The sequence below is a fragment of the Schistocerca serialis genome, chromosome 2 (genome assembly GCF_023864345.2).
Source record: "Schistocerca serialis cubense isolate TAMUIC-IGC-003099 chromosome 2, iqSchSeri2.2, whole genome shotgun sequence".
In the NCBI taxonomy this organism is placed as follows: domain Eukaryota; kingdom Metazoa; phylum Arthropoda; class Insecta; order Orthoptera; family Acrididae; genus Schistocerca; species Schistocerca serialis.
In genome coordinates this window covers 282995546-283067634 of record NC_064639.1, presented here as the reverse complement: position 1 = coordinate 283067634, position 72089 = coordinate 282995546, and positions in this window count along the sequence as shown.

The window sequence follows — 72089 nt, the reverse complement described above, 5'->3', positions numbered from 1 at the left end:
GGATGAACTGGATGACGAAGTGAAAATTTGTGTGCAGAGGCAAAATGCGCTTGAGGATGTGACCAATAAGTCCGTTAACAATTTGTCAGGCGCAGTAGCGGAATGCAAAAAGGAGTCACTTGAAAACAGAGAACAATTTGAATCAGGATTAAACAAAGAACCTGGGCAATGTACACAACAGTTTAAAGACCTGAGGGCAGAAGTAAATATTTTAGTAGCAAATCAGGCTACGACTGTGGTAGGTGTTTCATGGGGTAATTCAGAATTCAAGAGCGACAAAGTGTTATCAGATGATGGAAAATATCATTCAGATGATAGTACTGCTTTGTGTAGAGATGATTTTGTGAGTGGAATGTCGGAGAGACAAAAATTAAATTCTCTAAAACATATTTTGAGGGTAATGTACAATCATGATGAAATATAATGAGTTCTTCATTTAATTCCTATGAAGTGTCTGAGAGTTGTTTCTTTACCGAATTCTGGAGTGAAGCGCAACAAATGCGACTTCAGAATAAGTCCCTAAACGGAGCAAGTTTCAAATACGGAAGTGGGTCGATGCGGGATTTTGTGTGCGTAAACTCGCTAAGCTAACGCATATACATTGTCCGCTGCGAGTGTTGTCGGAGATTACGAAGGTCAAGAGACCCTTATCGGAATTTTTGTAATAGGCTTTTTTACACAGTTCGAAAAATTCCATCGACGAGTTTTAAATTTTATTGAAAAGCTCGGATAGGCGTTGAAATTTGAGCCACGTAGTGGAAACTGTATTCAGGGGTACCAGAGCAAGGACAATGGTAATAATAAAAATAATTATAATTATCATAACAGCAATAATAATCATCTTAATAATTATTTTCGGTGGGAAAATGAAATGAGAAATCTCACAATGGAAATGAAAACCGGGAACCAAGTTTTGAGGTGCAGGCGCCTCCCGAAATGCAACGCCAGAATAACAGGTAGGGAAACTGGGGATCGCCGCATCTCAGGTGCAGAGGTGGCAAAATAAACCGGCTATGAAAAGGATGAGTTATTTTAAAAATTCGGTAGTTTTCGAAAATTCAGGAAAGAAGCCACAAATGTTGGGGACAGAGATTGTATGAAGTAAAAATAAAATGGGGAATAATCTGAACCAGCACTATCATAACAGGATGCAAGAGATATTGTAAAACGTATTGAGAGATTTGATAATGATGATATTGAGCTGAAGAATTTATTTTGTGAAAGAGAAGGGAATGATAGAATGACTGCATGTTTGGTGGAAAATCGAAGTTTGCCGGACATTCTGTGTACTGTGAATTTTAATGTGTAACGATGGAGTAGAGACAATTTGTATGGCGTATCGGCGGAGGTTGACGGAGCTATTGGTGGCGATTTTTATAATTTATGGACGGATACACTGGACAGCTAAGGTAATGAATCTTATGAGTTAAAAACGGATGTTAATGAAGTGATAAAGTTTGCAGAGATTCAGCGAAAATAAGTGAGATTTTGTTTAAGGAAGGTGAAGTGAGTAGTGTGGTTGATTGTGAGGTGGTTGCAGTTACTGATATTGTTACTTCAGAGAAAGGGGACAATATATATTTTACGCTTACGAGGACGACGAAACGACGGATTTTGAGGAGACTGAGATGCTACAGATGATCTGGAGGTAGATAACGAGAAATTAGGAACGGATAATGAGATTGAAGGTTAGTCTGAAATTATAATGTGCACCATAAGTATGGACGAAGGAAGAAAGGACATTGGAATAGATCTTTTGATGGAGCAATGTTAAGAGAGAGGTGAAATTAGAAATGTGCAGCTTAAAAATGAAATGATCGATGTTGATAGTGAAAGAAAGTGTACATCTCTTGAAAATAAAAAAGTTGTTCTATTGGCAGTCACAAATTTGGTCTGTGAACGTAAGAGTCCGTTGGTGGACGAGGAAAGAGTCCTCGAATTTGAAGAGTTAGAAAAAGGTAAGAAAGTGAGTTTCGAAAAATGCTCACACTGGCGAGGTAAATGTTATAAGAGGCAGTGGTAGCAGAGTTGCACCTTGGGAATGAAGAACTTGGTGTGTATTAATATAACTTTGTGAATAAGTGTATGTTCATGTGTGGTTCTAAGAATTTCGGGGGCTATATTCGTTTTATAAAGGGTAAATTTCGTGAATTTACAAGGTATGTGATAAAGTAGGGAGGCACAATTTAGTGCACGAAGAGTAAACATTGGTTACACAAATCTTGGTGGGGGAGGGCGGCAGAACCTAAACATGTTTCATCTTTTACGAAAGACAGAAATATAAATTGTATTGCGCATAAAATTTCCGTGGGTAATTTCATGGGGTTATTTATGTGTGTTGTTTGTAATATTTACGACAGGTTTATCATATAATGTGTATAGTTCAATGTTAATAAATGCTCGCGTAAAATATTTGCTTAGAGGTCATGAAACCTCATTAAGATTTTAATTGCTTGTGGGAGTAGAACGTGTAGTTATGTGCAACGTATAAGCCAGGTTTTTGGGGTTTATTACATGGGTTGATTCTGGAAAACTGGAAATGGGTGAGGCTGAGTGAGGGAGGGAACCACTATATTTTTGACCAACTATATTTCCGTGTTACTTCAAATTGTAATGAATATTTTCACGGTCTGCAACACTATGCAGTGCGGCGACTCGTTATAGTCAGTTATGTTGTTTCCTTATGAATTCCCATTTTACTTACGTAGTCCTACAATTTTCTGCGCATACCTGTGGTTTTCAGGTTTCCTTCCGACCACGTAGATTTAGGTTTTGGGTGATTTCCCCAAGTCGAATAAGCAAACGGTGTGATTGTGCTTTCATAAAGAACACAGTCCATTTTCGTTCTCGTCCTTCTCCACTTCGGGCTTGTGCGCCAACTTTCATGACTTCCTTGTCGAAGAAATGTGAAACCGTGATCTTATTTTCTAATATGTACTCGCGGTTATATCACTAGTCATGTAAGGCCAGCTTGCTTTTCTGTGAGGTTACTTGTTCTACTGGTTGAGCCAGATCTCCACCGACAAAATGTGGAGGGTATTCCAGCATATTTTCTGAGATTTTGCAATGAGAGAAGCATGGTCTCCGGTGGCTCGCTACAGAGTAATTGCAGATCGTTTGATTTTATATTTGCATTTACTTTTTATCTCCATTTCACTGACAATATTTGCATTACAATGAAAATTTTCTCGATATGCGCTATCTGTGTACATCTACACCGACGGAAAAAAATCTCAACACCACGAAGACCTTGTGCAACATGAACGAAGATTGGCAGACATGTTTCTGTATATGAAAGATGATGTCTACTTAAATTTCGCGCCAGTCGCAGAAGAGTGGTGCTAGTAGCGCCACTGTGAGGATGCAAATCAGGTTTACTTTAAATACACGCTGTAACGGTCGTTAGCGTTAGCTGCCTTTGAGACTGGACGTGGTGAGTTGAAGTTAGTCAAGAATGTCATTAAGGTGACGCGCCATTATCAGCATCTCACTGAGTTTGAACGAGGTAGTGTGGTAGGGCTGCAAGAAGCTGTACGTTCCTTCTGTGATACTGCAGAAACACTTGGAGGAATATAGCCACTATAAATTATTGCTGGCAGGGGTGGTCACGAGAATGAACCGTCCCAAGAAGGTGTGGTTCCCGACGGCCTGCTGGCACTACCGAGAGGAAAGACCATCGCGTTCGGCGTCAAGGTCTGGCGCATCTTATTGCATCTGCAGCAGCAATTTGAGCAGCATTGGCACCATAGTGGACAACGAACTGTTACAAGTCAGATACTTCTAGTACAGCTCCAACCTAGACGCTATCTAGCGTGCATTCCATTGACCTCAAACAACCGCCATTTGTGTATTCAGTGCTGTCGAGCTAGAGCACATTGGAAGCTAGGGTGGAGGTCGAATGTGTTTTCTGATGAAAACTGGTTCTGCCTCGGTGCCAATGGCAACCATGTGTTAATTAGAAGGAGGTCAGTTGAGGGCCTGCAACCATCATGTCTGTGTGCTAGAGAAACTGGACTATAGCTGGAGTTACCGTCTGCGGTGCGATTTCGTATGACAGCGGGAGCACTCTCGTGGCTGTCCCACGCGCAATGACTGCCAATTTGTAAGTCAGTCAGCTGATTTGTCCTGTTATGCTGCCATTCATGAACAGCATTCCAGGTGGTGTTTTCCGACAGGATAACGCTCGCCCACATACCACTGTTGTAACCCATAGGGTGTCGACATGTTGCCTCGGCTTGCACGATCACCAGATCTGTCTCTAGTGGAGCACATATGAGACATCATCGGACGACAACTCCAGCGTCATGCACCAACAGCATTTACCGTCAGTGTATTGACCGACGAAAGGCAACATGCGTGGAACTACATCGCATAAATTGACATCCATTATCTTCACGTTTGCATGTTGTACTCAGAATTCTGGAGGTTACACCGGTTATTTAAGTACCGGCATTCCACATTTGAAATGGCTTATCTTATGCTTACATTAACCTGTGATCTTGCGAGTTTAATCACTTACATATGTTACCTAGAAATTTTGTTATTGTACATTAATTATTTGTTAGTGTTGCTATTTCCTCCTTCAGTGTACATGACTACTCTCCTGTTCACACGTAAGTGTTAGGCAAAGCGCTCATAGAAACACTTTCAGATTTTTTCTAGACCGTTCCATTGTCGGACAGAACGTGGGAAAAATGGACACCTCAGTCTTTTCGTGCGAGTTTTGAATTCCTGAAGAGTTGTCACCATAACGAAAAACGCTTTTGTTTTAATGGCTGCCAGCCCAACTCGCTAATTATATGCGTGACACTCTATCCCTTATTTCACGATAGTACAATACGAGCTGTCTTTATTTGAACTTTGTCGAGTCCTCCGTGAATCGTATCTGATAAGGATCCTATGCCGCGTAGTACTGATTTAGGAGATAACGGACAGACGTAGCATAGGCATTCCAGTAGATTTTCTGCATCTGCCAAATATTCTCGCAATAAAAGGCAGTCTTTGGTTCGCCTTTCCTACAACATTTTCTGTGTGACTATTCTAATGTAAGAGTTCGCAGTTGTCATCCCCAGGTATTTAGTTTAATCTACAACGTTTAAATTTGTGTAATTTATCTTACAACCGAAATTTGATTGACCTGTTTCGATTACTGATGACGATGACCTCACAGTTTTATTGTGTAGAGCCAATTATCATTTTTCGCACAATACAGATATCGTGTATAAATCATATTGAAATTTGTTTTGATCTTCTGAAAACTTTATTAGTCAGTAAACGACAGGATAATATGCAGACAGTCAATCTGGGCTGCTCATATTGTTTTCTAAATCTTTTACATGCATTATGACTGCGGTGGTCTATAACGCTTCTTTGGGAGAAACATAGGTATTACTTCCGTTTCAGTAAATGAACTCCCGTCAGTCACTGCGAACTGTGACCTCTCTGACAGGAAGTCACGCATCGGAGAAGATACTCGATAGACACGCAGTTTGATTAGAAACCGCATGTGAGAAATTCTGTCAAAAGGCTTTTGGAAATCTAGAAATTTGGAATCAACTTGAGGTCTCCTGTACATAGTACTCACTACTTCGCGTGAATAAAGAGCCACCAGTTCTGTCTCACAAGACCAATAATTTCTGTAACTTTACTGGTGAAGTCAAGAAACCGTTTTCTTATTTTAGTACTTACTACTGACAACAGTAATGCCCACTACTCTTCGTCCTGATGGTTCAAATGGCTCTAAACACTATGAGACTTAACGTCTGAGGTCATCGGTGCCCTAGACTTAGAACTACATAAACCTAACTAACCTAAGGACATCACACACATCCACGCCGGAGGCAGGATTCGAACCTGCGACCGTAGCAGCAGCGCGGTTCCGGATTGAAGCGCCTAGATCCGCTCGGCCACAGCGTCCGGCTCTTCGTCCTGAAGCTTACATTCAGTACTGCCTGCTTCTGTCTCGAGCATGTGTTTCTGACAGTGTTAGTTGCACGGTAAGAAGGGTACACAGTAGTATGAATACGTTTAGTGATGGTGAGTTGGCCAATATGCACTTCGTGTAAGGGTTCACTGAATGTTATGTGAGAGCTGCACAACGTTGGAACGTTGAGCTCTTCCAGCACACACGTCAGCCACAACACAATACTTTTGTAGCTATCTGAGGGTTACTTCGTGTTTTGTGTTGTATGTTTTAGTGATTAGATATTACAGGCTTTTACATTGGTGTGAAGGACTTACACACACAAATAGAGGTAATGGGACAACAGACTCTGTAACGAACCACGGGAGACCGCAAGTCCTTTGCCAGTACCAAATCTCTTGGCAAATGTCACTAAACAACCTCCGAAATTTTGTCATTGGAGTTCGTGTTGTTGTTTCTGTGGTCTTGAGTCTGCAGACTGTTTTGGTGTAGCTCTCCACGTTAGCTTATCTTGTTAATATCTCTGAATGATTTCTGCAGTCAACGTACGTTTGAACTTGCTTACTGTATTAATTCCTTTGATGCTTCCTACAATTTTTAATCCACACAATTCCCTCCATCACCAAATTGATTATTCCTTGATAACTCAGGATGTGTGCTATCAATCGATCGCTTCTTTAAGTCGAATTGTGCTATAAATTTCTTTTCTATCCTGTTCGATTCGGTACCTCCTCTTTAGTTACGCCGTCTAACAAACTAATCTTCAACGTTTTTCTATAGCACCACTCTTCAAAAGTTTCTATTTTCTTCTTGTTTTAAACTGCTCATCGTTCACTTTTCGCTTCACTACATAGATACACTTCAGAGAAGCAGCTGGAGAAAAATTTTCCTAACACTTAAACTCATATTCTATATTAAGAAATTCCTCTTTTTCAGAAAAGATTTTCTTGATACGTCCACTTTACAGTTTGTGGCTACTTTCTTTGGCCATCATTAGTTATTTTGCTGCCCAAATAGTAAACTCATCTTCTACTTTTAGTTTCTCGTTTTCGAATTCCTTCAGCATCGCCTGATGTAATTCGACTACATTCCACTACTGTTACTTTACTTATGCTGGTGTTCATCTTAAAACCGCTTTTCAACAGACTATCCATCCCATTCAACTGCTCTTCCATGTCCTTCGCCGCCTCTGAGGGAATTACAATGTAAACAGTAAACCTCGAAGTTATTATTTCTTCTCCATAAACTTTAATCCGTCTCCATATTCTTCCTTGGTTTCCTTTATTGCTTGTTCAATGTACAGATGAAATAATATCGTGGATTGGCTACAACGTTGTCTCATTCTCTTCTCAACCACTGCTGCCTTTCTTGTCCTTTCTCTTATACTGCAGTATGGTTTTTGTTCAAGCTGTGAACATCTTTTCGCTCCCTGTCTTGTATCCCTGTTATCTTGCAAATTTCGGAAACTCCAGTTCATTCAACACTGTCAAAAACCTTCCCTAAACCTACCAATGCTATAAACATAGGTTTGCCTTTCTTCAATCTATATTGTTCCTCTTCGTATTCAATCTGTGTTTTGTGCATTGGCTCGTCTTTTGTATATGAATGGATAAGATATAACTGGTGTTCCCGTACAAGCGGTCAAAGCACGGTATAACGTTCTGTGTGCCCTGAACTACCTGTGGATTTGGGACCGCAACATGCACCCGTACATGTGTACTGCGGGCAGCGTCGTGCCCCTAAATACAGGGACCCGCCGTCACTTCATAGTATACGACGCTCAGAAGCATCATCTATGACTCAAAAATATACTTCGCTTCAAGTACTTCTGTGAGTATTAAGTACGGTCTACATATAATTGCTGGTACTGTCCACGATTTATTTAACAGTGCAGAAGATGTTGCATCTGCTTGTTTTGAATAAAAGTTTCTCGGTTTTACTGCCGCGTCAGATTTGTTTTTATACTCAAACAGGGACGCTCCACTATCATCTATTTTTCAAAACATCGATGTTGGGAGTTTAAGAGCCGCTTTTAGACATTGATAATGAAGTGTTCCAGACACTGACGTTGTAGGCGAAAGATCGTCGTTCCATGCTGGCAAAAAAAAAACCAGCCTGCTTGTTACCACTGTGAATAATTTTTTTGGTAATTTACGCTAATTTTTTGTAAAAGTCTCTCATACTAACACCAGTGCAACACTCTTGCGACTTGTCAAACGTGACACTGCATGAAGGTGACGGAAAGAGGGAATCACTATCTTTGAGCGAACCGAGGCAGGAACATTGGCTATTGTGGTAGCTAAACACGGACTAATGCTATTTGTTGTTCACTGAGTTCAAGTTTTCGTGGTATCAAGTAGTTTGTGGCCATATTACCCATATTTTTAAAAATAGTACTTCCAATTATGTAAGTACATTTTTCTTTTATGATATGAAGATAACATTTTATTCAAGGTAAATTAAGTGTCTATATAAAGGAAAATAGCATACACATCATCATATCCAAAATTAAGATCTTTCTAATGTTTGTGTTCTCTCATATCTGATGCTTGTTTTTTGCTTTTCGATTTGTTACTTTGAAAGGCGATTTTTCCTAATAATAAACACTTCCAGAAATCATTTATTTTTGACGTGACCTATGTTAGTACTGCAGGCGTTTACGAAACGACACGTCCGTGTAGAAACATCGCATTCTCCGATGAGCTATGTAAGCAATTCTTCGTATTTTGTATTTGGTTTTTTAGGATTTATGTTAATACGAAAGACACTAAAAAATTAAGCATTCCGTGTTACGTTAAATTTAGAATGAGAAGTAAGAGTCAATTTATACCTAGGTCAATACTCCAATTACCAACAGCTTCTGAAAGACTGTCCTCAAAAGCAGAATACGTTCTCTGTAAACAACGCACTAGATTGAATGTGGAACTTTTTTTGAAATATATATATTATTTATAAACACAGAAGCGTCAAAGCAACTGGTACCATTCTGTAGCAATTCTGGACGTGTGGCGTGTCGCATTGTCCTTCTGGAATAGCCCAAGTCGGTCGGAATGTACAATGGACATGAATGGTTGCGTATTCAGATACAGAGATATGCAAACAGACAATACGGTGCTGTGGTCGGCAACGCTTATGTAAGACAACAAAAGTCTGGTGGAGTTGTCAGATCGATTACTGCTGCTACAATGGCAGGTAATCAAGATTTAAGTGAGTTTGCCCGTAGTTTTATAGTCGGCGCACGAGCGATGGGACACAGCATCGCCGGGGTAACGATGAAGTGGCGATTTTACCTTACGACCACTTCACGAGTGTACCGTGAATATCAGGAATGCGGCAAAACAACAAATCTCCGACATCGCTGCGGCTGGATAAAAGATCCTGCAAGAACGGGATCAACGACGACTGAAGAGAATCGCTCATCTTAACAGAAATGTAACCCTTCCTCAAACTACTGCAGATTTCTCATGTACCCTTGATAACCGCGCGACACAAAGCTTTACGCCTCGCCTGGACCCATCAACATCGTCATTATTTTGTTGATGACTGGAAACATGTGGCCTGGTCAGACGAGTTTCGTTTAAAATTGTATCGAGCAGATGGACGTGTACGGGTATGGAGACAACCTCATGAATCCATGGATGCTGCATGGCAACAGGGGACTGTTCAAGCTGGTGGAGGCTCTGTAATGATGTGGAGTGTGTGCAGTTGGAGTGATATGGGATCCCTGATACGCCTAGATACTACTCTGACAGGAGGCACGTAATTAAGCATTCTGTCTGATCCCCTGCAACCATTCATGTCCCTTGTGAACTCCGACGGACTTGGGCAATTCCAGATGGCCAATGCAACACTCCACAAGTCCAGAATTGCTACAGAGTGACTCCAGGAACACTCTTCTGATTTGAAACACTTCCTATGGCCACCAGACTCCCCAGACATGAACATTATTGAGCATATCTGGGATGCCTTGCAAAGTGCTGTTCAGAAGAGATCTCCACCCCCTCGTATTACAGATTTATGGACAGCCCTGTAGGACTCGTGGTGTCCATTCCTTCCACCACTACTTCAGACATTAGTTGACTCCATGCCATGTCGTGTTACTGCACTTCTGTGTGCTCGCGGGGGCCCTACAGGATGTTAGGCAGCCTTACAACTTTCTTTAGCTCTTCGGTGTTTATAATTACAGTCTAGGATATATAATATTAATTATTGCTTTACCTATTGATTAATAATTGTGATACTAGTTGTATTTGTATGTTTAAATAACATTCATCAATGTTTTCAGATCGATTGATATCGCTCATCGATGCTTAGACATCGATGATGAAATAAAAATGGGAATGGATGATTTAATTACATCGTACATCCCTATACTCGAGCTTTCAGCGATTTCCTCTGTCGTCATCGTCAGGAGTTAACTATATTGTTAATAGGCCGAGTCCGAATTATGTCATGTACCACGCGAGTCAGCGGATAAGCAGACAAGTTGATGGCTTCGCCGCGTAGCGCAAAGTCCACAGTGCACACAAGCGAATTTTAAGCACTTAAATCTTACTAAAAATGTCTCACAATATTAATTTTTTGAATAACATGCAGTTCATAGTGAAAGCTAAACTACTGCAGATGTAATTCTCACGCAGCTGAATAGCTGAGGAAAGAAAATCAAGACAGTGTATGATATCACATTACAGACATCTTCCCTAAATCGAGACTTTAATTTGTTGACATTACGTATTTTACAATAATTCCTGTAGGACAGTTCTTATGATAATGTTTGAATAATGTATATTTTTCTAACAATGAAACAGTTCCTTGTTTATTCCCTATACTCGTCGCAATCATTTTTCTTACAGCAGAGACATCTGATAAAAGAAAATTTAATGCACTCGAGCACTTAACTGTAATTATTAACTGTAATTACAGAATTGGGATGGAGTAAGAAATAGTCCTAGCCGTTGTTCTGTATATTGTACTCCGTACCAGTCATACTTGATCAAGTTCATAAAATGTGGGGTAGCAACCTGAAGATGCAAAAATGAATGATAAACCTGAAATGGAGCTCTTGGAAATTATATTGAGCCACAAATTTCTGAAAAATGCTTTACATCGTTGAAAATTTCTTTTTTATCGTGAGGCTGGACCACACTATAAATTCAGGGTGGAATGCGAATTATATTAAAAGTCTTTCCGTCGTCCTCTTAAAGACGGAGGTGTCGTTATGTCCAGACCAAGAGTCTAACAAAAACACTGAATTATTCTCTGCAAATGACAAAAAGACGTTCTATGTAACATTGAAAATCAATCCCTCTAATTTTTTCACATTTTGCTACGTCGATTACAACACTTTTGCTAGCGATTTTTTTTAACTTTTAGTCCTTCTTTGCCTTGTTCTTCCTGAAGGCAGAGATAAAGTTGCGGAAACGGCATTCCACTTGTCATTAACAATGTTGTATACAAATGTGTTATAGTATTCATCCACTCTGCCTTTTTTACTTCGAAACTATAAATTGCAGTTTGCACGAAACGTGACTGATTGGCTTTATACGCAGCTTTTAAGGACTAATAAGACGCTTCGTCTTCATGTCAACTACGAATTTCTCTATAGTATTACCTTTTAATGAAATTTTCTCTACAGGTTTACTTGAGATAACCTTCATAATTTTGCGACTTCCTATTCCATACAGTTCCCTTAATCGGTTTGATGAGGCCTAAGAAGCCTAGAGGTCAGTAATGTTCATATCACTTATAATTCAGAGCACCCAGTCAGAGCATTGACTCTCACAAGCAGTTCATTTACTTCACCATTCTTCGAGTTTCATTTTGGGACATGTTTTGTACCTCTCATAAATCTTTCTTCCATTTATACAATTCAGGTTCAGATTTTACGAAACGAAATCGACTTTGCACACTGCTTTTCTCCCTCCTCCGTTTAACCAGAAACAGTTACAGCCTTTTTTTGTCGTTGAAAGCTATTACAGTACATGTTTTCACTGGGCTTGGAAGATATTCTGTTTTTTTTTTTTCTTTTGGACTTCAATTAGCACAACGATTATCGCTAGAACTACTATTCAATGAACTGTCTGAGTTATTTCATATTTATTCTAATGTTTTTAGAATGGTGTCATCATCGCAATGTATGTCCAAGAAATAAGCTACTAAATAACATGTATGTAGGTCTTCAAGAGAAGTATTTGATTTTGATTACATACCACGTTCTTCTCTCCCATGCACGATGGACCCTGCGTTGGTGGGTAGCTTGCATGCCTCAGCGATACAGACAACCGCACGGTACGTGCAGCCATATCGGAGGGGTATCTGTTGAGAGACCTGACAAACGTGTGGTTCCTGAAGAGGGGCATTGGCAGTTTCAAAAGTTGCAGGGGAGACAGTCTTGATGATTGACTGGTCTGCCCTGTAATATCAACCAAAAAGGCCTTGATGTGTTGGTACTGCGAACGGCTGAAAGCAAGCAGAAACTACAGCCGTAATTTTTTCTAAGAGCATTCAGCTCCACTGTATTGTCAAATGATGGCATCCTCTTTGGTAAAATATTTTGGAACTAAAATAGTCGGCCATTTGGATCTCCGGGCGAGGACTATTCAGGAGGATGCAGTCATCAGGAGAAACAAAAAGGGCATTCAAAGGATCGGAGCGTGGAATGTTAGATCCCTTAATCGGGCAGGTACGTTAGAAAATTTAAAAACGAAAATGGATACGTTGAAGTTAGATATAGTGGGAATTTGTGAAGTTCGGTGACAGGAGGAACAGGACTTCTGGTCGTGTGAATACAGGATTATAAGTACAAAATCAAACAGGGGTAGTGCAGGAGTAGGTTTAATCATGAATAAGAAAATAGGAATGCGGGCAAGCTACTATGAACAGCATAGTGAACGCATTATCGTAGCCCACACTCACTACAATAGTACAACTTTATATGCCACCTAGCTCCGCATATGATGAAGAGATTGAAAAAATGTGTGATGAGATAAAAAAAATTATTCACATGGTTAAAGGAGACGAAAATTTGTGAGGGGGAACTGGAATTCGATAGTAGGAAAAGAGAGAGAAGGAAAAGTGGTTGTGGATGATGTGGTAAAGTGGCCACTCTAAGTGAAATTGAATTTTCATGAAACCGTAGCTATTAACAGAAGCTTGTGACATATACATCTCGGATGCACATAGTGTAAGATATGACACCAATTATTTGTAGCTATGGTAAAAGTATGTTTTATAGGCCATATAAACGGTTTTCTTAATGCTGACATAGTGGCCACTTTTCCCTGTCTAATAGGGTAGCGTGGTCAGTCCTTTTCCATCATTCCCAAATAGATTGTTTAGTTTCAAAAAATGGTAGGTTTATAGTTTTATTTCATCACTGATTATTATTAGGAGAACAGCGATAAAAATGAGAAAGAAACATGTTTCAGCACATTGTTGGCACAAAAAGATCAGCAAATGAGAAGCATTAATTGTTCCTGATGATTTAAATAATGAAGTCAACAACTAACTATGGGTTACTATTTCATTCCAATTCATTCACAATTTAACCACTCGGAAACAATATTAAGTTACGTACAAAATTCGCACGTGAAGCTGTCAACCTCCGGATCACATCCAGCGCACAGTTCATGAGCCTAGCATTATGGCTCCGACATCTTATCCATCCTTCATTTTATTTAGATCTAGAAAACGTTTCCTTGCAGTAAAAGCAGTCTGTGTCACTATCCTCGTCAGGGGAATTTCTTTCATCTACTTCTTCATGAAAAAGTTTCTTTTCAGCTGAAACTCTCTTAGTGTTTGGTCCCACTTTTAGCTTCTTACTTTTGTTTAATGTTGCTTTGCATAGCAAAATATTGGCGTTAGCTGTTTGCTTTTCTCCGAACTTACTTTTTTCATTACAGATTCCTCGTCTTCCTCTCTCTCTTAGCCTCAGGCAACACTTCTTTATAAGGGATTGAGGTGATTAAGGCAGTCTTTCCTTTTTACTCCTAGTTTATCTTTGATTCACACTTAGTTTCTTAGGCAACGATTTTAGATCCTTTTGGCTTATATGGATACTATAGGAACACCCTTCAATGGTCGAACGCTGAAGGGAACCTTCTCTTGGAGAAAGCAGTCTGCACTTGAAGGCAGCTAACAAGTAGGTTCTGGAAATGAACCAGTAGGCCTGTTTGAAGAAAACAGAGGCACCAGCACTTGCAGAAGATTCAGCAGCTTCGCGATGAGAAGAACCAATATCTGAACAAGGCAAAATATTAGTGTCCCTATCCAAAGGAATATCAACAACGTCAGCTGCAGTCGGTAAACACGTTAGGATCTAGAGGAAAAATTCTAGTGTCTAAAGGTATTGATTGCTGTCATTGGAACGACTGCAGGAAGAAAGGCCCAATAGTGCACTTATTTGAAGCTATGTAATAGTTCTTCCTGAACTATTGCGAAGAAATTTTCATATGCATGCATGAAGAAGGTTTTAAAATGAGACGTGAATGCCACATCCAAAGAATGTAGCTTGTGGCTACACTGTGGGGGCAAGCACGCAACAGCTGTGTGATTTTCTCTGGCACCTTGAATGAAACCTAGTATGATCTTAGTATGGGTAGAGTGACAATCTAAGATTAGTGGAACTGGATCTTGAGCAGCTGGTTTTTCATGTTTCAAAAAATGTTCAAACCAGTCCAAAGAATTTTCACTCAGCATCCACCAGCGAAGGTGACGTTCTAATTGCTTTAATGGCATACAGAGATATGTAAACAGGCAGAATACTGCGCTGCGGTCGGCTACACCTATATAAGACAAGCGTCTGGCGCAGTTGTTAGATCGTTACTGCTGCTACAATGGCAGGTTACCAAGATTTAAGTGAGTTTAAATGTGGTGTTACAGTCGGCGCACGAGCGATGGTACACAGCATCTCCGAGGTAGCGATGAAGTGGCGATTTTCCCGTACGACCATTTCACGAGTGTACCGTGAATATCAGGAATCAGGTAAAACATCAAATCTCCGACATCGCTGCGGCTGCAAAACGTCCCTGCAAGAACGAGACCAAAGGCGACTGAAGAGACTCGTTTAACGTGACAGAAGTGCAACCATTCCGCAATGTGCTACAGATTTCAATGCTGGGCCCAGGACGCGGAGGAGATGTGCTGTTGCCGAATCGTTCGCCAGACTTGACGCTTCTAGATTTTTCCTTGTGGGGATTCGTAAAAGACATTCTTTATCAAGACGTTCCAATTACACCTAGAGGTATGCGAGAGGATTGTCAGTGTACGTGCTTCGATAAGTGCCAAAGGGGTAAGGAATACCACCCAATCCATGATAAGAAGATTACAGCACCGCACTGATACCAATGGTCATCACTTCGAACACCTTCTGTAAATGGACGGTCTTGCCACTTTTGTGACCTTCGTTGACCTTCAAAGACCTTACTGTTACAAAACATTGGATTCGTCTCGATATTCGTTATCAGAAAATAAGTATCAAAGTATAGCATCCCTTTTAGAAAAACAAAGTTGACCTTCATATCGCTGACGCGACCCCACCTAGCATCAAAAAACCAACGTCATAGTAAGGCCTCCATTGTCCCCTGCAACATTTGTCCCACAATTGTTTCAGCTACTATCATACTTTCTGAGTTATTCTAGGTGGCAATAGTTAGTGACTCACCCTGTATAACCGCTATTACTTTCGGACATGCCTGGAGTGCTACAAACGACACTAGCGTTTAACATGGACTTTCATACGAATACGTAGGCTTCTATAGTCAGTGTCAGTTTGAATGAAATCCTTTTGAGTATTAGGTCGTCTCTTTAAAGATAAAAACAACTAAAATACTGACGTTTCAATTGATTTGGCTGCAGTCCTCTTCAGGATGAGTAACTGATGAAGTAAGGCCGGCCGCTGTGACCGAGCGGTTCTAGGCGCTTCAGTCCAGAACCGCGTTGCTGCCTGGGGCGTGGATGTGTGTGATGTCCTTAGGTTAGTTAGGTTTAAGTAGTCCTAAGTCTAGGGGACTGATGACCTCAGATGTTAAGTCCCATAGTGCTTAGAGCCATTTGAACCATTTGAAGAAGTAAGTGAGATTGAGTTTAACGCCCCGTTGACATCGAGCTCGTTATGGACAAAGCACTGTGTCAAGGATGGGGAGGGAAATCGGCCGTACTCTTTCAAAGGAACGATCCCGGCGTTTACCTGGATCGATTAAGGGAAATCGTGGAAGACTTAAAACTGGATGGCCGGACGCGGGTTTGAACCGTCGTCCTCCCGAATGCGAGTCCTGTGTGCTACCACTGCGCCCCCTCTCTCCGAAACGTCGGCAGTGTAGTTGTTTCAAAGTTTAATAATGACGAGGCGTAATACCCGGAGTGATTTCATTCAAAGAGGCTACGTTGATAACAGTTGGAGCTGCTCGCGATGAGTCACAGGCGGCCGCTGCTGTCGCTACATCGCAGCGCACACGCTGACGGGACCACTGCGCACACGTCAGCTGATGGCTCGACGCTGCGTTCCTCGACACGTCACCAGCAAGCCGTCCCCTTACTTCCCGCACGGAATGCCTCCGCACAGGCGATTACCTCACGCCACGTTGTTCGAGCGTCTGCCTAGGCAACAAAATTTCTTAGAAATACGCGGTGTCGATTAGAAAATTTACGTTATACATATTCTACCAAAGTTACAGTTGCTTCATGTTCCACAGCAAACAAAAGAGTAATTACTTATGAATACATTATGGGCGTGACAGTGATTAATGTGTTACAAATATTTACTATAAAAACAGTCTTGATCACGATTTATTTATTAAGGTGACCGGTTTAGACCACTACTGTGGTCATCTTCAGACTAATGAGTAGGAACCTCTTTTTGCTGGGGAAATATTTTATATTAAATAAACAAAAAAGTATCTTCTTGTAGCAACTAAAGATAGCTTCAAATTGTCAGTATAAAAATTTTTTTTGAGATCATTAATATATTTTAATGTCCTGGACAGGCGAGAGAAACGATCGTGTCGTAATATTTCGGTTACCATTTGAAATGATTTATTCAACAAGTATCCTAAGAAAAAATATTCAGTAGGGCAGTCTAAAAAGTAAATTTTCTAGGTGAAAGAAGTTGTGGACTTTAAGGAATTTTGTCAATGAACTGCGATACGATTCTGTGATCATAATGGCACTAATTATTATAGCGTAATGTCATGATTATTTTTTATTTTTACAGAGAGTACATTTCGCATTAAGCCATCATCAAAAAATTGCATTAAAAGTACATCGATACCTAGTACCCCGTAATGCTCCTACGCACGAGAAAATACCATCAGCTACTTGCCAACTGTTTGCGGAGGTAGTCTGCTATAAATGAAACAAATTCTGCCTGAGGGTCACGAAGAGACACTGTTTTCGTTGCAGGAGTGAAATATGAAGCAACTGGCAGGTTGGTAGAATAGATACGAAGCAAGGAGTACAGTGGTTATTTTTCTTCGGTGTTCAGCCAAGTTATTGAGATAAGAGAGGTAGCGGTGGAGACGTACACTCGTACAGGGTGCCGTGACCTAATCGCCTGTGCTGAGCCATATCGTGCCGGAAGTAAGGAGAGGCTTCCCGGTGACGTGTCGAGGAACGCAGCGTCCGTCGAGCCACCAGCTGACATGTACGTAATGGTCCCATGAGCCACAGCGCCGCGTTGTAGCGCTGGCAGCAGGCGTCTGTGACGCAACGTGAACAGCTCCAACTGTAAACAAATGCAGAATGTCGTCAAATAGTCACGGTTTCAACTTCATCGCCACTTCTCCGTTACACCCTAGTAGTGATGGGAAAACCGACTGCTTTCAACAAGCGACTGCCCAGTGGAATGGAACAACCGAATGAAACTAGTTTCTGCCTCCAAATCAGCTATATGAATGTTTTTCACTCACTATCCTGGTTTGAGTGGTTTCACTTAATGTGAGACAACCGGCTGTAACAAGTCTCTGACGGTTACATTTGTTATATGAAGTTTTCACTCAATTTCCATGAGAGTAATATCACTTACTTATTTTTTTCAGCTTTTTCCGCTATACATTATCCGTGACTAGTGTCGCCAATGTTTTTAGAGGCAGTTAGCGAGTCTTGTTTCAAGGAGAGATCAATAAAAAGTATATTTCTGAAAATGAAGAATATTTTTAAAATTTATTATTTAGTCTTATTTACTTAAATGCGAATTTTCCATACTTATGCCATTAAATATGGATTTTTGGTTGTTTTAAAAACTCTTATATGGTTCAAATGGCTCTGAGCACTATAGGACTTAACTTCTGAGGTCATCAGTCCCCTAGAACTTAGAACTACATAAACCTAACTAACCTAAGGACATCACACACACCCATGCCCGAGGCAGGATTAGAACCTGCGATCGGAGCGGTCGCGCGGTTCCAGACTGTAGCGCCTAGAACCGCTCGGCCACCTCGGCCGGCTAAAAACTCTTATATTCAAGATCTATATTTCAATAAATGAACAATTACTTTGTTTTAAAATGAACATAAACAGCTTAGACCGCAAGAAACTTTTTTTTCAGTTACCGATTTCCGTCCGTTTAAGATCATGTTCAGATATCATACCATGATGTAGGCGGTGGCGGTGGCGGTGAACGAAGCAGGCGTTACGCTAACTGAAATTCAAATTGTGATTAATTGAGTTATTATGGTTGCTTAGGGGAAATGCTATTCTAGAATACACCACGTTTGGAAAATGGTGTCATCAATGAAATAGGTCGGTAGTTATTGCCATCTCTCTTGTCGCCTTTCTTAAAAAGAGGTTTAACAACGGTATATTTAAATCTCTCTGGAAAAATGCCTTGACTGTGTGATGCATTACATATTTCAGATATGACTGGACTTAATATATGGGAACAAATCTTTGATACTCTATTGAAAATACCATCAACATCAGAAGAGCTTTTGTTTTTGAAAAAAATGCGTAAATTTCTTCTTTTCAGAATCAGAACTTGGTGAAACATTCATATAACTGAATTTTATAAGAGCTACTTTTTCAACATGCTTCTGTGATTTTTCTCATGAACTTTCTCCCTATACTTTCTACTTTATTTAAGAAATGATTAAGAAATATATGTACTACCTTTGACTCATCATTCATAGCCCTTCCATTTAGTTAGTTCGCTTGATATCCTTCTCTTCTGTAGCTGGTTGTCCTGTGTCTCGTTTCACTGCTTTCCATAGAGCCTTACGTCTGTTGTGGGAATTACTGATTACTGAATTATGTGCTTGTTCCTTGATTTTTAAATATCCTTTCATAGTAATTTGGAGTAGTTCTTGTAGGGTCTCTATTTGTTCTTGCCATCAGATACATTTTCCTTTTCCTTTCACAAGATACTTTAATCCCTCTAGCGATCCATGGTTTATTACGTGGCAGTTTTATGTCCTTTTTGATTAGCATATGCGGAAAACAATTTTCAAATAACAATATGGAACTATCATGGAATAGATTAAATTTCATGTTAACGTTTGATTCATTATTAATTTCATCTCAAGTCGTCTCACATAAAGTACTCTAAGAATATTTGTCCTAGAGTCGTTAATTATTCTAATTGATTTCTACTGAGGAGTATTCATAATGCAAGGTACTATGTTATTTACCCTAACTAACTGTGCATCATGATCAGAGAGTCAAATCATTTACGCAAATTTCCTATGTTCGCTGTTACCTGGCTAAGGCTAGCGCTTGTCTTCACAATACTAGTGACCAGGTACTCCGTTCCTAATTTGTCCTTAGCATCTGGCCTACACCCTTCACATGGCTACTACCTAGAGACAAGTCTCCTTTCTTCCTACCCTCTTTTGTTACCGACCTACACTGAGTTTCTGTGTTAGAAGTCTGTTGCACCCTATTGTGATCTGCAGCTGGATGAGGTTCTTCCCCTTCTACTTCATGCAACAAGTTAAATTTGTTTGATACTGTAAGCACAAATGTAGATGAAGTTGGAGAGCTGTTCCCCTTTCACCCAAAGCTTGTTACCTTTACCAAGTCCCCACGATCCTTTCCCCCCTTCAACCTGATGTTGTGGTCTTTAGTCCAGAGACTGGTTTGATGCAGCTCTCCATGCTATTCTATCCTGTGCAAGCTTCTTCATCTCCCAGTAACTACTGCAACCCACATCCTTCTGAATATGCTTAGTGTATTCATATTTTGGTCTAGCTCTACGACTTTTACCCTCCACAATTCCATCCAATACTGAATGTGTGATCCATTGGTGCCACAGAATGTCTCCTATTAACTAGTCCCTTCTTTTAGTCAGGTTGTGCTACAATTTCCTCTTCTCCCTAATTCTATTCAGTACCTCCTCATTAGTTATGTGATCTACCAATCTAATATTCAGCATTCTTCTGTAGCACCACATTTCGAAAGCTTCTATTTTCTTCTGGTCTAAACTATTTATCGTCCATGTTCCACTTCCATACTTGGCTACACTCCTTACAAATAATTTCAGAAAAGACTTCCTGACGCTTAAATCTATACTCGATGTTAACAAATTTCTCTTCTTCAGAAACGCTTTCCTTGCCATATCCAGTCTACATTTTATGTCTGCCCTACTTCGACCATCATCAGTTATTTTACTTCCCAAATAGCAAAACTCCTTTACTACTTTAAGTGTCTCATTTCCTAATCTAATTCCCTCAGCATTAACCGATCTATTTCGAATATATGCCATTATCCTCATTTTGCTTTTATTGATGATCATCCTCCTTTCAAGACACTATCTATTCCGTTCAACTGCTCTTCCAGGTCCTTTGCTGTCTCTGGCAGAATTACAATGTCATCGGCAAACCTCAACGTTTTTATTTCTTCTCCATGGATTTTAATTCTTACTCCAAATTTTTCTTATGTTTCCTTTACTGCTTGCTCAGTACACAGATTGAATAACATCGAACATAGCCTACAACTCCGTCTCACTCCCTTCCCAACCACGGCTTCCCTTTCATGCCCCTTTGCTCTTATAACAGCCATCTGTTTTTTCTACAAATTGTAAATAGCCTTTCGCTCCCTGTATTTTACTCCTACCATCTTCAGCATTTTAAAGAGAGTATTCCTGTCAACATTGTCGAAAGCTTTCTCCAAGTCTACAAATGCTAGAAACGTAGGTTTGCCTTTCCATTACCTATCTTCTAAGATAAGTCGTAGTGTCAGTATTTCCTCGCGTGTTCCAACATTTCTACGGAATCCAAACTTCCGCCCCCCCCCCCCCCCCCAAGTTCGGCTTCTACCAGTTTCTCCATTAGTCTGTACAGAATTCGTGTTTGTATTTTGCAGCCATGACTGATTAAACTGATAGTTGGCTAATTTTCACAACTGTCGACATTTGCTTTCTTTGGGATTGGAATTATTATGTTCTTCTTGAAGTCTGAGGTATTTCGCCTGTCTCATACATCTTGCTCACCAGATAGTAGAGTTTTGTCATGGCTGGCACTCCCAAGGCTATCAGTACCTCTAGTGGAATGTTGTCTATTCCTGGGGCCTTTTTTTAACTTAGGTCTTTTAGTGTTCTGTCAAATTCTTCACGCTGTATCGTATCTCCCATTTTATCTTCATCTGCGTCTTCTTTCATTTCCATAATATTGCCCTCAGATACATCGCCCTTGTACAGACCCTCTATATACACTCCTTCCATCTTTCTGCTTTCCCGTCTTTGCTTAGGACTGGATTTCCATCTGAGCTTTTGATATTCATACAGGTGGTTCTCTTTTCTCCAAAGGTCTCTTTAATTTTGCTGCAGACAGCATCTATCTCATCCCTATTGATATATGCATCTATGTCCTTACATTTGTCCTCTAGCCATCCTTGCTTAGCCGTTTTGCACTTTCTGTCGATCTCATTTTTGAGACGTTTTTATTTCTTTTCGCCTGCTTCATTTTCTGCATTTTTATATTTTCTCCTTTCATGAATTCAATATCTCTTCTGTTACCCAAGGATTTCTAATAGCCCTCGTCTTTATATCTATTTGATCCACTCGGCCTTCACTATTTCATCTCTCAAAGCTACCCATTCTTCTTCTAATGTATTTCTTTGCCATGTATTTGTCAATCGTTCCCTAATGCTGTGTCTGAAACGCTTCACAACATCTTCTTTCAGTTTATCCAGGCCCCATATCCTTAAATTCCCACCTTTTTGCAGTTTCTTCAGTTTTAATCTACAGTTCATAACCAATAAATTGTGATCAGAGTCCATACCTACCCCTGGAAATGTCTTACAATTTAAAACCTGGTTCCTAAATCTCTGTCAACCCACATTGCTCAATTTTCATGCGACTTAATTCAGCTTGAAGGGCACAAATCTTTGCCTCCTGTTCAGCGATTCTGTTGCCTTTCTTGCAGAGCCCACAGCTCTGTGTGAGAACTTCGCTGAGTTCCTCGTTCGGTTCACCACTATAGTCATCCCAGTGTAATTGCAGCCCACAGTCTACACGTATACTCCGCCTCCGACTATCCTGCGGCAACATCCACGCTTATGACGCATTGAAACACAGATTACAGTCTTCAAAATAGAATTAAATCACTTTACGCTGTACGAATTTTCGTTATTTACGATCCGCATAAAAGTAATCCTACAGGTCACCGCTTCATGTGTATGATATAACGTAAAAAGTTAATTATTTCTGCTTAGAACAAGAGCTCAGCACTCAGTTAACTGCAGTGTCTATTAATTAAGTTAATCGCAATAAAATATAGCTTTCAAGGTAATTTTTAATCTTTGTAAAGAAACTACTAGTGCGAAGGTTTCTAAATCAAACAACTTTAGATTACCCTACTTTCTCGAAATATGAACTTAACAATGAATCGACACTCCCCATTTAAATTGTTGGAAAGAAAAACAGAACAATTAAACTGGATTAGACCGCCGCTCGTGGTCTCGCGGTTGCCTTCTCCCTTCCCGAGCACGGGGTCCCAGGTTCGATTCCCAGGGGGTCAGGGATTTTCACCTGCCCCGAGATGACTGGGCATTTTTGTGTCGTCTTCACCATCATCATTCATCCCCATTACGGGCGGAGGAAGGCAACGGCAAATCACCTCCATTAGGACCTTGACTATTACGGCGGTGCGAGTCTCCCGCATCGTTCCCCTACGCTCTGTCAAGAAGCATGTGATTTCATTTCCACTTAACTATGCCACATCATAATCAGAAATACGACTTCAATCAGACATTAGGATTTTTTCGTGTTTTCTGGACTAATACATAAAGGAAACAGATATCTTTAAATGTAAGCTTATAAAACGCAACAATACCCGTATTTAATGAGTAATTCGTATTAAATTGACTGTTATTGCAATCTAAATAACTTACGTTTATGAGAGAAAAAACTTGGACGTCTTGGCTGGCACAGGGCTGCTAAGCATATGTTGGAATAGCAAATCTAAAGGCTTGCCTCTTTTAGTTTTGCTGTGTCTAAGATATGTAGCACATAGAATACCTGACGTGGCACCCCGGACTTTACCGATCGCCAAGATAATTTCCAAAGTTAAAGTATATATATAATCTGATGAGTAGCAATATGCAACAATTTGCTGATGACGTTGTGGTATACAGCATCGTATCGTCGTTGAAAGTCTATATGAATGGTGGCTTGCTCTATACGTGGAAAAATGTTAGTCAGTTTGATCAACACGGGAGTATTACAGAAATGCTACATAGAACTCAAATGGTAATCTCTGGAAAGAAGAATATGTTCTCGCCGGCCGGTATGGCCGAGCGGTTCTAGGGGCTACAGTCTGGAACCGCGCGACCGCTACGGTCGCAGGTTCGAATCCTGCCTCGGGCAGGGGTGTGTGTGATGTCCTTAGGTTAGTTAGGTTTAAGTAGTTCTGAGTTCTAGGGGACTGATGACCTCAGATGTTAAGTCCCATAGTGCTCAAAGCCATTTGAACCAATATGTTCTCGTCTTGATACAATATTGAGAAAGTTTAGAGAACCTGCGTTTATAAAAGAAACTACAGAAAGATTCCACTGCCAACAACATACATCTCCCGTAAAGACCACGAAGCGAAGATAATAGAAATCAGGGCTCCTACGAAAGCCCCCTCGATCCATTTGCGAATGGAACAGGTGACTACAGTGGTACAAGGTACCTTCGCCATGCACCGTATGATGGCTTGCGAAGTATGTATGTAAATATAGATGTAGATGAAAGTTTAAGAGATATTCTTTTCTTACGAAATCTCTAACGTTTTTCTAATGTTTGTTAATCACAAATCCATTGCATCTGCATCTAAGCTTACCAGCAGTGCGACATAATGGCAGGGATATACAGAGGCACACCGACAATTCTTTTTTCCACGAACAATACGAGACTGGAATAGAAGGGAGAACCAATAGAGGTGCTCAAGGTACCCTCCGCCACACACCGTCATGTGGCTTGTGGAGTATGGATGTAGATGTAGATATTGTGGCTGTGTACACGATACAGCAGAGCTCGTACCAAACGTGAGCAAAAGTTACCAAACGTGTGCAAAAGTGTGTGAGAAGAAATGATAAAAGATGAACGTTCACTGGAATAGTATTATAGCACATCCTTTAAAAAGTCTTCAGTTGTAAGTCATACGCACACACACAAACACACACACACACACACACACACACAAACAACAACAACAACAACAACAACAACCACACGCACACACTAACACACTAAAGAAATTAAATATAGAACAACACAATCATGAACAGGGACGTACAATTACACGATATGAATGCTGATATTCCACCTTTTACCCCCTCCAGTTGTCGCCGTTCCACAACGGTTGTACGATATCCACGTCGACAAACAACAGTGCCTTAGAGCTCAGCATCAAAGACACCTCGGATTACTCACAGATATTTTTGCTAAAGTCATCTGTACTTAGATTGGTTGAATGTGCTGGCTTTTTCATCTCTGCACCCGACATCAGCTATGACTTCTAAAGCACATTCTAGTACTCATCTATCCCTACAGTAAATCTCCTCTAGCGCTTTTCCAGCTCCAAGTTATATATTCCTGAACGCTGTTGCAGATGTCCCACAAAATGTGGTTCTCCTTTTGGTCCTGCTAGTTCCTCCAGGTTCCCAATGGTACATATTTGACTTCCATGGGATATAGTGCTCTATACGTACACATCCAGGAATATCCTTTCTCCTGTATCATTTAAGAAGCCTTTTTTTCGCCTTTTCCAGTCTACTTACGTTATCTTCCTTGCTTCGACAATTCTGTATAACCTTTCTCCCTAGATCAAACACCGTCCGACCAGGCCTTGAAGAGTCAACGGTACCGACCGGCCGCAGTGTCATCCTTAGCCCATAGGCGTCACCGAATGCAGATATGGAGTGGCCTGTGGTCGGCACACAACTCTCCCAGGCGTCGTCAGATTTCGCGACCTCTGCTGCTACTTCTCAGTTAAGTAGCTTGTCAATTGGCCTCACAAGAGTTGAGTGCACCCCACTTGCCAACAGCACTTGGCAGACCCGAACTGTGACCCATCCAAGTGCTAGCGAAGTCCGTCAGCGATTAACTTCGGTCATATGACGGGGACCAGTGTTACCACAGCGGCAAAGCCGTTGGCTTGCTTGCTAGATAGGAGAATTGTTTAACTTCGTTCAGTTATGTGCCATTCCCAGCTTTCACATTAAGGAAGTCTTCATGTTCTCTGTTGTTCTTGGTACACTGCCTGGAAAAACAAAGTGTAGCATCCAGAACGGGACGAGGAAACGAAATGACACTTTGTCGGTTGAGAGCGTATTTGAAGTTATTCCAGTGATTATAATTTCGAATCAAAATTGCAAACAACTTGGCAGTGCAAGCCTAATTAAGATCAGTATGACGTTGAACTCCTCTCGGCCTGGATGTATGAACTGGTTCGGTTGGAAAGGGTGTCATAAAGCCATTTTATCATCTTCTGTAGGAAGCAGGTCCACAGCTATTGTAACTGGTCCTTGATATCCAGAATACCGGGACTGGGATGGAGTTGAAGCCCGAGCTGGATCCTCGCATGCTCTATCGGGGACAGATCTGGGAATCGTGCTGACCACGAAAGTACCTCAGAATCACACAGACTGTTCGTAGAGACACGTTCCTTGGTTGAACGAGCATTGTCCTGTTGAAAAATGGCACCACGATAGTGTCGCATGACAGATACAGCAAGATGCCCGAGGTGGATCCTCGCATGCTCTGTCGGGGACAGATCTGAGAAACGTGCTGACCACGAAAGTACCTCAGAATCACACAGACTGTTCGTAGAGACACCTTCCTTGGTTGAACGAGCATTGTCCTGTTGAGAAATGGCACCACGATAGTGTCGCATGAGAGTTACAGCAAGAGGACGCAGACGTACCGCTGAACCATCAGAGTTCTCTGTCATACTCGATGGCTTTCCACACCCCAGGAGTAATATCGCTGTGCCTCTCCAAAAATGCTGGAAAATGAGACATCTCTGCATGTCGCTGCCGTACTTCCCGACGATGGTCGTCCAGGGCAGTGCAGAACCGCGAATCATAACTGAACTCAAATGCGACGCCATCTATCTGCTGTCCCTGCTTCCCGGTCACGTCATCACTGATGCGGTGCAAGCAGAGCTGAGGCTGTGCCTCCGTGAACTAACTAAAAAATTCTATAGTGATGGTATCAACATGGATAAAGATGCAGAACGTTAATAACCGTTCTTCTGTTTAAAAAGCTTTAAGAGTTTCCACATACACTACTGGCCATTAAAATTGCTACACCAAGAAGAAATGCAGATGGTAAACGGGTATTCGTTGGACAAATATATTATACTAGAACTGACATGTGATTACATTTTCACGCCATTGGGGTGCATAGATCCTGACAAATCAGTACCCAGAACAATCACCTGTGGACGTAATAATGGCATTGATACGCCTGAGCATTGAGTCAAACAGAGCTTGGATGGCGTGTACAGGTTCAGCTGCCCATGCGCTTCAACACGATACCACAGTTCATGAAGAGTAGTGACTGGCGTATTGTGACGAGCCAGTTGCTCGGCCACCATTGACCAGACGTTTTCAGATGGTGAGAGATCTGGAGAATGTGTTCGCCAGGGCAGCAGTCGAACGTTTTCTGTATCCAGAAAGGCCCGTACAGGACTGCAACATGCGGTCGTGCATTATCCTGCTGAAATGCAGGGTTTCGCAGGGATCGAATGAAGGGTAGAGCCACGAGTCGTAACACATCTGAAATGTAACGTCCACTGTTCAAAGTGCCGCAATGCGAACAAGAGGTGACCGAATCGTGTAACCAATGGCACCCCATACCATCACGCCGAGTGATACGCCAGTATGGTGATGACGAATACACGCTTCCATTGTGCGTTCACCGCGATGTCGCCAAACACGAATGCGACCGTTGTGCTGTCACCGTCAGACACCACACTTGCTAGGTGGTAGCCTTTAAATCGGCCGCGGTCCGCTAGTATACGTCGGACCCGCGTGTCGCCACTGTCAGTGATTGCAGACCGAGCGCCGCCACACGGCAGGTCTAGAGACACTTCCTAGCACTCGCCCCCAGTTGTACAGCCGACTGTGCTAGCGATGGTTCACTGACAAATTACGCTCTCATTTGCCGAGACGATAGTTAGCATAGCCTTCAGCTACGTCATTTGCTACGACCTAGCAAGGCGCCATTATCATTTGCTATTTATCTTGTGATGCATGTACCGTCAGACCGATGTTCACCAATTATGGATTAAAGTTAAGTATTCCAGAAACTACGTACCTTTTTTTTGCTAGTATAATTACTTTACCTGTTCCAGACCTCACGCCAGCCTGCGTGAGCTTAAACGCGTGCCTTTCGGCTTCCTCATAGTGGCTTGGCTGTCTTGCCAAGTCACAAACAACCATCATGGTGCTGTAAACAGAACCTGGATTCATCCGAAAAAATGAAGTTTTGCCATTCGTGCACCCAGGTTCGTCGTTGAGTACACCATCGCAGGCGCTCCTGTCTGTGATTCAGCGTCAAGGGTAACCGCAGCCATGGTCTCCGAGCTGATAGTCCATGCTGCTGCAAACGTCGTCGAACTGTTCGTGCAGATGGTTGTTGTCTTGCAAACGTCCCTATCTGTTGAATCAGGGATCGAGACGTGGCTGCACGATCCGTTACAGCCATGCGGATAAGATGCCTGTCATCTCGACTGCTAGATATACGAGGCCGTGCGGATACAGCACGGCGTTCCGTATTACCCTCTTGAACCCACCGATTCGATATTCTGCCAACAGTCATTGGATCTCGACCAACGCGAGCAGCAAAGTCGCGATACGATAAACCGCAATCGCGACAGGCAACAATCCGACCTTTATCAAATTCGGAAATGTGATGGTACGCATTTATCCTTCTTACACCAGGTATCACAACACCGTTTCACTAGGAAACGCCGGTCAACTGCTGTTTGTGTATGAGAAATCTGTCGGAAACTTTCCCCGTGTCAGCACGTTGTAGGTGTCGCCACCGGCGCCAACCATGTGTGAATGCTCTGAAAAGCTAATCATTTGCATATCACAGCATCTTCTTCCTGTCGGTTAAATTTCGCGTCTGTAGCACGTCATCTTCGTGGTGTAGAAATTTTAATGGCCAGTAGTGTAAAATATCCAGAGCTATTACTTTTTCAACACGCCCTCGTATTAATCTACATCAAATTCATCATTGTCTCGTTTTGCCCTATACTTGAGGCATATTCTGTGCTAACAAGGGAAACTCCCCATCCTATCCCCCTCCCCCCCCCCCGCCGCCACTCTCAGCTCAGTGGTAAGATGCTTAGTGGATAGCTCGTCAAAAACTGAACACAGATCAAGCAGGAAAACAGGTTCAAAAATAGCTCTAAGCACTATGGGACTTAACATCTGCGGTCATCAGTCCCCTAGACTAGAACTACTTAAACCTAAGTAACCTAAAAACATCACACACATACATACCCGAGGCAGGATTCGAACCTGAAACCGTAGCAGCTGCACGGTTCTGGACTGAAGCGCCTAGAACCGCTCGCCACAGCGGCCGGCGGGAAAACAGGAAGAAGATGTATTGAACAGTGAGGGAAAAAAAGCAAAATAGAAATTGTTCCGGCGTAACGACAAGTGCCGGCACTCTGATTAAGGACGGAAGAGCAGAGAGGGCTGTGAGACGACGTCAGCCAGTAGTACGCTCTCTAGGAAGACACCAAGACAGGAACGGCCTCTCTACGAAGAGAATATAAGAGCCGCGCCGCATACTCGCGGCAGAGTGGAACACCGGCCTCATACAAATGCTACAGCAGTGACTTATGAACTGTATTGTTTTGCTTGCAATGAAATTGTACATACCGAAGGACATTGATTTTTTGCATGTCGCCATTTGCTTGCGCCACATATATGCAAAATTAAGTATTGTCAATTTAACTTATTGTAATAAACTCCATTAATACGATTTTCTTGAATTGTTGTCTGGCGATCCGAGGAAACAGCTTCCTAGGCACCTAGACGAGTGGACAGGATACGAAAGAAATAGTGAACGACTGAAGGACAAGAAGCAAAACATAGAGCAAGCGATAAGAGCAACAGCGTCATGGCTTAGCCGGCACAGTAACAGCGTGTTTGGTCAGAGGACTGGCTGCCTTCTGTAATAAAAAACTGAGTGAATCAATCAGTGATGAACCTGAACGGCTGTCATCTGACGTCTGCACCGACCAAAAGCAACGAACAAAAAGAGAGCACAAAAAAAGAAAAAAGTGGTCATGGTGTTAGACTGCCATGCGGGTGAGCCGCGTTCAAATCTCTCTCGTGCCTTTCATTTTTACTTTTTCGCAACATTATGAGTTGTACGTCCGGTCATGAAATGTTTTTTCTCTTTATGTAGTCTTGGCAGTTGTCATTCTATACAGTGGTTATGCAATATAATAGATGTGATAAGAATACGTTACCGTCGCTAGTAAACGTGATGAATAGTGAGAGCAGGCGAGATACCACAGAGACGTCTGAAAGAAATGAAAACAACAAATACACGGGTGTGAACTATGTTACAACAAAGGAATTCAAGAGTAAAAACTTCCAAAACGGAGCGCAACTTCAAAAACGTTGCAAATATACTATTTGACAGAGCACAGGAAAAGAAATCCACTACTGTACAGCTACACTATTGATGACAAACAGCTAGAGACAGCGTCTGCCGTAAAACATCTGGGCGTAACTATCCAGAGCGACCTTAAGTGGAATGACCACATAAAACAGATAGTGGGAAAAGCAAACACGAGACTCAGATTCATCTGAAGAATCTTAAGGAAATATAACTCATCCACGAAAGAAGTGGCTTATATGGCGCCTGTTCGCCCGATTCTTGAGTATTGCTCATCTATCTGGGGTCCTTATCAGGTAGGACTGGCAGAGTAAATAGAGAAGGTCCAACGAAGAGCGGCACGTTTTGTCACAGGGTCGTTTAGCTGCCGAGAGAGCGTTACGGAGATGCTAAACAACCTCCACTGGCAGACGTTACGAGGGACGAGTTGCGCATCACGGACAGATTTACTATTGAAATTTCGGGACAGAACTTTGCAGGAGGAGTCGGACAACATATCACTTCCCCCCACATACATCTCGCGTATTGACCACGAGGAGAAAATTCGAGAAATTAGAGCCAATACAGAGGTTTACCGACAACCCTTCTTCCCACGCACTATTCGCGAGTGGAACAGGGTTGGAGGGACCAGATAGTGACACTGAAAGTACCCTCCGTCACACACCATTAGGTGACTTGCAGAGTATGATGTAGATGTAGATGAACACAGAGAAACTGCGTGATTGTGAAGCTTTTGCGTTCATTTGTTGCAGCTTAATATGACAAACTAGTCCGCTTTCATCGTTTCCTTGAGAGTGATCACATCACAGTCATATAGACACATAAATCGGACAAGGAGGCATATCTCACTCACTTTCCAGGCGTAAAAATTAGTTGCGTCTGGAAGACACACGTACTGTAACTAATGCCGTTTATGACACACCAGACGTGTTTTCCGGTGGACGACTTGGTAGACTTGTCGCCTTGTCATCAAACATTTGCGGTTCCCATTCGAAAGCCACTTCCTTTGGGCTGCTAATAGAGTAGTTATGCAGAATCAACTGTCATTATAGGTCCGTTCCTTACACCTCGCTGTTGGAAACGTACGTTACACCACGACACATAGACAAATTTGAATACAGTGAACACTGGAAAAAAATTTGACACGGCTCGCCCGCATGACAGTGAAACACTATGACGGCTTTTTCTTATTTCTTTTTCATTGGTCCTTGCATTTTGTCGGGGCGGACGCTCCATGACCCTTGTTCAAGTTCGACATTGAACCATTCACTCAGCTTTTTTGTTACACAGTGCCGCTAACCCTCTGACCGAATACGCTGAGCTACCGTGTCGGCGACCACTAACTCACGACACCGTTGCCCTGTTACGCCGCTCTATATTGTACTTCTTATCCTTCGACCATTTACTATTGCTATTTTGCTTTTTTTCCCAGTTCAGCACACCTTCTTCCTATTTTCGTGCTTGACCTGTGATCACCAAATCTGAGGGGGGTGCGATGGGGAGTTTCTCTTGTAAGTATGAAGGAAAATTTGAATACGTTCTGGAAGAAGATAAGATGGGCTGTAGAGAGGGAAAAAGATCAGAGAAGCAATTGTTGCACTGTGCTTAGTTATGGAAGGCAGAGTGAAAGAAAATCAAGACATGTTCCTAGCTTTTGTCGTCGTAGGGAAAGACTTCGACAATATAGGGTGAAATGAGATATTGCACCGTACTTAGGAAATTGGGGGTAAACTACAGAGACAGACGAATAACGAATAAAATCTAAAGACGCCAGTGAGAATAACGAAAGTGGAATGTCAAGAAAGGCAACTTCGTGTCAAGAATGGTGTATGGCAGGGTTGCAGCTTACCATTAATGTTGTTCAACCTGTACGTCGAAGTAGCAGTCACGAAAGTAAAAGAAAACAGCAGAAAAGAACAAAAGTGCAAAGGGGACGCCAAAACTGTTCTGGCGGTTGAAAACAAAATCCAGATCAGTTACGAGAAATGGGCAGAATACAAGATGAGCATAAAGTATTTCCCTGATTACAAAAAAATGGTTCAAATGGCTCTGAGCACTATGGGACTTAACATCTGAGGTCATGAGTCCCTTAGAACTTAGAATTACTTAAACCTAACTAACCTAAGGACATCACACACATCCATGCCCGAGGCAGGATTCGAACCTGCGACCGTAGCAGTCGCGCGGTTCCGGACTGAAGCGCCTAGAACCGCTCGGCCACCGTGGCCGGCCTCTGATTGCAAGAGGTTATTTATGAATAACTGAACTAGATACAGTTACATGTTCTGTTGCAGATTGCAACTTAAGTAATAAGTTTCTACGGCTACACTCCAGCATGTCTTGCAGATTTCTGCAAATCATAGCTTAACTCATGAAAATCTTACGAATACACTTGTACTATTTACGTTGCACCTAAGTTACAGGAAATTCAGCCATGGGTAGTGATTCAAACAGTTAGTGCACTCACACACTGGTGGTTATTTGTTTAACCAGATCTCGGATGAAAACTTTGCAGATAGACAGACAGATCGGAAGAGACGGCCCAGCATCATCACCACCACATCCTCCACACATATCCCCTCATGAGTTTTTTGTGGGGTCCCTTCAAGGATAAAGTGATAAATTCAGCAGTTCCTGATGTGGAAACCTTTACGGCACGAATACGGGAAGCTGTGGAGGCGATGACGGAAGAAATATTGGCAAACATGGGGAGAGAACTTGGGTGTCGGCTAGATGTTCTGCGCGCAAAGGAGGACATGTGGAAGCGTATCCATAAAAAGCTTTATTAGTTACGCTACGATCTGTAATGTAGCACATAGCTGTATATGGTATAGTTTCTTGGACATAAATTTCTGTTAGCAGGGAAACTTACGAGTATATACTAAGGTGACAAAAGTCATGGAATACCTCCTAATACCGTACGGAACCTCCTTTTAACCGCCGTGCTGCAGCAACACGACGTGGCATGGACTCAAAAAGTTGTTGGAAGTCCATGACAGAAATATTGAGCCCTGCTGCCTGCTGCCTCTATAGCCGTCCATAATTGCGAGGTCTCAGTGCAGGATTTTGTGCAGGAAGTCACCTCTCGATTATGTCCCATAAATGTTCGATGGAATCCGTGTCGGGCGATTTGGGTGGCCAAATGATTCATTCTAATTGTCCAAAATGTTCTTCAAACCAATCGCGAACATTTGTGGCCCAGTGACATGGCACATTGTCATCCATAATAATTCCATGGACTCCAAGTAGTCGAATATAATCATTTCCAGTGAAATGTCGGTTCAGTTTTACCAGAGGACCCAGTAAATTCCATATAAATATACCCCTTACCGCTTTGAAGCCACTACCAGCTTGCACAGTGCCTTACTGATAACTTGGATTACGGCTTCGTGGGGTCTGCGTCACACTTGAACTCTACCGTCACCTTACCAGCTGAAATCGGGACTCGTCTAACCAGCTCACGACTTTTCAGTCATCTGGAGTCCAACCGATACGGTCACGAGCCCTGGAGAGGCGCTGCTGATGATGTGCTGTTAGCAAAGACACTCGAGTCGGCCGTCTGCTGCCATAGCCCATTAACACCAAATTTCGCGTCACTGCACAAACGGATACTTTCACCGTAACCCTGACAATTCTACCCAAACACCGCTGCTCTCGGTCGTTAACTGAAGGCCGTCCGCCACTGCGTTGACCATGGTGAGAGGTAATGCCTGAAATCTGGTATTCTCGGCACACTTTTGACACTGTGGATCTCAGAATACTGAATTCGCCAACGATCTCCGGAATGGAATGCCCAATACGCCTAGCTCCAACTACCAGTCTGCGTTTCAGGTCTGTTAATTCCCATCGTGCGGCCATAACTACGCCAGAAAACTCTTCAAATGAATCATCTGAGTACAAATGACCGCTACGCCAGTGCACCGCCCTTTTATACCTAGCATTCGCGATACCATCGCCATCTGTATTATGTGTATATCGCTATCCAACGACTTTTACCACCTCAGTGTATACCCACTCTGCGATTAGCACAGTATATGGCTTAAAAATAAAGAAAGCAAAGACGAAAATCATGAAGAAGAGAAAAAAGAAAACAAAGACTTGCTGAAAATAAAAATCTGGAACGACACTGTAGTGGAAAAAGTGAATGAACTGTCGTTGCTTTTCTCTTTTTTAGTATCATCACTTATCTGACTGGTTTGATGTGGCCCATCACGACTCCATCTCCTGTGCCAATCTCTTGTCGTTGCATTTCTCTTTTTCTGTATCCTCAGTCATATGACTGGTTTGATGCGGCCCATCACGGCTCCATCTCCTGTGAAAACCTCTTCATTTCGTAGAAGCAATTACACCCAACATCCTGAGTTGTCGGTTAGATATATTTCAATCTCTGTCGCCCCCTACAGTTTTTACCCTCTACAGCTCACTCAACTACTATGTAAGTTATTGTCTGATGCATTAACACGTGTCCTATCAACCAATCCCTTCCTCCTGTGAGTGTTTTCCGTATATTCCCCTCCTCACCGATACTGCCTAGAATCTTCTCATTCCGTATCTTATCAGTCTATCTAATTTTCAACATTCGTTTGTAACAACACATCTCAAACATTTCGATTATCTTACTTTCCGGTTTCTCCACTGTGCACGATTCACTACTATACAGTACTGTGCTCCACACGTACGGTCTTAGAAATTTCTTCCTGAAATTAAGCCCAATGTTTGATACTAGTAGACTTCTTTCGGCCATGAACGCCCTCTTTGCTTGTGCAAGTCTGCTTTTCATGTCCCCTTTGCTAGGTACGTCATATACTATTTTCCTTCCAAGGTAAGAGAATACCCTCGCTTCTCGTATCTAGAAAGCAAGACTAGGCAATGTGGCCGAGCCGAGGAAGGAATCAAAAGGACACTGGCGCAGACCAAGAGAGCCCTTCAGCCAAAGAGTAGTATTAGATATTGTTTCGGCATTTAGAAAGAAGTTCTTGAAAATATACGTCTGGAGCATAGCATTGTAAGGAAGTGAAACGTGGGCCATTTCAGATCCTGAGAAAATGTAATTGGAAGCATTTCAAATGTCGTGCTACTTATGAATGCGAAAAATTTAGTTAATGGATAAACTGCTAAAAGAAGAAGTGGCACAAAGAATAAGCGAGGAAAAGTGATCAGATAGCTCCCACAACCGACGGCGTCACATACTCGTATACGCAACAAGCACACTGCTTCGGGCGCGAGATACGTGACGTCACAGGGCGTGATCCAGTGGTCTCAGCTAAAGCTGTCTACGCAGTGATAACAAGGCACCGAAGTATTCAGCCTACAGGCTTGCAACATGTGCAACAGCTACCCTCTTGTTGACGACGTACGTCGCGAGGTTTGAGTATATTTGGTGTTTGACTCTGGCTGGATTTCTTAGAACAGTACGGCGGACCTGCGCTTTGTTCGCAGTCCTGGAGTATTTCAGTGTTCATTCTTAGAATAACCGCAGCCAGTCAGACTTTTGTGTTGCGCACCAAACTCTCAACCTGCACCTAACTCGTAACTAGTATTTCTGTTCAAATACATGGAATGGAAGCAACGTTCGTCCAAAGTATGACGAAGTAACTGTTATAAAGCTGATTAACATATGTACAGATTGTGTGACGTGCTAAACAGCCTAGCGAGTGCTGATTTCGGTCTGTTTATAGAGACTTTTAGGAATTCTTCCCCCAATGACTTGTACAAGAAATATCTCAAACACTGTACTGTTCAAAACATCTGTATGGCGTTTCTTTAGTTATGGTATATGGAAACGGCTGCCCTGGCTGAAGGATGCCTATGTAAAAGACAAGATACTTGACGAAATTACAGCAATCGACTTCTGTGCAGCTAACTTAGATCAGACAAAATGCATCAAGTCTTTTATTGTGTTGACCATCTTTTCTGTTGAATTTTTATCTCCTACACATTATAGCACTGTGTTCTTTCTGTTCTAGATGTTCCTTGAGCGTTCTGTAGCTGAATTCCAAGTTACTACTACGTCCGAATAATGCAGTATCGTTGACATAGTTGGCGATATAGAACGCAGCAATGCCATTCGGGTAGGCATGTGCTAGAATTGACCCTTGTGGAATGCCGACGACGACTGCCTCCATACTGTTGCGAAATACGTCACATCTATAGGCTAGTGAAGGAAAATGGTCAACCGTTACTATAATGAATCGTGGATAGCCTGTACCAAGTAGTCTGCATGCTATACATTAATTTCAGGCAGGATAGGAAGCCTTATCTACTCACAGAAAAAACATTCCCCTTAAGGTGATTTATATCCTTGGCGCAACAGGGAGCGCTGGAATATCGATTTATCCATGCAGAATATGATCTGTTAAGAAAGAGGCAAGTCGTTTTCAGACAACAATTTCCATAAAAGATTATGAAATTGCTAATTTTGAATTAGGAACTTATTGTTTTTCAGCCTGTTGGGTCTGTTCTAAAATTTATAATTTTGTTCTTCCTTTTCTGATGGATGTTAAGAGGAAGAAGGTGTAAATCTCAACGACATAATTTTATTGCTTTTAAATAAAGCTATAGTATCATAACGTGAGTGACGTGTTTTATCAACAGTCATGGGAAAGTCACAGAGATGATGTCTGTTAATAATATAAAACTGTATGACGTGGGAGGCAACGTTTCGAAATACATCGATGTAAAGCCAGTTGATGGAGTACGGTATGTCGCATGAGTCGCCCGAGAAATGTATGGAGGAGAAAGAATTCAAAGTCGAAAGCTGACACGTCAGCATTCCCCACCACGACTCCTTCATGTTGGGGAACCAAGTTGTCATGCCTCCCCACTACCATTCCTTCAAGCTGAAGGCACGATGTTTCGTCCAATCAGAATTAGTCGTCGTGAAGCTGGTCAGCTGTTTCCCCCACCACGGGTCTAGGAGTGGCAAGGGTGCTGGAGGCTACTGTTCCCCTAGTCTGCCAGCAGTTGCTACTTGTTGCTCGGCGCAGGAAGACAGAAGGCGAACCACTACCTGTCATCGGCTTCACTTTTGGCGTTGGACTTGGCAGCGACTCGGCCGTTGCTGACTTTCAGCTCTTTTCCTAGGTAAGGTCACCACCTTGCTGGTATGCTACGCTCAATATCGTCTGTCTAATATTTTTTATTCAGCTGTAAACAGGAGGTGCTGAAGAGAAATTCTGATGTGAGCAGAAAGTGATGGAAAAAGTCTTGAGAAATCTGGAAACGTAATGTAAACTTTCAGACATTCTCGCACACTTAAAAATATTTAGACATTAAAATAGCCATAGCTTGTAAAGCGCCAAAGAAATAATTACAAATATTTGGCTCCAGCTCGACCTTTTTATTTCTCTGCATTTTCTGTTCTTGTCTTGACTTTAGATAATCTACTGAATGCATTGCTAGTAAGATATGTTTTTAAATTTATCTTTAATTTACAGATATTTCTGGTTTCTTGGTTTACGTTGATCAGTAGGAGCTTCACTACCCCTGCACCGGAATACAGAACTGCAAAGCTAGATAGCAAGGTACGTGTACTCTGAATATGTATTGTGGTTGTGTGATTGTCAGTTCATTGTAAACTAATTTTTTTTGTGTGTTTAAAGAGGAAAGCCAATGGTGATTGTAAAAATTCGAGAATTTTTGAAGAGATCTCAGCAATGTGGAGTTAATTAATTTGCTCAGTGTTCTTATTGCTGGTTTGTGTTGAGTAAATATTTTATTTACGTTAGATAAATTCCTCCCGAAAATAATTCCATGGGACAGGAGGAAGTGAAACTAAGCAAAACTAGCTAGCGTTATATGTTGATGAACAGAATAAGTGTTACTTCTGTGTTAAAAGCACGCCAAATGACGAATAATGTGATTAATTTCTTAAACTTTCCAGGTGTTGATTCGATTTTAAATTTTTTCAGATAGACACCATAGAAATTTTTGGCATGGTGTTCTGTTTAGTGTATGATTGTTAGTGGGGTTCTAATATAGCCAGTTTATTTTTACTCCATTGAAACTAAGACTTCAATTATTTACTATGGATCAAATGTATGACCAATTGGCTATCATCACCACTGTGTCTGATATGTTTGCCCTTTACTCTTTGGATAATCTGCGTTCATCATCAGCTAACATTACTTCATTTGGTCAGATTAAGAACAGGAATCAACCAGGCATTGAAGTTTGTGAGACTTCCTGTTTCGTACTTGCACACTTACGGTGTGGTGCATTTTCTTAGGCTGGCGGCTTTCTTCTCTGCAGTTAGGCCCTTTAATAGCTTATCCCATTTTTGTAACCCGGGTAGTTCCCCCCCATCCCGGTCAGAGGTTCCACTACTCTCTCGGGCATGAGCGTATGAGTGTGTGTGTTGTCCTTAGCGTAACTTAGTTTAACTTAGATTAAGTAGTGCGTAAGCTTAGGGACCGATGACCTCAGCAGTTTGGTCCCATAAGACCTTAACACAAATTTCCGAATTTTAACGCAATAAAATTTCATAGTCCACATAATTTAAGGATTTGACAAAATCACAGAATACATCAACATGATATTTTTTAATATTAATTTTGCCAGGAGATATTTCGTGTTTGTTTCATTTTCTCTCTACAGAATTCTTTTCGGTAACCAAACTGCGAGGAAGTGAAATTGGCTCAATATTCAACTCCAGGTACTTATCAAAAAGGTTTGAAAAACAGTGACTTGAATTTCATTTCCTTATCGAAATTTTCCATCTTTCAGTATTTCAGTGAACCTGCTTTGAGACTATGACTGATTATGAAGGAATCCGAAATGTTGTCGAATCAACATAAAATCATTAGAACCTGCTTTTAACACCACCTAACCAAGAATACTTTAGCGATATAATCTCTGTATATAGAAGGTAATGTCCTGACTGCCTGACTGACTCATTATTGCCCAGCCCAAATCGCTAAGGAAAGAAACTTGGACCTTAGAGAAAGTATGGATCTTACACTTTAGGCGTCATTTAAGGAAGGATGTTTCGAATTCCCACCCTCAGGGGGCAAAATAGGGGATGAAGTTGTTTTTTTTTTTTTTTTTTTTTTGAAAAATTTCGCTATTAAGGGGATTTTGAAGCTAGGCCTACGAAAATTAATATTTGATTTCTCGATCAGAAATAAAGAAATACGCGTTTCAATATTTCTGGAAATTTGATCTATGGGTGTGAAATAGTGGGTGAAAGTTTTTTTTGAGAAGGTATTATTAAAGAACAACTAAAGTATTTTTTAAAACTGTAGATATGAATATCGGCATTTGAATTCTCAGTTACAAGTAAAAAAAATACATCTTTCTGTGTCTTTGGAAATTTAAGCCTTAAGGGGCTGAAATAAGGGATGAGGTCGATTATGAAAATATTTTATTTTGAAAGGATTTTTAAAGCTAAACCTATGAAAATTTAGATTTGGCTTGTAATTAGAAATAAAAAATATGTGTTCCACTGTTTTTGGAAATTCAACCTCTATGGGGGTGAGCTGAGGGATGAAAGTTTTTATGGAAATATTTCACTGCTCAAGCAGTTTGGAAGGTAAAACTATGAAAATACGTGTTCGGTTGCTCTATTGTAAATCAAATGTATGCATGTCACTATTTTTGGAAATTCAACCCCTAAGGGGTCGAAACAAGGTGTGAAAAGTTTTATGAAAATATTTCACTGCGAAAGGATTTTTAAACCTAAATCTATGAAAATTGGTATTTGGCTTCTCGGTTAGAGATTATAAAATACGTGTCTCACTGTTTTTGAAAATTCAGTCACTAAGGAGTAAAATAGTGGGTGATAGTGTTTTTGGAAATAAATAATTTCTAAAGAACTACAAATGATCTTTAAGGTTACATCTTTGACAACTGGTAGTTGAGTTCTTGGTGAGAAATAAATAAAAATATGTGTTTAAATGTTTCTGGATATTAAACCCCTAATGCAGTGCAACAAGGGTTGAAGAATTTTAAGAAAATGTTTCGTAACATTTAAAAAAAATTTTAAACTAAGCTTATGAAAATTGGTATTGCACTCATATGTTAGTTATGAGGGAACATTTGTTGGGGGTTGAAAGTTGTTATGGAAATATCTCCACAAGAACGCAAAAGGCATGATTAATAAAAACTTTCGACTTCACCTACCAGAATCGCTTTTTGGTGGGAAGTACATTCGGAAAAGACCGTGCTTATATGGACTCAATTATCGTGGAAACCTTAGAAGATAGTGCAATTTGTGTACAACATAACAACTCGATTGAATAAAGACAAAACAAACAAAGTCTACAGGTCACAGAGTCTATGCGAGCGAAGCAGGAGTTGAGCTCCTAAGGGGGTGAGATAGGGGATGAAAGGTTTTCTTGGTTATAATCACTGTCAAGGCAGTTTTGAAGCAAGACATATGAAAATTAGTATTTGGTTCCTGAATCGGAAATAAAGAATTGTGTATTTCAGCATTTTTGGAATTAAACCCCTCTAGGGGTGAAATATTGGGAAACAGTTTTTTAGATAGAAATTATTATGAAAGAAGTACAAAAGTATTTTTAAAGCTACATTAATGAAAGTTGTTATTTGACTTTCTAGTTAGAAATTAAAAATTATGCACATCAATGATTATGAAAATTTAACCCATGTGGGGGTGAAAGTTTTAATGGAAATATTTCACCATTCAATCACATTTTAAGTTAAATCTATGAAAATATGTATTTGGCTTCTCTGTCAGTAAAAAAAAACATACATTTCACTGATTTTGGAAACAACCCTAAAGGGTATAAAATAGGAGGGAAGGGTTTTATGAAAGTATTTCAAAGCGAAAACATATTTAAAGAAAAATCTCTGGAAACTGGTATTTTTCTCTTTGTTGAAAATAAAAAAAATCGCCTTTCATAGTTTTTGGAAATTTAACCCTGAATGGGGTGAAGTAGGGACAGACTGATTCACTGACTCATTAGTACCCATCCCAAACAGCTTAGGATAGAGACTTGAAACTTTGAGAAGCTGTAGATCTCACATTGTAGACGTCGTTTAAGGAGGGATTTTTCGAAATTCCAACCCTAAGGGGGGTGAAATAGTGGATGAAATTTTTCTAAAAATGTCGCTATTAATGCAGTTTTGAAGGTAGACCTACAAAAATTGGAATTTCGTTTCTCAGTCAGAAATGAAGCAATACGTGTTTTGTCATTTTTATAAATTTGAACTGTGTGGGTGAAATTGTGGGTAAAAGCTTTTTCTGACAAGATATCATTATTACAGAACTACTTAAGTATTTTTAAAACTACAAGTATCAACATTGGTATTTGACTTCTCACTTACAAATAAAAAAATATATGTCTCTGTTTTTGGAAGTTTAAGGCTTAAGGGGCTTAAATAGGGGATGGCATCGTTTATAAAAATATTTTATTTTGTAAGAATTTTTAAAGCTAAAACTATGACAATTTAAATTTTGTTTGTAATTAGAAACAAAAAAAATATGTGTTTCACAGTGTTTGGAAAGTCAACCCCTATGGCGGTGAAAGGGAGATGAACATTATTATGGCTACATTTCATTGTGCAAGCATTTTTGAAGCCAAAACTATGAAATATGTATTTGGCTTCTCTATTACAAATAAAACGTATACATCTCACTGTTTTTGGAAATTCAGTCCTTAAGGGGGGGAAACAGAGGGTGAAATGTTTTATGAAAATATTTCATTGCGAAGGCATTTTGAAGCTAAATCTTCAAAAGTTGGTGTTTTGCTTCTCAATTACAGATGATACGTGTTTAACAGTTTTTGCAAAATACCCCTAAGGTGGTTAAACAAGATCATACTGATTCACTGACTCATCATCGCTCAGCCCCAACCCCTAGAATAAAATCTTGGCGTTTGGAGAGAGTGTGGATCTTACACTGTAGGCATCAGTCAAGAAGGGATTGTCCGAAATCCACTCCTAACGGGGTGAAACAGGGGAATACTTTTGGAAAATATGCCGCCTGTAAGGGAATTTTGAAGTTAGAACTACTTAAACTGAGATTTGATTTTTCACTCAGAAAGTAAAAAATATCTATTTTTGGAAATTCAATCACTAAGGGGGTAAATAGCAGGTGAAAGCTTGTCTGAAAATAAATAATTGCTGAAGAACTACTAAAGGTTTCTTAAGGCTACATCTATGACAACTGATAAGAGACTTCTCGTTTAGGAATAAGAAAAATACATGTCTTAGTGTGTCAGGAAATTCAGCCACTAAGGGAGTGTAACAGAGTATGAAAATGTTTAAGAAAATTTTTCGTAACATTAAAAAAAATTTGAACCTAAACTTACGATAACTGGTATTCACTTGTCGGTTAGTTACCAAGAAATACTTGTTAGTGGGTTAAGGTTGCTATGGATATATCTTCACAAGAACGGAAAAAGGCGTAATTAATAAAAGCTTTGGACTCCACCTGCCAAAATCGCTTTTTAATCAGACGTACACTCGTAAAATATCGTCCTCACATGCCCATAACGAGCGTGACTGGCGTAGAAGGTGTTGCACTTTGTGAACAACAGAAAAATTCGATAAAATAAATATAAAAAAAATCGCTACAGGACATACAGACTACACGAGCAAAGCAAAAGGCACTGAGTTAGTCTGTGTATACACTGAAGCACCAAAGAAACTGGTATAGGCAGACGTATTGAAATACAGAGTCTCGTTGCAAATTGTATCGAGTGGATGGACGTGCACGGGTATGGAGACAAGCTCATGAATCCATGGACCCTGCATGTCAGCGGTCAACTGTTCAAGCTGGTAGACGCTCTGTAATGGTGTGTGGCGTGTGCAGTTGGAGTGATATGGGACCTCTGATACATCTAGATACGACTCTGACCGGTGTCACGTACGTAAGCTTCCTGTCTGATAACCCGCATTCATTCATATCCATTGTGCATTCCGATGGACTTGGGCAATTCTAGCAGGACAATGCGACACCCGACACGTCCAGGATGGCTAGAGAATGGCTCTAGGAACATTCTTCTGGCCGCCAAACTCCACAGACATGAACGTTATTGAGCATATCTGTGATGCCTTGCAACGTGTTGTTCAGAAGAGATCTCCATCCCTTAGTACTCTTGCGGATATACGGACGGCCCTGCAGCATTCATGGTGTCGATTCCCTTCAGCGCTACTTCAGACATTAGTCGAGTTCATACTCCATGTTGTTGCGACCCTTCTGCGTAATCCAGTAGGAGGAGGGGGGGGAGGGAGGGGGGGACTACATGACATTTCTTTCACTCTCCAGTGCATTAAAGACAAGGCTGACTCATTCAATGACTCATAATTGCCCGAGCCTAAATCGCTAGGGTAGAAACTTAGAACTAGGAGAAGGTGTAGCTTTCGTACTGTAGACGTCGCTTAAGATGGGATTTTCTAAATTCTAACCCTAAGGGGCCGAAATAGGGGATGCAGTGTTTTCTTCGAAAAGCGTTTTTAAAGCTAAATCTATGAAAATTTAAATTTGGCTTAGAAATAAAAAATATGTGTTATAATGTTTTTGAAATTTAATCCCTATGGGCGTGAAATCGGGGATGAAAGTCTTTATGGAAATACTTCACTGTGCAAGTATCTTTGGAGGTAAATCTATGAAAATATATATTTGGCTTCTCTGTTACAAATAAAATGTATGCGTGTCACTGTTTTTAGAAATTCAGTCCGTAAGGGTGTGAAACAGAGGATGAAACATTTGATAAAAATATTTCATTGTAAAGGCGTTTCCGAAACAAAATCTTTGAAAGATGGTGTTTGATTTCTCGGTTACAGATAATAAAAAACGTATTTCACTCTTTTTGGGAATTCAGCCCCTAAGGGGGTGACGTAGCGTTATACTGATTCACTGACTCATCACTGCCCAGCCCAAACCTCTGTGGATCTTATACTGTGGCCATCGTTTAAGAAGGCATTGTCCGAAATTCTACTCATAAGGGTGTGAAATAGGGGATGAAAGGCTTTTGTAAAGTATGTCGCCATTAAGGAAATGTTGAAGCTATAACTACGGAAACTGATATTTCGTTTTGAAATTTGCAGAGGGTGTTGATCTTATATTTCAGGCATCGTTTGGGAAGAGATTTTTCACAGTTGAGCTCCTAAGGGGGAGACACAGGAGATGAAACGTTTTTTGAAAATTAATTGCTGTTAAGGCAATTTTAAAGCAAGACCTATGAAAATTGGTATTTGGTTCCTCAATCGGAAATAAAGAAGTATGTGTTTCCACATTTTCGGAAATAAGCTCCGCTAAGGGTGAAATAGTGGGTGACAGTTTTTTTAAATATAAATTGCTATGAAAGAACTACAAAAGTATTTTTAAAGCTACATTAATGAAAACTGGTATTTGACTTTTCACTTACAAATTAAAAATTATGTATGTCAATGATTATGAAAATTAAACCCCTATGGGGGGTGAAAGTTTTAATGGAAGTATTTCATTATGCAATCACTTTTTAAACTAAATCTATGAAAATATGTATTTGGCTTGTCTCCCAGTAAAAAAAATATACAGAAGAATTCCAACCTATGTCCTCAATTATTTGTTAGATGTATTGCAATCTCTGTCTTCCTCTACAGTTTTAGCCCTCTACAGCTCTGCATTTCGCTTCTATGTGAGTGAAATATGGGATGAAAGCCTTTTTGAAAATATGGTGCTATTAAGGCAATTTTGAAGCTAGAACTACGAAATTTTGTACTTGGTTTCTCAGTCAGATATAAAAAATACAGGTTTCAACATTTTTGAAAATTCAGCCACTAATGGGCTAAAGTAATGGGTGGAAGTTGCTTTGAAAATAAATCACTATTAAGGAACTGTTGAAGCTACATCTGTGAGAACGAGTATTTGACCTCAGTTAGAAACAAGAAAATACATGTTTCAATGCATTTGGAAATTCAGCCCTCTAAGGGCGTAAAATTGATGATGAAAAATTTTATGATATTATTTTATTACAAAAATATTTTCCGAGTTAAATGCACGAAAATTTGTATTTGGCTTCTCTGTTAGAAATTAAAAAATATATGTGTTTCACTGTGTTTGGAAATTCGATCAGAAGGGGCGAAATTGTGGATGAAATTTTTAAGAAAGTATTCCATTGTATTAAAAAGATCTTAAAGCTTTGAAAATTGACATTTCACTTCTATATAAATGTGTATTGTACGATGAAAGTTTCTGTGGGAATATCACACTAACGCAAGAACCCCGATTAAGAAAACCTTGGTCTCCGTACCAGAATCGCCTTTTGGTCACAAGTACATTCAGGAAAGAAAATGTTTCTATGGCCTTCATTAAAGTGAAAAATTAAAAGGTGTTGCAATTTGTGAACAACAAAAAAATTCGATTAAAGAAAAACGAAAAAGTTATGCAAATGAAAAAGTTGTGTATGAGGTAGTGGGCAGTAAGCTAGTGATTAACATAAAGAACTTAAATTGTTGATTCGAGAAAACATGCAAGGAATCAGATGCTTAGGAGGTAAAATCAAAAATTATTGATGATGCAAAATGTTTCTGGAATAATTTTGGGGAAGGGACCAGTTTTTCATTAGATCCACATCCTCTTGCAATATACTGCAGTGTGCACACTGTAAACATGTAGCCCATTGTATTTGTAAAGACTTTTTTTTTTTTACAAAACTGCTTGTCTTTGGCAGAAAATTATGCGGCACGTGCGCTATTCACTGTCGCAGGTTTCTGCTGCAACTGAAGGGAGTCCAACGCCACTCGTTGACCTCTGGCCTTGCAGCAGTGGTAGCTGGTGGCTGCTCACCACTTCGGTGGCAGTCATGGGGGACAACCAGCGACTCCAGTAAGCAGACCAAGCGTTCATATTTCTACACCATACAAAACTAAGCTCCATGTAGTACATTTAACTCTACTATGGTGTTTATTTGGAATACACTTAAGGTGTCTGGGTCAAAAAAGACTCGTTTTTTCTGTTTCCTTTTATGCATTTGCGTACTACAATCATAAATTAAGTTATAATTTAGATGGTTTAATGTATTAATCATTCAAATTGGATAATAGAACAGTACAATAATGCAATAAGCGAATATTATAATTGTATGTATGTTGATTTTACTACACTCTGCCTAGCTTTGACTAATAGTTTTTATGTGTGTTTGCAAGATGTTTGCTGCAAGTGAATTTTTTGTGTTTAATACATTTCACTGTTGTTATCAGTTTTGCCAGATAGATGAGATCTGTCTCGATTCTTGCTCCGGGGATATTATCTTCCGAAGTGGAAGGTGCAGACTCAAACGACGTTCTTCTCTACAGGTTTCTCCTCTCCACAGCTTCTCTTGCAGCATTTCCTCTTGAAAGATGTCCTTGTCTCTTGATATCCCCATAAATTAGCTGCTCGTCAATGATTTCTAGGAGTATTCTTTTTCGCTGTAGGGTGTTCGCTTTCCACAAGGGGTAATTTGCTTTGTGTAGCACATAAGAGTTATATGCACATATGTCGGCGATATTTGAGAACGCGACAATAGGCCATCTGCTTATCTTCTTCTTTGCTGTACAATTCACCATCATTTTGTCAGTGTGCCCACAGCTCCTTTCGTAGTGTTGTAGTCTATAATAATCTGAGATTTTATGTTGGTCCTATCACTGACTTCTGCACTGCGGTGCAGAGTACTTTGCATAATCCCTTTGGAATGTATGTACAAGCGATGTGTCGTTTCTGAAACGAAAGGTTGATGTGTAATTAGGATTCCCCCTGGTTGCCATTCTTTTGGTGGAATGGAAGGCTTGTTTTTTCACACTGTTCCAATCATTGTGGTACTTCTCCAGACCAGCATTTGTCACAGCTCGTGGAAAGTGAAGAAAATGTCGCAAGTAATGTTACGACCTTCCAAGCCATAAGAAAAGTGAGTTACAACCCTTAGTCCTTGATTCTTTTCAGAGGCACTACCTGATCGTTTCCCATACATAACTTGCTTCATTGTCATAAAGTATTCAAAACTTGATGTCATACTTTGCTGGTTTAATAGACACGTACTGGCGGAAAGTGTAATTCCCCAAAATGCAACAAGTTGATCGTCTGCTATAAAAAAAATATTGGTATTGTATAATTTAAGTAATATCAGTACTCATTTCTCCCACATAGGTGCAAACTTCTCTTGTTCAAGTCTTTGCAGTCACGTCTCTTGTTCATCAGCTCGAATAATCCTTCATACCTTTTCAATAGTTTCTAATGACAATGTAGCTCTGAAAACTGGGCTACATTTGTACTCATCCCATAAACTTTCTGTAGACTCATTATGTACATAAACTCCTGCTAATAACAGCAGACCTGAACATTAGTTTTTTCCACGTTCTCCATGAACGCATTCCTTCAGGTTTAGAAGGGGTTTGTATAATGTTTTCAGTTAAGGAAGGTAGTAACAATTTGAAAGCTAAGTATTCATTTGTAATGCGAGAAGTAGTGTACTTTGTTGGTCCTGGACTCAGGTGAACTATATTTCATGCTCCATTCAGATAATTTATCCTTCAACATCATAATTGCACTGCTTCCTGTTTACTGTTCTGGTTTGTCATCTGCAGCTTCTACTAAGGATGCAGCGCTGCATTCCGAAGCATGATTTTCACTCTCTGAAACTACTTCATCACTATCAGATACGTTCACCAGTATGTCTGCTATTTCATCATTTTGTAAAGAGTGCATTACCTTTAGAAAAAACTCAGAAAATATACGAATTGTAAACGGAGAAACCTACCGACCTCAGTAAAAGTGAATCAGTTTCCCCCAATTCCCACAGAAATAAACATTTCATTGTTAAAAATAACAATGACTTCACTTATTTATACCCACCTTACCGCGCCCATAAACATTCAGTTATTGGCAAATTGAATATTATCAGAATTTGAGGTAATAACGAAGGTTTATATTCACAGGGTCTAAAAAGACCTGAACTGCTTGAGAAGTACTATTTGTGTGGAAGCCTAAGTAGGGCTCCAAAGCAAATTCTTTCCTGTCAGAATGTAATACACTGAGGGGCAAACCAAGTCAATGTAGGCAATTTATTAAAAGCAGACATTTTCAAAATAATAGACCAACAAAAATCCATATGGATCAAAATAGACCCAAAAGCCTTACAAGGGTTCTTCTGTCCCTTTATTCTCTGTTCAGTTTCCTACATAGTAGTTTCTTCTTCCTATGAATGCACTGGAAATCTGGTTTTTATTTCTCTGGTGCACATAAAATTCTCCTGTATTATGATGCCTTAGTATTTGAAATATTTTACTTATTTATTTATATCCTGTGCTAATATTGTCGTCCATGCCTTTGTACCAATGACTACACTGTTGGTTTTATTACTATTAATCCTTGTCTCATGTTCTTGGGGAGCTACACTCAGATCTACCATTCTGTCAATTGTCAGTACATCTTCAGCCAAAAGCACCTGTTAGCATCAAATTATATGTATTCTATCGTTTTTCCCATGTTCAGATACACTCTCGTCCCTTTCAAAATACTGCTTTACAATTTCCCCCAAATATATATTGGAAAAGGTGGGAGAAAGACAGTATCCTTCTCTGATCCCTCCACCCAGTCTTCATTTTGAGCAATTTCCAGTGACCCCAGGACAGAGGAATGAACCATTCTAACTTTACTGACTTCTTGCACAGCTCATTAGTTTCCCTATGGATAAGTCAAGAAGTTTTATCTCATACTAGACTTGTTCGGGTTTTGCGACCTATTCCCACACAGTCACGCCTCTGTGATGAAATCCATATCACACCATGGTTCAGACATAAGATTTACCTGGGCAATGTCTCGGAAGTGAGAAGTACAGACCTGGGTGATATTGTAAATTAAATTCTTCAGATATCTGCCCTAGACCATAAATTGTTAGGCTACTTGGAGAGCATGGGCGATTCCTCACCAGCCAGACAGAATATAGAGCCGCTACATTGAAGAAGGGTGTGAAGTCGCTCTTCCTTGAAGTGTGGATGCACGGATTTACCTATAAGCCTATCTGCACACAGTAGACTAACTGACACTTTGTTTATAGATATATGGATGATTTCTTCACTGACCCTTGAATCTTCTCTGGACAAATGCATAGATGGAATACGCATTTTTCATGTACATTGTCCTTGCTACATTCATCTGTGTGTTTGAGTGAGGAGAATGATTGATCTCCACATCACATGATGAGTCATCAGATAATCTGCAAGAGAGGTAACAGGAGGCTGCATTTTGTGTTCCATAGCTAGCATATTATTCAGAACAAAGATTAACTGCTAATCTCGAATGTTTTGTCTGACTGAGACCGAATTGGTTTTCTGTGATGTCATTGCTGACTTAGGTATAGAATCCTTTAAACGCAGCACATCTAACAAAGAGTTCCACAGAGAAATACTGTTGCATTATAGTTGGTCGAGTAGTCAGTTTCCAAAGCTCTCTTGATTTCATCTTCATGAGGACAACTGCACAGTGACAGAAAGTTATGCATGATTAATGTCGACACTGTGAAAAGGCTGGATACTAGTCTGAGGAGCCTAGCCACAATTGCATGTCTGACAGTTTCCTTTGACTTCTGTCGTACATTAGTGCATGAATTACACGTTAAACATAAAACATATAAACACGAATATTCTAGTTTGCTTCATTTTTTTATTCTCAAGACCTATGGTAACAACATCACTGATAACATAGCATATTAATATGTTAAATTAATAATAGTTATAGATATTAAAAACTACAAATAGTAATAATTGGTATGATACGATAATTTAAAGATAGTAATCAACAGAAAGGAGTGGATAAGGTGATGACAATGGAGTGTCGCCAGAAACCATCATTTTCATTTACATAATTTGGGAAGACAACTGAAAAATAAACCATGATAGCTGCATCGGCTACAAATTCTGAATGACCACTGGAGTCAATATTCCCCCCACTACAGTTTTTTAAAACTCCAATAACATCTGTCACATTTAAATAGGCACTAATTTATAATCCATTTGGCACACCAACCCCATAACTTATATCTTACCTGGGCGTATCAGGACCATGTAGCTGACATTCAAATATTATTTGCATTTGTTTTCTGAAAGTTTCATATTCAACTCACATAGTTGTTTCTCTCAGATTCGCTAACAGAATTAAGTGAGGTTAAGAATGTAGAGCCTCATTAATACAACATATTAGTACCAATGATTTGACACATTATATTCTTATTTCAGATTCAGTTTGAGAGTTATATATTCTACTGACATAGCTGATTCTCTGAACATCCCTAATGGCAATCAATGAGTGGTGAACAAAGTCTCCTTATTTTAGCCACTGATTTGATGCATTTTATTACCTTAGGATTTTATTCTGAGAGTCATATTTCTCACTGACATTGCAGATTCTGTTAGCCTCCTGAATAGCATTTCTGAAGATGATGGCTATGGAATTCCAAATGAAATGTGTTACGACAACTGATATGACACATTCTGTGCTTCTGAGATTTGATTCGAAGAGTTCATTTTGTACTGACTTGAAGGATTATCTGGCCTCATAAATAGCGTTTCTTAAGGTGTTCGTTATTACCCCTGGGGATTATACATCCTTCTATCTCAGCTGGTTCTCTAAACCTCTGCTATAATTTTTTTTTTTTACACAACAGATATTTGACACAGTTCGTTCCTATTGGACTTCATTTTGAGAGTTACACTTCCTAGTATCAGGTTCTCTAATAGAATTCCGTGAGGTGATGGAGGTTTATTCTTCAGAAAATGTGTTTTTCCCACTGATTTGATACATTAAATTCAATTTGGATTTGGTCTTTAATTATCCAACTAATATAGATGATTCCTGTGACAACTCTCACAGAAAGTCTTAGAATGACTGATGTAGTCTTCCTATTAAAATCTTTTAGGACACTGGTTTGACACATTTTAATCCACTTTGACTCGTTTCTTGGCATCATAATTTCTACAGACATAGAGAACTCTCTCAGCCTCTCTAATAACATTTCTTGATATGATGAATATAACTTCCCTAATAAGTGATTTAGTTCCACTGATATGACACATCTGCTCTCTTTAGATTTTCGTCTTGGAGCTACATTTCCTAGTCTCATAGCTGATTTTCTCTGCCTCATTAATTGTGTTAATTGAGATGAGAAATAGATTTCCTATTGACATCACAGATTCTCTCAGCCTCAATTACAGCATTTCTTAAGAATGCATCTATTACCTCCGTAATAGAACTGTAAGCCTCTGAACTGCCTTATTCTAATACTTCACGATTCGCTTCTGAAACTTATACATCCTATTGTCATAGCTAATGCTCTTAGGCTTCTTAATAGCATTTCATGAATGATGGCCATAGTTTTCCTAATATAAATGAGCTGACATATTCTGTTTTCTTTAGATTTTATTTTGAGAATTGCATATTCTTCTGTTGCAGCTGATTGTCTCAGCCTTCATAGTATCATTTCTAAAGAAGGACACAGTCTTCCCAATAAAATGTAATAAATCACAGAATTAATTTTCCATTCCCTCATAAATTTTATTCTGATACTTATTTACCTTAGTGACATATCTGATTCTGACAGTTTTTCTAACAGAATGTACTGGGAGGAAGGAAACAGTTCCCTCTTTAAAATGTGAAATGACAATTGATTTTTTGTATTCCTGTTTGCATTTGTTTCTGGGAATTATATTTCCCTCAGTCTCTGTAATAGTATTCTCTATGGCGATGCACATCGTCTTCCTAAGAAAATTTGTTACTATCACTCATTCGTACATACAATAGTACTTAGATTTTATTGTGATAGTTACATAGCCTACTGACATAGCCAATTCTCTCACCCTTTGTTATATCTTGAGATAATGGCCCAACCCCCCCCCCCCCTCCTCCCCAAGTGAAATGTGTTAGGGCCACTGATCTAGCAAATTTTCGTTTTTTGGAAAACTATTGTTGGCACACAGCTGTATTGTCACTTTATTAAACGACCAGGAAGAGTCACAAATCAATCATCCTCATATATACGGCGAGATTATAATCAGATGTATGATACCATAACTGGTAATCAACATCATATCATAAGTCAACTTGTTAATGCAGCTATAAAGCTGGAACACATATACCATTCAGTAAATTTGCAACAAGGCACTTGGAAAGACATTTCATTTCCTTTAAATTTCTTTCTGAGAGCTATGTTGTCTACTGACACCACAGATTTTTTCTGGGAGCTTAGTAGCATTTCCTTACATGATGGACCTAACATCCCAAATGAAATGCATTATGGCCAATTATCTGATACATTTAATTTTTAAGTGATTCTAACGGTGGCATTTGCCACTGACGTAACGGATTTTCTCTGATAGCATTCTTGAGCTTATGAACATTCCATTCATAAAAAAGTGTGATATCATTGATGTAATTAATTCTCTTCTGCTTGTATCTAATTGGGAGGCTTACAGATGCTAGTGACACATTTAATTCTACCAGGCCCACTAATAGAATTTCTTGAGATGATGGACTGAGCCTCTTTAATAAACTGTGTTATGGCCACCAATTTGACACATTCACTTGGAATTTGACCGTTAGATATCCAACTAACAAAGCTAAACATATTAAGTTGCCAAATATAATTTCTTAGGATGTCCACATAGTACCCCAATCTAATTTGACACATTAAATTCCTTTTGGGTTTTATTTTGAAAGTTAAACTTCCTACTGCAATAAAAACTTCTACCAGTCTCCCTAACATTTCTTCAGTTGAATAATTTGAAAAATTCTACTCTCTTTTGATTTAATTCTTAGTTATATGTTACAGACTATCATAGCAGACTCTTGCCAACTCCATTTCTTGAGGTAGTATGTATGGTAATCATAGTGAATAGCGTTGGGTCAGTACTTTAGAACATTTCAGATCGTAACGTTTTGATTATAATAAAGCCAAATGACATACAAAATTTAGATATTATTGACAAAGTCTCCCTTTTAAAATTGATTAAAATGCTTACTAGGCACATTTGTTTCTTTACATTTCATTCGAAATTCCATAGTGGATTTTCTCAACCACCTTCACAGCATACACATGAACGACACAGTCTGTCTAATAAAATAGGTGAAAATCACTGATCAGGAACACGCTCTTTCTTTGGATTTTTTTCTGAGAGCCACTTGTTCTTATGTCATAGGCAATTCTCTCAGCTTCCCTAATAAAATTTCTTAAGCTGATGGACAAAACTTCTCTGATAAAATATGTCAGTGTTTATCAAAATAGACTTTCCAACTTTGAAAATTCATAAAAACATATTCATAGGACTTACAAACTTATCTGTGTTGTCATCTTGAAGGAAAATAGTACAGGTCTTGTCTGTCTATTAAAACGTATGGGATTTTCTAAGTGTCCACTGTCCATGTAAGTACATGTGCCAAAGTCTGCCAATTGTGTGGCCCCTACATTGACTTGACACCTCTTGACTTTTTCTTTTGGGGAATCGTCAAGGGTGCCTTATTTGTTCCTCCCTTATTACCTTCTCTGTCAGAGCTCAGAGCCAGAATCTGCCTCACAATGAAATGAGCCATGCCTGACATGCAGCAGTAAGTTTGGCAAGAAAAAGACTTCAGATGCAATGTTTGTCACATAACCAATATAATTTACTATTAACTGCGTAGGTATATTGTAAAAATCTTGGTGTATTTCACTGTAAAATGACAAAAACCGTTTCTCTAGGTAAAGTTAGTAAATCAATACTAGTTTTCAAGGTTTTAAAGTCCTTTTTGATACACACTATATAGCTCTCCAAATAAAACGTGTTAGTGCCACCGATCTGAAGCAATTCATTTCCTCAGCATTCCTTGTGACAGCTACATTCTCCACTGAAAATGTTGGATTGTCCAGTTTCTTAATAGGATTCTTGAGATGATGGACATAGTCTCTCCAGTGAAATATCTCAGAACCACTGATTTGACACATTCCATTCTACTAACTAAGAATTCACCATTGTATGTCCAATTGATACACCTTGCTAAGTGTCTCATCTTATTAATACAGTATCTAGGTATAAGTGATACAGCTAGACCCAAAACGATATTCATGATTTGATACAGAGAGTTACATTCCTTAGTGTCACAGCAGTCGGTCACATTCTCTTAACACATCTGCTAGAATTAATGGGGATGATGGACATAGCTTCAGTATTCAAATGTAGTAGGACCACTAAGTGGCAACACTCTTTAGTCACAGGATTTGATTAGCAGATTTACATACACTTCTTTCAGTGTAAAGCTCTGTCTACCTAAATGGACTACTTGGATGTGCCCTTGATAATAAAATGTGTCAGAACCATTGAATTGACACATTCCATTCTGTTCTCTTAGTATTTGACCATTATGTTTCAAGGTGATGGACCTTAATCTCTCAGTGCCCTAAAGGGTACATTAGGTATGACTGACATAGCTAACAAATTGAAATGTGTTAAGAATCTAATTTCATATACTTCATTACCATTTAAATTAATTCCAAGAGCTACATTTCCAGCTGTCATAATGGATTCTCTTGTTAACATACATTTCTGTCATACCTGGTTTCAATGTCTCCCTTATAAAATTACTGGAGTTTTAGGCACTGCCTCTCTAATAAACTGACATGATTACTGATACAACACATCCCATTCTGTTCTCTTAGAATATGACCATACGTATCCCAACTGATTGCAGTAGGTATGCCATGAAACGTATTAAGAATCTGGTTAAGTACATATTGTTCCCTTTGAATTTGATTCGGTGAGTTTCATCCTATACTGTGTTAGCAGCTACTTGCATCATAGATTTTCTTGATAGATGGAAGACAGTCACTAGTAGGACCAGTAGTAGTAATGTTAGGACCAGTGGTGTAGCACATTCTCATTCTTTGGATTTGATTCAGACATTTTCACATAATCCAGTTATGCATCACACTTTCAGTGTACTGAATAACAGTTCTTGAGATTATAATTATAGCCACTCCAATGAAGTGGGCGTGATATTTGGAGAGCCCTTCTACTCTGTTTCGATTTGACCATTACATGCCTGATTCAAGTAATTCAGTCTCTTAGCTTTGTAATACAATTTATGTATATGATTGATGCTGATAACCAACTGAAACATATTGAAATGTGATTTGACACAATCCATTCTCCTTTAAATCGATTCACGAATTACAAACCCTAGTGTCATAGCCGATTCTTCTTCCATCCCTAACATTATTGAGTGAGATGATTGATGTAGCTTCAATAAAAGAAATGAGCTAGTAACTAAGATGTGCCACATCCTATTTAATTTTCATTTGATTTGGAGATTTATATTTAAATGTCTTGAACCCAATACCCTCAGTCATTTCTGTAGCAATTGCTGAAATGATGGGTATATCATCTTAAATAAAATGGGTCAGAATCACTGATTTCACACATAGTGTTCTATACCCTTCGGATTTAACCATTATGTTCCAACTGACATAGGTAGCTAACTTAGTCTTCTAATAAAATTTCTAAGTATGACTCATATGACAATGAACGGTAATGTTCTAAGCATCTGATTTCACAATTTCCATTCCCTTTGAATATGATTGTTTCATACTTCGCCTATTGTCGTACCTGATTCCTTGAACCTCCCTAATAGAATTTCGTGACATGAATGACGTAGTTTGACTAGTAACATGCTTAAGGACTACTTATACGGCACATTCTATTTTCTTTGGATCTGAGCAGAATTTTACATCTATGTACTTTTGTCATATCTCATCCTCTCAAGTTCCCTTAATAGGGTTTCATGAGATGTTGAAAATGTCCTTTTCATCAAAAATACTCTGGACTCTGATTTGACACAATACATCCTATTCTATTAGGATCTGACAGTTATGTGGACAATTGAGATAGTTTCCTAATATAATTTCTAGGTGTGATCGACACAGGCACTATCTGAAATCTGCTTACTACCTGATTTGACATATTTCATTACTTTTGAATTTGAGTCAGAGTCTCGCATTGAGTACTGATTTTCAGTTTGGAGATTAACGTTTACCTGCATTCTAGATTTGACCAAGAGACCAATACGTTTCCACTCCTTTAATGTGAATCCGCATCTTCACTGTGGATAGACAATTATGTTCGACCTCCTGTGGGAATCTCGAAGTAGCGGGCAGGGAGGACATGGAAGTGAACAGTGGATAGGTGGGGCTAGGTGATAATGTGGTTCAGCTGAGAAGCATGCCCAGATATTCAGCGCAGTTGTGATAAACCTTGTGTCCAGGTGGTGCAGTAGTTAACACAACTGCCTAGTAATCCAGAGATCCCAGATTCGAATCCTGTTCTGGCAAACACTTTCATTGGTCGCTGCTGATTCCGTATAAAGTCCTGATGCAGCTGATATCAATAGTTCCTTCCCTTTCCTCTCTTTCCTCATCCCTCCGCATTCAATTTACCAAATGGCAGATTATTTCAGCATCTGTAATTTATTACTTCAGACTGTTTGACATACCTTCACTAGTGAAATATTTTAGGATCACTGATCATCCAAATTCTATTTTGTCGTTAACACTATCTGTCTCCAAAAAAGGTTATCTTGAGATGCTGGATGGAGCCTTGCTAATAAAATATGTCAGGACCAGAGATTGGACATATTAAATTCTATTATCTTAGGATTTGATCATTATGTGTGCAGTTGATGTACCTGTACCTCTCAGCTTCCTAATAGTATTTCTAGTTGTGACTGACAAAGACACCAGTCAAATGTGATAAGAATCTGATTCGACACATTCCATGTGTTTTGAATTTGCTTGGGAAAGTTACATTCCAAACAATCATGACTGATTCTCTTATTCTCTCAACTTCCCTAATAGTATTTCTTCAGATGACTGGTGTACTTCGCTAGTAAATTGTTTTAGGACTAGTGGAGGATCACTGATTGGTGCATTCCATTCTATTCTCTTAGGATTAGACCAGTAAGTCTGACATAACTATTGAGATAAACACTCCATCAAACATACTAAGAACATTATTTCATGTATACCATTCCCTTTGAATTTCGTGGTGAGAGTTACATTCCCTTCTGACTTAGTCGGTTCCACAAAATGTTTACTAGTAAATGTGCTTTGGCACCTGATCTGGCAGACTTGATTAAGAGGTTTACATATATACACTCAGTGCCCTGGATAACATTTCCTGAGTTGATGAATAAAGCCTCCCTTACTTCATTCTGATGTCTTAGTATTTGACCATTACATAATCAATTGTTATAGCTAATCTCTCAACCTTCTAATGCAGTGTCTAGATGTGATTGGCTTTGACACCCAGTTGAAATGTATTAAGAATCTAATTTGACACATTCTATTCCCTTAGATCTGATTCAGAGTCTTACATTACCTGCTATCATAGCCAATACCATCAACTTCTGTAGTAGAATTTCATGAGATGTATGACATAACTACACTAGAAAAAGGTGCAGATACCTTTGATGTGTTATATCCTATATTCATTACGTTCCCTACACCTTACTGGCACAAATGATTCTTTCAGCCTCCCAAATATATACATATATATATCAGATTGCTAAAACATCTAATAAGATGTTTTAGCACCCACAGGTCTTGTAGCGACCATCACATCGTGAAATATGTCCATTGTACCGCTGGACAGAATTGTGATGCACTTCGGTGCCAATATGACATTTTTAACCCACCTTGTACCTCACATGAACTTCTGAGGTGTGGCCTTTTTCTCGCAAGCGTCGACACATTGCTGTTTGAAGCGTCACTGAGCCCGACGGTGACGTTCCAGTTTGCTACGCTTTTACACCGTTACAGAAGAAGGTAGTTAGCAGCTTTGAGCCAAATTTCAAACTTCTGCGTTGTATTTGGAAACAATTGCAGGGTTTCGAAAAAAGCGTTCCTTTAAGTGTGTGGCGCAGTGTAATTAGTTTACGGAGCAGTTTTGAAAAAAAAAAAAACTGTCTCATAATACATCTTAGAGCTGTTGTTGCTACCAGAGATGGGAGCTCTGTGTACTTCGCTGAGGTGACAAAAGTCGTGGGATAGCAATATCCACATACACGGATGGCGATACCATCACGCACACAAAGTTCAAAAGAGCAGTGCCTCGGCGGAGCTCTCATTTGTAGTCACGTGATCCATGTGAAAAGGTTTCCGACGTGATAACGGCCGCACGATGGGAATTAACAGACTTTTAACGCGGAATTGTAATTGGAACTAGACCCAAGGGACGTACCATTTCCGAAATCTTTAGGGAATTCATTATTCCGTGATCCACAGTGTCAAGAGCGTACCGAGAGTACCAAATTTCAGTCATTACCTCTCACCACGGACAAAGCAGTGACCGACGGCCTTCGCTTAACGACCGACATGCGCGACGCTTGCGTAAAGATGTCAGTGCTAAAAGACAAGCAACACTGCTTGAAATAAACGCAGAAATAAAAGTGGGACGTCGACGAACGTTTCCGTTAGGACAGTGTGGCGAAATCTGGCGTTAATGGGCCATGGCAGCAGACGACCGATGCGAGTGCCCTTGCTAACAGCACGCCATCTCCCGCAGCGCCTGCCCTGGGCTCGTGGCCATATCGCTTAGACTCTGCTTTACTGAAAAGCCATGGCCTCGTTAGATGAGTACCGATTTCAATTGGTAAGAGCTGATGTTAGAGTTTGAGGGTGTCTCAGACCCCACGAAGCCATGGACCCAAGTTGTCAACAAGATGCTGTGCAAGCTGGTTGTGGCTTCATAATGATGTGGACTTTGTTTACACAGAATGGACTGGGTCATCTGATCCAACTGAATTGATCATTGACTGGAAGCGGTTATGTTCAGCTACTGTTTTTAGCCATTCATGGACTTCATGTTCCTAAATGTGTCACTGGGCTACAATTCTTCGCGATTGGTTCGAAGAGCACTCTGGACAATTCGAGCGAATGATTTTGCCAACCAGATCGCCTCGCATGAATCACATCGAACACTTATGGGGCAGTTACGGACGGTTATAGAGGCAGCATCGCTCAGTATTTCTTCAGGGGACTTCCAGCGACTTGTTGAGTCAATGCCACCTCGAGTAGCTGCACAACGCCGGGCAATAGGAAGTCGGAGACGATATTAAGAGAATCCCATGACTTTTGTCACCTCAGTGTAAAATATATACGCAGTATACCATCTAATCAGTTACAAATGGTTCAAATGGCTCTGAGCACTATGGGACTTAACATCTTAGGTCATCAGTCCCCTAGAACTCAGAACTACTTATACCTAACTAACTTAAGGGCATCACACACATCCATGCCCAAGGCAGGATTCGAACCTACGACCGTAGCAGTCCCGCGGTTCCGGACTGCAGTGCCTAGAACCGCACGGCCACAGCGGCCGGCAATCAGTTACAAATTTCATCATGTAGCCTTGTTTCTATACTGTATACACAAAGTAAGGGATATTTCATTATCTGTTCACTTCTTAGTATTCCAATTTTGCTGGACAGTAGGGTATCTCTGTACTTCCAGTTGGCGACATTTCTATATGAATTAGGTCCCATCAGGCTTCAGTAGTCAACCATTCACCAGTTCCTCTGTTGCTCTCAAACTCGTGCTTTGTTAGTGAGGATATTTTGTGACCAGTCATTTTTATGTACATAGTAGCTCCACTTAGAACTGCATCTCGAGTATGGTGTCAAGAAACACCTGCTGTGTCTTGAAGGGTATTTTGTGACCGGTCAATGATTATACATACATAGTAGCTCCATTTCGAGCTGCTTCTCGAGTATGTGGCCCACTGTGGCCATCTGTTCCTCCTCTGCTGTGGTGTCAGGTGTTGCTGTCCAGAATCACCAGCTTTGTCTTGGAGGATATTTTGTGACTGGCCAGTGGCTATACGTATGTAATAGCTCCATTTAGAGCTGCTTCTCGAGTATGTGGCCCACCGTGGCCATCTGTTCCTCCTCTGCCATGGTGTCAGGTGTTGCTGTCAAGAAACACCTGCTCTGTCAGTGAGGGTTTTTTGTGACCAGTCAATGGCTATACATATGTAGTAGCTCCATTTAGACCTGCTTCTCGAGCATGTGGCCCCCGTGGCCAACTGTTCCTCCTCTGCCGTGCAGTCAGGTGTTGGTGTCAAGAAACACCTGCTTTGTCAGTGAGGATACTTTGTGACCTGTCAATGGCTATATGTACATAGCAGCTCCATTTAGAGCTGCTTCTCGAGTATGTGGCCCACGCTGGCCATCTGTTCCTCCTCTGCTGGGGTGTCAGGTGTTGCTTTCAAGAAACACCTGCTTTGTCAGTGAGGATATTTTGTGACTGGTCAATGGCTATACGTATGTAGCAGCTCCATTTAGAGCTGCTTCTCGACTATGTGGCCCACTGTGGCCATCTGTTCCTCTTCTGCCATGGTGTCAGGTGTTGCTGTCAAGAATCACCTGCTTTGTCAGTGAGGATATTTTGTGACCGGTCAATGGCTATACATACCTAGTAGCTCCATTTAGAGCTGCTTCTCTAGTATGTGGCCCACTGTGGCCATCTGTTCCTCTTCTGCCGTGATGTCAGGTGTTGCTGTCAAGAATCACCTGCTTTGTCAATGAGGATATTTTGTGACCGGTCAATGGCTATATGTATGTAGTAGCTCAATTTATAGCTGCTTCTCGAGTATGTGGCCCACCATGCCCATCTGTTCATCCTCTACTGTGGTATCAGGAGTTGCAGCGTACATTATCGTTGCAGGCAGCGGTACGAGCGCCTCCTGAGGGAGTGTGCAGCCGCCAATGTGATGGGAGACGCCGCCGCCGCCAGGGCTCAGGCTGCGGGATACGAGGCCAGACACGGGATCGGCGCCAACCCGGAGTGGTGAGTCTTTACCTCGGAAGTTTAGGTTTAACTTTCTTCCTTTATTCGTGATTTAATAAATTCGTTTATTAACTGCTATTCATTTTTGCTGTAGCAACAATTTGCTTACTAAATTGGCCAGAATTTATCTTGACCTCGTTATTGAATTCTCCTATGAAGAATCACTGAAAATCTGATGGTTATTCCTTATTAATATTTTCAAAATAGTAATAATCCAAAGATTACTTGAAAACAATTCGTTTGGTTAAATTCTCTGACGTCGTAATATTGACTTTATCTCTGTGAATCTTAAAATTCGAAAAGAACTTCTGAACAAAGGAATGTGATTGTAGGTTCCACTGTAATTAATGACTGAAAAATAATATTGCCGAACTTGGCAACTGAAATTAGTTCCTATATCAAACGAAAAGCTTCCGTATTTAAATATATCACTTTCTGTCACTGTTATGAATTTCTCTCTTTGATAAAAATGGGAAGGAAGTTTTCAGCTAAGTAGTCACCATAAAGTTAACTAAGTCATTTTAATTACTTCAAACACTGATAAACGCGGGAGTAAGTCACGGTTCACATGAATAAGCAATATTCCTTCAGAGACAACCTAACAGCGAGGAAGGACAGCAATAGAATTCCAGTGCAGTGCAGTGGAATGGCGGATATCGCCATCGTCTCCTCTTTATACAATGCCGCAAAGAAAAATTAGTACACCTACAATGACACTGATAACGACATATGCCATCTGGGGGACAGTAGATGTAGTTTCATGGGGATAGTTTGATCGTCGTCCGCCAACAGATAGCGTAGGGGCATAGCTACCAGAGCGCCATCTGTGTCTACCCTTTAATAGGGAATTGTCATAGCCAGAAGTCTCAGGCGAAGCAAGCAGACAACCTTGCCAAGGAGACGCACTAGTGCTTCCTACAGCCATATCAGAGAGTTTCAGATAAATCAAATCGTGGCTCTCGAGATGATGAGATGGTCCTTTTAGAGAATTGCCACACATGTTGGACGTGCGGCGTCAGTTGTACAACGATTCGGTATCAGTGGTCACGTGAACATTCTCACACCTGTAGACGAGGTTCTGGGCATCCATCTGGGACAGACTCCCGTCAGGATCGTCGTATTTTAAGGGCAACAGCGACACATCGTACAGCTACCAAGGCAAAGGTAAGAGGGCTTGTGATCGCAAATGTGTCAACACGAACTGTCGCGACCCAGTTATTAGCAGTTGGACTACGGGCACATACATCTCTAGCCCGTCTTCCATTTACGTCACAGCAGCCCAGCACGGCTAGACTGGTGCCGTCTGAGGTTCACTTGGAAGATGGAATGTTCCGCCATGGTCTTCAGTGATGAAAGCAGACTCTGCCTGCAAGCAAGTGATGATCGTTTTATGTAGACCTGGAGGGAGCTGTCCTGTAGAGCGCATTCGTCCGAGATATACTGGCCCCAATCCAGGCCTTATGGTCTGGGGTGCGATAAGCTACAACTCTCTTTCAACGTTGGTATTTCTGGAGGGGACGCTAACCAGCGCTCGGTATGTATAGAATATTGTTAGACCTGTTCCTTTGCCATTCTAGCAACATGAAGGTTATGTTTTGTTCCAACAGGATAACGTTCTACCAAACACTGCCCGTGAAACTCAACGTGCCCTGCAAGACGTGTAGTAATTTTCCTGGCCATCACAATTTCTGAACTTGTTTCCAATCAAGCACATGTGGGATGTGATTGGACAAGAAGTGACTCGTGTGGCTCATCACCCAACAACTCTTACAAAACTATGCGAACGCGTCGAGAAGGCGTGGATAACGTAATCCAGGACAGTATTCACTATCTGTACGAGCGACTACATCTCAGGGTCATCCCTTGCACTGCCACCCATGGAGGCTTCACCACGTACAATTGTCTCAGCATTGGTCGATATCTGGCACCTCAGAACCGCATGTGCTATTGATTTGTAAATGTGATCATTTCATCTACTCCATATACACTATTGCAACAATAAATCTTGAGCGGATTGGAAACCTCTACAAGAGAGTACTAACTTTTTCCTGTCAGTTTACAATACACGATACATGAGGATCTTTGTAGTCTTTCATTTCATTACAGTGATAGTACAATGTTCATAAAGATCACTGGTCTTTCACAGTCGACAAACATTTTGTACATGACTTACTATGTCACTTCATATGTATATGACGCTTTCATAACTACATTAATGTTTTGAATAAAAATCAAGGGGGAAAATGCCTTTAATTTCGCTACGACGATATAAGTCCACGTGATGCTGTTTCTGGTGCGCCAGTCACAGCGCTGCATACACGTGAAAAGCTGAATGAGCAGATTCATTCCTTGTCGGCCCCTATCCACGCACTAGGGCCGTACCGAGAGCGTGGCGTGATAGTCGAACACCATGGGCGCAGGCAGAGAAGGGACGTAGAAACTGACCGAAAAAAGAAACAAAAAGAAGGGCGGTCTAAGAAGTAGAAAAAACGTGACTTTGGCTATACGCTGTCGGAAAACTCATGAGCGAGCAGAGCAATTGGTGGGAGATGTTGACACGAAACAGAAACCCTCTCTAACATTAATCCTACTACAGATAACCGTGCTCACTTAGAGCGAGATGTCTGAAAAATACACAGATACAGATAAGCTAGAGTAGCTTTTACTGTTTTAGAGATAATGCAGCCAAATTTTGCGTATCTCAGCATTATGTTATTGGCTAGAATCTTGATCTTTTCCAATGATTTGTCAAATAATCCGATCAAGACGTTGCCAGATACTTTTAGAACATTTACTATCACATGAGAAACATTTTATGAACGGTTACTTAACTTATCAGTGACAGATTATTCTTAGTAATTAGATAACCAAATCAATGCAGCACTTCTTAATATCAGTCTTAGAATTCTCACAACATTTTCTTAAATTTATGTGTGTTACACCCAGCAGTTTTTTATTTCACATAAAGTTAAGTAAAGTTGGTAACACACTCTGAAAAATTTCCTATCACATGGAGTTGTGTTTTAGTATTTACAAAGCCTGTACCAATTTTCACTTCTTAACTGTAAGAGGTCATCAGAAAATGTTCATTATACACTGAAAAATGAAAGTTGTTCGAAATGCAGAAAAAGATTTTACTATCGTTAATGTAAGGAACGAGTATCTTAATGCTGGTCAGAACAATAGATTTGGTCGTTTTGGTCTTCATGCAGCTTTTTTCTTCTAGTCTGGTCCTTTTGGTGTGCTCTTTTGGCACTATCCTTCACTGAGACTTCAGTACCTACATAATCAGTCTTCTTCAATAGGATTGTAGTGAAACAACATGCATCAAATCATAGCCTCATAAGGGTCCTGATTCTTCCAGTGTTATCATCATTGAAAACCAATCATATGAGGAAATTTTTAACAAGTGTATAAGTGAAAAATGTTGTCTTTGAACGTCGCTTCTAGTTGAAGTTATTAAAGTTTTGCATTCCACAATGTGTGGGGTTGCTTTAATAAATTGTAATTAATCAAATCGTAAAATAGCCCGCAGCCTCATATACTCTACAGATCTCTTCTCTGATAGCAAGAAATGATAAAATTTTGCAAACAAGGACAGAAACATATAGAAAACCTGGCGTAGTACTGTGCATTGGTTGGAACAAGATCGTTTTAGTATCTTCCGTAGCATCAATTATACTCTGAATATTCGAGGCAATATTTTTGACATTCTATGGAACTTTCTGGTGCAAAAAAAATTTCAACGTTTTTTAACCATTTTACATACATCATCCCATAGTAAAAGTGGAGAAACCCTGATATATATCTCATAAAATATATCCAGGATGTCATATACGTCAATTTTGAGGTAGATAAAGCCAGAAACATTTTGACTTTTCCCAGTAATAATTGTTAAACTCAGCTGGATTGAACTGATTATTAACCTTTGCCAATCAAGTAGGCAAGACCATGCAATGGCTTAGAATACCGTATCGCGAGGAATACTGATGTTTTAATAAATGCAGTGCAACATACATCTGTCAAAATCAAATCTTTCCTATGTTCTAAATACTTCACCACTGGAAACAGACTTACTATATGGTGTTTGGCAACAGCCCGCTAACTTAATGGCGGACACTTCACAACGCGCATATTTCTTTAATGCACGGCAATGAACAACAAATAATTTAACACAAAAACTGATCAACGTGTAAACACGGGAATGACACAAAAACAGCAAATATAGGTATTTATATGTACAAAAGAGCTGTAGAAAAGTAAAGATTGAAAAATTTTGTATCACTGTCAATAAGAGTACTTGTGAAAGTGGCAAGAACGAGGACAGTATCGAAAGATGAAAAATCTACAAAAATATACGAGTATATATGTATATAATATCTGCAATAAAAGTTGTTTAATGAACGAAATTTGTGATGGTTTTAATTTTGAAAGTGAGTGAAAATTATTCAAAATTTTTTGGAACTTCACTTACGTGAAAATAGTAAAAACGCGAAACGAAAACAGGCTGAATATAAATTTTATTATAAAGTTCTTTCCAAAAATAGTTTGCTGGATTTGAACTTCCTCACGTTTACAAAATCAATCACCACTTAACTGATGTTGTCGGCATGTCATCATCCATGTTGCTGATCCACAGTCCAGGACTGTGTTAACCACGTAATAATAGTTGCTGTGTTTGTCCTCTTGATCATGACTGCTCGTCCGTGCATGCAGAAGGAACGTGTGATGTTTACATATTCGTTTCCATTAACGTACCTGCAGCTGCGGCGTAAATCAGACAAGCTTAACTCAGTTAACACATAGCACAGCACTTGTTAACAACTTCCAGTCCCCGAACAAATTTTGTAGCTTCTAGTCCGATTACGACATGAAACACTTCAGGTACCTCAGTCCACATTAAAATATTTGTTTTAGTTTGGCAGACCGTGTCATGCATCAAACTACTTCGTGCTATTCACACTGGCTGCCATACACACAGCAACTACACGACTTAGCGATCTGCATATCGTATTTTCAAAATTAATATTGGTAATGTAAGTCCATAATGAGAATCAAAGTGACACGTTGAGTTATTAGCTTAGTTGTTCGCTTCGAGGCTTGGGATCACCAGATGAACAAATTCCTCGCCCTAAGTACGAAGCTCTGAACCGTTCTTTCGCAATGACCACTGCAAGAATCTAAGAATAATATACAAATAACTCCCTCACTGGGAAACAGAAATCCTTTCAAGTATCTTTGAATCTGATCAGACGTTTGTTTACCAGATTTCGATGCTGTCACAAGGATATTCGGGGCTTCAAAAAGAGATTCTCCAAATCTCGGTCCAAACGCAACATTAGTTTCTTTTAAAACTATGAAAAGGCGGGCGGCCAGTGTGAAAAAAAAAAACTGTTTTGAGCGTCGTATTGGAGAACAAGAAACATCAGTGATCCCAAAGTGCTCGATGGCACGGGTACAGCCACGAAACGTTACGGCTTTTAAGTTTCGAAGAACTTTGTGAGAAGACTTGCAGATCTAGTTCTGCAGAATGACTATGATGTCAGTCTCCACTTTATAGACAATACAGTCAAGCGGCAGTGACTAATACGAAATTAATTCTCTTCGTCAAGCTTTACAAATATTCTGACATGTGCCTAATAGAAGTCAGGATATTTAGAGGATCACCTGTGTCAATTTGAAATCACGCTGAATTTTGTTTTATATCGGCTTCTCTGTCGTATGGATTACATGAAGAAATTTCATTCATTTTATGTGCATGGTGTAAAAAAAGTTATGTTACAAGCATTTCCTTACAGATTATAATTATTCTAATTATTTTCTGTCATAATAATGAGTTACTTCTCCACGATGAATTAAGATCAGAACACCAGCTAACCAAATTCTTTTAAACTTAGTGCTGGTCTGGGTCAGTTACAGTCAGCAAAGAACTTACCAAGGAAGATACCATGGTAATTGTGGGTGGGCCACTCAACAGTATTGACAGCGATCCTGGATACAATATAGAGTGTGACCTGGTAAATATTGCATCAACATCGAGACATACCAGTGTGGGATTTGCTTCTGTTCTGAGGCGCCATCACCAACTTCATTTGAACTCTTCTGTCAGGAGAGTTAATTTGTAGTTGGACAGCTACTTCGATGGGTGGGGGGTCACATATTGGTTAGGTCCTGTTGATTCTATTAGTAGGTGGTTTGTACTAGGAATGGCCTACACCACAACAGGAAATGAAAGGGTAAACTTGCTGGGCTAATAGCAGGAAATTTAAGAAGGAGGGGGGGGGCACTATCATGAGTTTTAAAATACCAGTGGCTACAAGTGTTGGAGGAGCACATTGATTTCTGCGGCTGCTTCTTGCAGTCTCGCTTGTCTGTTAGCACTGACAACTCTAGGCAAGTGCCACTGCTCTCGGTCGTTAAGAGAAGGCCGTCGGCCTAGGCGATGTCCGTGGTGAGAGGTAACGCCTGAAATTTGGTGTTCTCGGCACACTCATGATGCAGTGTATGTCGATATATTGATTCCTTAGAGATTTTAGAAACTGAATGTCCGATACGTGTAGGTCAAAATCCGTTAGTTCCCGTCGTGTGGCTATAATAACGCCGGAATCTTTTTCACGTGATGCTTCTGAATAGAAATGACAGCTCCGACGCTACACTGCCCTTTTACATTTTGCTTACACGATACCATCTTCATCTGTTGTTGTTGTTGTGGTCTTCAGTCCTGAGACTGGTTAGATGAAACTCTCAATGCTACTCTATCCTGTGCAAGCTTCTTCATTTCCCAGTACCTACTGCAATCTACATCCTTCTGAATCTGCTTAGTGTAGTCATCTCTTGGCCTCCCTCTACGATTTTTACCCTCCACGCTGCCCTCCAATACTAAATTGGTGATCCCTTGATAACTTAGAACATGTCCTACCATCCGATCTCTTCTTCTAGTCAAGTTGTGCCACAAACTCCTCTTCTCCCCAATTCTATTCAATACCTCCTCATTAGTTACGTGATCTACCCATCCAATCTTCAGCATTCTTTTGTAGCACCACATTTCGAAAGCTTCTACACTCTTCTTGTCCAAACTATTTATCGCCCATGTTTCACTTCCATAAATGGCTACACTCCATACAAATACTTTGAGAAACGACTTCCTGACGCTTAAATCTATACTCGATGTTAACCAATTTCTCTTTTTCAGAAACGCTTTCCTTGCCATTGTCAGTCTACATTTTATATCCTCTCTACTTGGGCCATCATCAGTTATTTTGCTCCCCAAATAGCAAAACTCCTTTATTACTTTAAGTGTCTCATTTCCTAATCAAATTCCCTCAGCATCACCCGACTTAATTCGACTACATTCCATTATCCTCGTTTTCCTTTTGTTGATGTTCATCTTATATCCTCCTTTCAAGACACTGTCCATTCCGTTCAACTGTTCTTCCAAGTCCTTTGCTGTCTCTGACAGAATTACAATGTCATCGGCGAACCTCAAAGTTTTTATTTCTTCTCCGTGGATTTTAATACTCACTCCAAATTTTTCTTTTGTTTCGTTTACTGCTTGCTCAATATACAGATTGAACAACATCGGGGAGAGGCTAAAACCCTGTCTCACTCCCTTCCCAACCACTGCTTCCCTTTCATGTCCCTCGACTCTTATAACTGCGATCTAGTATCTGTACAAATTGTAAATAGCCTTTCTCTCCCTGTATTTTACCCCGCGACCTTCAGAATTTGAAAGAGAGTATTACAGTGAACTTTGTCAAAAGCTTTCTCTAAGTCTGCAAATGCTAGAAACATAGGTTTGCCTTTCCTTAATCTAGCTTCTAAGATAAGTCGTAGGGTCAGTATTGCCTCACGTGTTCCAATATTTCTACGGAATCCAAACTGATCTTCCCGGACGTCGGCTTCTACCAGTTTTTCCATTCGTCTGTAAAGAATTCGCGTTAGTATTTTGCAGCCGTGACTTATTATACTGATAGTTGGGTAATTTTCACATCTGTCAACACCTGCTTTCTTTGGGATTGGAATTATTATATTCTTCTTGAAGTCTGAGGGTATTTCTCCTGTCTCATACATCTTGCTCACCCGATGGTAGAGTTTTGTCAGGACTGGCTCTCCCAAGGCTGCCAATAGTTCTAATAGAACTTTGTCTACTCCCGGGGCCTTGTTTCGACTTAGGTGTTTCAGTGCTCTGTCAAACTCTTCTCGCAGTATCATAACTCCCATTTCATCTTCATCTACATCCTCTTCCATTTCCATAACATTGTCCTCAAGAACATCGCCCCTGTACAGACCCTCTATATACTCCTTCCACCTTTCTGCTATCCCTTCTTTGCTTAGAACTGGGTTTCCATCTGAGCTCTTGATATTCATGCAAGTGGTTCTCCTTTCTCCAAAGGTCTCTTTAATTTTCCTTACATTTGTCCTCAAGCCATCCCTGCTTAGCCATTTTGCACTTCCTGTCGATTTCATTTTTGAGACCTTTGAATTCCTTTTTGCCTGCTTCATTTACTGAATTCTAATTTTCTCCTTTCATCAATTAAATTCAGTATCTCTTCTGTTACCCAAGGATTTCTACTAGCCCTCGTCTTTTTACCTACTATATCCTCTGCTGCATTCACTACTTCATCCCTCAAAGCTACCCATTCTTCTTCTACTGTATTTCTTTCCCCCATTCTTGTCAATTGTTCGCTTATGCTCTCCCTGAAACTCTGTACAACCTCTGGTTTAGTTAGTTTATCCAGGTCCCATCTCCTTAAATTCTCACCTTTTTGCAATTTCTTCAGTTTTAATCTACAGTTCATAACCAATAGACTGTGGTCAGAGTCCACATCTGCCGCTGGAAATGTCTTACAATTTAAAACCTGGTTCCTAAATCTCTGTCTTACCATTATGTAATGTATATGATACCTTCTAGTATCCCCAGGCTTCTTCCATGTATACAACCTTCTATATATGTGCATATATGTGCATATCGGCCTCACATGACTTTTGTTACCTCAGAACATGTATATATAGATGTAGATTAGAGAGAGGACACAAGCTGGGATTAAGAAATGAAATCATTGCAAAGAAACCATACCAGCATCCTTCTTAAGCCGTTTAGGGAAACCACGGGAAATCTAAAGCCAGCTGGCCAGATGGGGATTTGAAATACCATCGTTGCTGACGCAAGTTCACTTCATTACCCAGATTGTCACACTGCTCACTAACAGCTATTACAGCGTAGTATAGGTGATGGAGGACCAGAGGGCAGCAGTGCTAAACTTTGAGCTTAGAAGAATACCAACATTTTCATAAGTGAGAATAGGGTGGATTATGGTCACGGCACTTTCTTCCTATGTTCAGTGAATTAGAAGTCTTATTTTAATTTATACTTTCTAATAGACAACATGTTTTGAACTAATGGCCCCACTCTAGAAATGTGTTGGTATTGGTGAATAGGTATCCGCCATCATTCCGTTTGGCTTCTACTGAGCAACAGCCCTTGGTGATTAACCCAGCTGCAGTTGAGGCGGCGATTGCTATGCTTTCAGAGGGACATTACACCAATCTGTAAGTACTCCCAATAATACTTTGTCCTGGTCAGTAACTATACTCAGCACTATGTAGTTGAACTCGCGACACTGTTGTCTATTGCTCAGTAAGTTCTCCCACTATTATTTTTTTCTGCTAAAAAGGAATTTCCACCACTATTGTGTTCTGCTCAGTCAGTACTCCCACCACTATATTGTTCTGATCAATATGTACTCCCACCTTCACTTTGCTATGGTCCCTTCACTATTTTGTTCTAATACAATTACTATTTTATTTCAGTTCAATCATCTTTTCTTTAATCCCACCACTATTTTATTTAGCTCAGTCAGTACTCTCATCACTGATTTTGTTCTGATTAGCATCATTTTATGCTGCTCACTCACCACTCTCGCCACTATTTTGTTCCGCTCAGTAAGTACTTCAACTACTGTTTTTTCTGCTAAGAAAGTATTCCCACTGCTATTTCTTTTTGCTCAGGAAGTAATCACACCCTAATATTTTATTCTGCTCAGCCAGTATCCCCACCACTTCTTTGTTCTGTGCAGTATGTACTCCCACCACTATTTTTATTATTTTTTGCTTACTAGTCGCCAAGGAATTCTTATCAGATGAGGTATCCTACCCAAGCACGTAACACTGTCTTGATTCACTCTACTCACAAACAATAGCTTCATTTCATCATAACATGGGTAACACAAGTACTCGGTGTATGAATGGCAGGAGCAATGTGGCACCTGATGGTCATCACATGTTTCAAAATTTCTATAGAGTCCGTTCGTCAGTGCCTCTCTGGATGACACTTCCTGCATTCACTTGAAAGTGTTAAACAATTCGCGAATTTTAAGGCGCTAACAGCGACGTGAGATTGAGGCTGAAGTGTTAAATATAGCATGTGATAAAATTAAATATCTGGTCCTGTAATTTTTATTTGTAAAGAGCATGCCGTCACGTATGACGCATTGTGGTATCACCTGCGATGTTTTTATGCAGAGCAGCATAATTTTTAATTGTAGGTTCAACATTTCAAGGTTAGAAGTGATGAATAGGAGACATCAGATGATTAGTTTGTTTGCATAATATATTTTCCAATTTATTAATGGGCTACGCCATTTAACTTTGGTTAGAGTAGCGTTGGGCTACGGTGCTGTGGCACAGAAATTAAAATGTGCACCAGGACTTGAAACATGTGCTTATAAACAAACAAAAATTTAATTATGTAATTTTTTTTGAGATAATAACAATAACCTTATGGGTACCCCTCACTCTCAAGAAGAAAACAGCCAAGATGGAAGACGAAACGATTTTATCCTGTGAAATGTTTTGCCAACTTGGTCTGCGAGCAGGATGTAGCCTTCTTGCACAGCTCTGCTTATCCATATTGCAACCATATCGGCTTTTACTCTCTTGTTTCCTTGGCAAGTACTTTTCTAAATCATCTTGAGATTTCCATTTGAATGCTTGACATCATCATCTTGGCTACTAAGCTACGACTGCACGTGTCATATTGGAATGTTGGCCGCCCACAGAGAGTGGGTAATAGTGTAGCAATGGAGGGGAATATGTCTGCTCATATATGTTGGGAGAATAGGGGGAGGTAGCTTCCATAGATGGTTGATGTTTATGTCTGGCCACTCCCCACAACAATGAAGTTCACCTGGCGACAGCAGATCTCCATAAAAGTGTGATAATGCTGTCCAGCTATACTCAAGATATGGCGCGCGGAAACAGAATAACGCTGCAGACGTGCAAGCGACTAAAGTGACGTCACTGCTAGTGGCATACTGCAGTG